The sequence below is a fragment of the Fistularia commersonii genome, chromosome 15 (genome assembly GCF_037954325.1).
Source record: "Fistularia commersonii isolate RoL2024-O1a breed Wild chromosome 15, RoL_Fcom_v1.0, whole genome shotgun sequence".
In the NCBI taxonomy this organism is placed as follows: domain Eukaryota; kingdom Metazoa; phylum Chordata; class Actinopteri; order Syngnathiformes; family Fistulariidae; genus Fistularia; species Fistularia commersonii.
The window spans coordinates 12,157,973-12,230,061 of NC_141298.1; the positions used below are offsets into that span (position 1 = coordinate 12,157,973).

Here is a 72,089-nt window from a genome sequence, read left to right on the forward strand (position 1 = left end):
ATATGAAACTTCTGTCCTGGAGGGGATGCGTGTGTGTGTGTGTGTGTGTGTGTGTGTGTGTTTTATTATGATTGCATTAGAGGGTTAATTGCCCCCCCCCTCCGGGCTCCAGCTTGTGGTTGTGCGTTGCAGCAGATGTTCCCGGTGTCACACTGCCCTCTACTGGCCGCCAGAGGTATCGCCGCTGGTGATAGCAGGAAGTGGCTATGTTCACTTCCGGGTTCACAAGCCCCGCCTCTTCCTGTTTGTCACAGCGCAATGTTTTCTTTTTCGACAAGGATGTAGGAATAGAATGAGTGACAGACGGGAAGTAAAAAGACGGAATCCAAGCGGATTTATGTATTTTTTTTTATTTGTAAAGACAAAAGTCCTTTTTTTGTTTACTTCCTTCTCACCACTGTTCCAATTCCAATAATCAATTCTTTGAAGGAATCTTCTCTGGTAACTCTTTTCCACTTTTTTTTTTTTTTTTTTAATATTATTTTTCTTTACATGTCGAATGTCAATGAAACAACCGGGGATGAGGAAGCGAAGCACATACGGACATTCGTTCTGTATGTAATCACTTAACTGTACAAGTTCACAGCACTAAAGGTTTGTGCGAAATGTTTAATGCTTGAAGAAAAAGAAAATAAAGGCAAACAAATAAATAAATTGGTAAATTAATAAAAACAAAACAAATAAATTACATGGGGAATATTATATGTATTTCACTTGGTGGTTCACAAGGAATCTCAGGCATCAAACTATATTTTTTGGTTTTTGGATTTTTCCATAAGTTTTAAGGATTTTTTTTAAATAATTCAAAAGTGTTAATACAGAAAATAAAGTTGGGAGAACAATTTTGCATTCTGTTATTGTGAATGAAGGACTTAGCCAGGCCAAGAAATGAATTATTCACTTATTTTATCAGCTCAATTATTTTTTTGTGGTATATTGATAATTTCTAAACCCCTTTGCTTATCGAACACATTTTTATTCGTAGTTTATTTACTAATGTCTGATCTAATTTTTTTTTTTTTTTACAATTGATCAAATTCTGTGATTTTTTTTTTCCCGATAGTTTTCCAATATCTCTTTCATATTTTGCAATTTGTAATATTGACATACTGGGTACATATATATCTTCTAATTTGGTCAAAATGTCTTTTCCAGAATGGGGAAAATTATACAAATACCATATACAAATATATATATATATATATATATATATATATATATGTGTGTGAAAAAAATGTTTTTTTACTAATATTGATATATATATATATATCAATATTAGTAAAAAAACATTTTTTTCACAATTTTATTGATTTCATATAAATCAATTTGAAATATATATATATTTTCCAAATTGATTTATTGCAGAAAATCCGCTGTTTTTCTTTTTTCTTTTAATCTTAATTTCAATGTTTACTTTCTACTATTGAAATGTTTTGTATATTTTCAAAAATGTAAAAGGTATTTCTCAAAAGTATTTTGATAGGAAAATTATATTGAAAATGTAAAAAAATTGCAATTAAAACGTTTTTAAAACAATCAAAACATTATAGTATCCATATGATTTTTGAGGGATAAATGTTTATGTTTTCCCGATTTGGGAAATTTGATGCAATATTTTCTTTATTTTCAGATATATTAATTTTTTTAAATACAATTTTTCAAAAACACATTTTTTTAATCACACTATAAAAGAAATCTGAAATAATGTTGAAATGTTTTGATTAAAAAATACATGAGTTTATATATTTATACACTTACTGAAATATATTATAAAAAATGTTATGGTACAATTTTTAAAATTTAAAAATTTAAAATGTTAATGCTTGCAAATATGAATCTTTTTTTTATTTTGAACAAAATATCAGATTTTTTTTATATTTCAATCAAAAATATTGGTATTCACTTGTTTAAAATGAATTTAAGAATGTTACAAATAAGTCAAATGTCAAAAGGTTTTTTTTTAAATATTTCATACAATTTTAAAATAAGTAAAAAAAAAATCAAAAAACATTTGTAATTAATGTAGATCAATTTGATATTTGATACGTTTTGAATTATTCAAATCACTGTATGACAATTATTCAGATGAACTATTTTTATGGTATGTTAAATGGTTAAGTCGTATTTTTCCAGATTAAAAAAAAGAATTGATAATGGTTAAGAATCATTACTTTTTCAGATACTGTATTTGTAACAATATGTAAGAAGTTCACAAAAAAGACATGACATTGAACCTGGTGATTTTATTAGGGATTTTTATTTCGGACTGCTTTTTCAAATCCAACACAAACAACATGCATCCAAGGATTTCCAGGACTGTTCAACGCCATCCTTGGAAAAATGTCTTGGTAAAACAAAAAAAAAAACAACAAAAAAAAAAAAAAAAACACACAAAAGTAAATAAATAAAGCTAGCATTTTATTTTTTGAAAAAGCTTTTTTTTTCTCATTTAGAAATTCCCAGTGGGGCGCAAACATGTCCTTCCTCCCGCTAAAGTTATATCTGGAAAAAGCGTGGCTGGAAGAAATCTGACCCATCAAAAACTACAAATGAAAGTAAAAGACAAGAAAATAAAAATAGGTGAATCTGCTGCTGGTCTGTGGCGGTGGAGGGGGCGGAGCCTCAACGGCACAGAGCGTGAGGAAGGAAGGGGGTGATTTGTCAGTGACAGCGAGGCACTAATATTGACAGGCAGTTTATTTACACTCAAACATGGACGCAGTGTGTGGGGGCAATTTTTTACAAACAAACCAAAAAAAAAAACAGAAGAAAAACAGTCTCGTCGTGAACAAACAAACAAGGAGCGGTGGAGCCAATCCCCGGCAGAAGTTTATTTTTATAAAAATATCACTGTGGCGATTCGCTGACTCCATCCACTATTTACAGGGTCCCAACAGAAAGAGGACTGAACCATGGCTTCGGGGGACGGGGTGGACCAAGGCAGACGGTGGACTCGACTGATCTGCAAAGACAGTATACAAAAAAAAATCACCCACTTCATCGGCTTTGTTTTTTTAAAACATTTTTCTTAAAATTATTTGCCTTCTTCCTGTGATATTTTTTATATTTTGATATTTTTTATGTTTTATATTTTCTTTTAAAAAAAAATCCTTAAATGCTTTTGAATTCTCCTACAGATTGTGATTACATTTATAAAGTTTCTTGAGCTTCATTTAAGGCTTATCAAATGCAATTTTTTGACAAATATTTATGAAAACCTTTGATACTTTAAACTTGCACATATGTATACAATTTATATACATGTTTGGGGGTGCATTCATCAAATATAACTATAATATTATATTTAACAAAAATTATTATATATTTCTATCCTTTTTGGGGTATCTTATTTGGATTTGTTTTAATAAAACATTTTTTTTTTAATTCAACTATTGTGTCTCATTTATTATTTCAACCTGTGCAGATTTTTAATAAAAACTTCTTTGAATATTTTTACAAATTTTTACTGTTTTTTTATTTAAACAATAATTTTCTTTGGGGATTTTTGAGAAATTAAAAAAATACTAATTGTTTAAGTTAGGGGGCGATTCTTCTAGCTTCTTTGAATTTTCTTGAAGATTTTATTAAATTCACATCAACTTCTCTAGCTTGATTTTCTTCTCCAATTTTCTTCCTAATTTAACCATTTTTGTATTTTTTGCAAATATGTATTTATTGTTATTAATTTTCAAATTAATTAAATTTTATTCCTGATTTTTTACAAAATAAAAAAAATGCAAAATAAAATTCTATAATTGTATATTGTAAATTGTAAAATTGTAAAATATTATAAAATATACAATCAACAAATATACAAGCCTTTCCTGTCTGTTTTTTTTTTTTGTTTGTTTGTTTTTTACATTTTCATTCGCCATAACAAAATGTTTGTTTACACTTGTTTTCAGGGAAAAAAATTGGGGAACATTTTATTCAGGATTTTTTCAATTTCATTTCTAGTTTAATCTGTTTTTTTTAAGTAATACCCAGGATTTTTTCATTATTAATATTTATTTTTTCATTATTGGACAATTTTTTTCAGGACATTCTTCAGAATTTTAAATTTTCTTACCAACATTTTTCATGTTCATTCTTCTCCCACATTAGTTTTTCAGTTCTCTTTCCTCTATTTTCAACATTTTTTTAATAATTGACTTTCATGTACTCTAATAAGTGAATCTGTCATTTTTATTTCCTTATTTAGAAAGATTACTAAAATGTATTGTTTTTCATCAAGAATTTCTGTCTTTTTTTTGAGGGCATTTTCTTTCAATGTTTTCTGATTTTCTTCTGAAATTTTCATGTTTCATTTATTTCGTAATCAAAGTATTTGGTTGATTTTGTTCCACATAAGGCTATAGTATTTTGGACATTTTTACTCAAGAAATTCTTAATAATGTTACATAAAAAATACATTTTCACATTCATTTAAAATGTACATAAATTTTTTTTTTTTTCCAGATTTAAAGATGATCAAAAACTTTCAGTATTTTTTTCTGAAATTTAAAAATCCTATTTTTTTTCTTTTCAAAAGCAGTTTGGTTTTGATGTTTGGTATTGATATTTTTATATTTACTACTCTTTTGTTCTGGAAAATTATTTTTTTCTAGTAAGCCTTTTTACATTTTTCGAAATCCTTTTTTTTTGTTTTTCGAAATACGTTTTTTTGTTGATCATATTTATTTTCTTGTTTTTTTTCATTTTTTATTCCACCTTTTCAAAACACAAGTAAAGTGTAGTAAAGTATTTTTTCTTTGAAAGCACTTGCTGATTTTTATTACATTCATCTCACTTCATATCTTTTTACTGTTTTAATTTCATTTCATTTTTCTATTTTATTTATTTTTTATTTAATAAAACTTTAAAAAAATTTAAAGCTTTTTGGGTGTTTTATTTTTACAATTTTTTCATCATATTTTCTTGATATGCAACTATTCAGCATTTGGTCTAAAAATTGTTTACAATTTTTTATATTTTCATTGATCAAATCCCTGCTAATTCCTGTTTCTTCATTTTGAGCCAGCACCGCTTCTTGGGGGAACATTTACTCCAATATATTATGAATAATCAAAATATTTTTAAAACATTTTGTAATTTAAAAAAAAGTGATATTTAAAATATTCTTGCTGTTTTCTAATTGTATGAATACCATTTTCCCCATGTGTTTTCTTTTTTTTTCACATTTCCACATGAACAAATGTTATTTCTTGACAAAAACACTTGAGTAAAGCTTAAAACTGATTTTTTTTTTCTATTTCTTTCTTTTTTCATCTTTTCTTTTATTGCCTTTAAACGTTATTTTTTCAGTCATATTCATAGAAGATTAATGTCTTCTTCAACTTTTGTTTATTATTTCCTTTTGGTCGTTTTTCATCTTCAAAAAAAATCAGTTATTGTTGGAGTTTTTTACATTTTTCTTTTCTGTTTTTAACAATTTTTCAAAGATTTTTTTTGTTGATATTCAATGGACATTAAATTTCTGATTTGTCTGAATTAAAAAAAATAAAATTTCAAGTCAGACGGGGACAGGAAGGAGGAGGATCCACCCTCACCTCAGACGTTCTCCGCCGTCAGGTGGAACCAAAGGTGTCTAATATCCAGACGGGTTCTGCCAGAGCTGAGGAGGCAAGGAGACGAGGGTTAAGGAAACGAAAGGAGAGGAGGGGTTAAGGACAGTTTAAGGAAAGGAGGTGAGGAATGGGGGTGAGGCGAGGATGTAAGGAGAGGAAGGGTCAAGGTAAAGAAAGGAGGTAAGGAGTGAAGGGTAAAAGGAAAGAAGTGAGGAGGGGTTAAGGAAAGGAAAGGAGGGAAGGAGAGGAGGTGTTAAGGAAAGGAGGGAAGGAAAGGACAGTTTAAGGAAAGAAGGTAAGGAATGGAGGTTAGGCAAGGATGTACGTAAGGAGAGGAGGGTGAAAGAAAAGAAGTGAGGAGGGGTTAAGGAAAGGAGAGGAGGGGTTAAGGAAAGGACGGGCAGCGTAAGGAAAGGAGTTAAGGAGAGGACAGTTAAGGACAGTTTCAGGAAAGGAAGTAAGGAAAGGACAGTTTAAGGAAAGAAGGTAAGGAATGGGGGTTAGGCGAGGATGTAAGGAGAGGAAGTGTCAAGGTAAGGAGAGGAGGGTGAAAGAAAAGAAGTGAGGAGGGGTTAAGGAAAGGAAAGGAGGGAAGGAGAGGACAGTAAAGAAAAGTGTTAGGAAAGGAGTTAAGGAGAAGAAGTGAGGAAAGGAGGGAAGGATAGGGAGTAAGGAAAGGGGAGGACAGTTAAGGACAGTGTAAGGAAAGGAGGGGAGGAAAGGAGGGAAGGGTTAAAGAAAAGAAGTGTGGAGGGGTTGAGGAAAGGACGCAAGGAGAGGAAGGGTCAAGGTAAGGAAAGAAGGTAAGGAGAGGAGGGTAAAAGAAAAGAAGTGAGGAGAGGTTAAGGAAAAGAAAGACGGTAAGGAGAGGAGGGAAGGATAGGAAGTAAGGAAAGGAGGGAAGGAGAGGACAGTAGAGAAAAGTGTTAGGAAAGGAGTTAAGGAGAAGAAGTTAGGAGAGGAGGGTTACAGAAAGGAGGGAAGGATAGGAAGTAAGGAAAGGCGAGAAGGAGAGGACAGTTAAGGACAGTTTAAGGAAAGGAGATGAGGGAAGGAAAGGGCAGCGTAAGGAAAGGAGGCAAGGAGAGGAGGGTTAATGAAAGGAGTTAATGATAGGAAGTAAGGAAAGGACGTGAGGCGACGCTGGAGTCATGATTAAAGTTGAGGAAAAAGAACGGAAACAGGAAGATGAATACATTTATTCTTCACGATGTACAACTTCCTCTACGGACAGGAAGTGACCTCACTTCCTGTCTATCTACCTCCATGTTTTGTTCTATTTTTTGTCCGAATCTCCTCAGGAAGGAGGAGGAGGAGACGACGATGGATCCCGACAGGAAACGGAACCCCGACGGACAGGAAGTGGGAGGGAACCTGGATGATTGACAGGTGACAGGAGGCCACGCGATCGGCCGGGAGATGAGGCGCTGGACGACGGCGCCCCTTGTGCGCACGTGCGACCGGTCCGCGGAAACGTGGCTGATGAAGATGAGGATGAAGATGAAGCTGTGGGGTCTCAGGAGAGCACGCTGGTGTCGTGGGAGTCGACGTCCTGAACGTTACTCACGCCTCCTCCTCCTCTTCCTCCTCCGTCCAGCACACACTCCTCCGTCATGTTCTCGTACGGCGGCGAGGAGGACGGCGCCCGCAGAGATTTCCCCTGGAGTCTGGAGGGGAGGAACCACATGCAACATCTTCAGCATCAGCTTGCATCAACACTGTGAAGATTAGGAGGTCATGGTTTGAATGGTTCTCATGTGAGCAGAAATAAATTGTTATTATTAATAACTCTGAATTATCATAATTATTATTATTCTTAAAATAAAATAAGATGGATTTTTTTTTTAATTCTTCATTGTATTTTTTTACTTTTTTTAGTTAAATCGAATCAGGATAAAATTAAAATTGAATTAAACTTTGAATCAAAAAATTCAAGATGAAACTGAATGAAGATTGAGCGCTGAATAAAGTTTCATGACATTAAAATAGATTAGAGTAAATATAACGTTAAACTCAAATGAATAAAGTTATAAATTGAAATTAGATTAAATTAAATTAAATTGAACGTAGATTGAAAGTTAAATTAATTTTCAAAATTCAAAAACTAAATTAAATAAGCATTTAAATTAAAAACAATAAATGAGAATAAATGAATTCATTGAAATTGAATGAAGAATGAAGTTATATTAAGTTTTACTGAAATAAAATAAATAGAATGAAATATGCATTTCCATTAGAAACCAAATGAAATTAAATTAAAATGAGAATAAATAAATCAACTGAAATTGAATTAAGATTGAAAGTTAAATGAAATGAAATTTAATTAAAATAAGTAAGATTTGAAATAATATTGAATTCAAATGAATAAAGTGAAAACACATTCAAATGAGAATAAATAAAATTAAACTAAATTGAGACTGAAAGTTAAATCAAATTCAAAGTATAACAAATAGGATTAAATACGTATTTAAATTAAAAACAATACAATCACATTAAAATTAGAATCAATTAATGAACTGAAATTGATTTCAGTTGAAAGTCTCATTTAGTTAAAATGAATAAGATTAGATGTAAAATGAATTTAGTGGAAACAAACTCAAATGACATTAAATAACATTAAATTAAATTGAGATTGTAACGTAAAGTAAAAAGTAACAAAAATAGAATGAAATGAAGTGAAGTAAAATAAAATTGAAATAAGACTCGAAAACATAAAATTAAAAAACAAAACAAAATAAAATTCAATAAAAATATGAAGGATTGAAAAAACAATTTAAATGAAAAATAAATAAAAATGTTAACTGATAAAAAAAAGATTGTTGGTGAAGTATAAATACACTACGACACATAAATTAATAAATCTAAGAATGATATCAAATCTCTGGATTGAACAAACTTTCTGGCCACGCAGACGCAGACGGCCAGCAGGCCAGCCAGCAGCACGCCGCCCGGAGCCCAGACAGCCAGCGCCATGCTCGTCCCCCCCGCCACCGCCCCCGACTGCACGTCCACCACTACGGACACACACACACACACACACACACACACACGTTAACTTGGCCCCCCTGCAGGCACCCCCCCCCCCCCCGCCCCCCAGGTTGTCTCCTCACCCTGGAGTCGACCTTCATCCACAGTCGCTGCAGAAGTGGCTGGAAATAAACACACAACAATCAAATGCGTGTGTGCGAAGTGTGTGCGTGTGTGTGTGTGTGTGTGTTGCGTCCCACCTGTGCAGGCGGGGGGCGTGGCGTTCCACTGAGACGGGTGCCCGGGGACGCAGCGGATGGTGGCGCCGCCCTGCAGGCGGTGTCCGGGGTGGCAGGAGAAGCTGAGGGTCTCCCCGGCCTGGTAGAAGGCCTTCTCGGCGCTCTGCACGCTGGTGGAGGCGGCGCCAGGGTTCCTGCACGGCTCGTAGCGCTCGGCTGGGGGAGGGTGATCAATTTAACACTTTGGTTTAAATGTGATAAAATTAGAAAATAAAATGGTAGGAGTCTAAAATCTTTCAACACTTCTTAGATTGAGGTTTCCTTTTTTTACTTATTATTCTAACTTATAATTCTAAGTGATATAATATAGTTATAATATATATTTATATATAATAATTCTATTAAAAATTGAACATGATTATTAATTAATTAATTTATCAACAGTCAATTATTTTCTGATTATTTTCCTTACACCTGATTTAGTTGAACATACTATTGTATGTGTGTGTTTTGGACTTGTATGGACTATTATCATTATTATTTATTTATTGATTTGTTTGTTATTTTGATCCATTAATTAATCCGCTTTTTATTATTAATAATTTATTATTATTTTTCTAATATTTATCTGAAAATATCAATATTGATGAAAGGAATTCTTTATAATAGTTTATGATTTATTTATTTTTGTTTATTTTTTTACCGATTAGGTAACTTTTGATTAATTCTACATAGAATTAATTAATAAATAAAAATAATTCATATTGTTCAATTGTTTTCTTATGTCTGATTTTGTTAATTATCATCATCGTCATCTGAATTATAATTGTTTTATTCTTACTTTATTTTCATGCTGTATCTTGATGCATTTGTTTATTATCATTGTAGATATAATTATAGTTAATTATAATAAATGCTCATAAAATAATAATATAATAAAGGTATCACCATTATCATTATTATGAGTATTTATTTTTGCAATATTAGCACATTATTATTGTTGTTACATACATATTATTTCATTATCTCTCTTTATATAAAATTATCAATTTTAATACGGTGAATTCTTTATTATAATGTTTTTATTTGTATTTTTTAGTGGATGATGGTGTAACTTAAGTATCAATTCATGAATATTAACATCTAATTATTTTCTTCACATCTGATTTTGTTTTTATCGCCATTATCATCATCATCATCATTATTTATTTACTCATATCTTATTTAATGTTGTATTTTTCATCCACTTATTTATTATCCACCATCATTACTGTATGGAATATGTACTATTGTAATATTAGCACATAATTATTAAAATGATTAATATCAGTACCATGAATTCTTTATGATCATTTATTTATTTAAATTATTACTTATTAATACAAGATAAAAATGATAAAAGTAAAATTCCTTCAATGATTCTTTGAGGCTTTTTTTTTTACCAATTTGTAATTGTAAATTTAAAAATAACTAAATAAAGACTTAATTCATTTAATATTCAATTTTTTTGCTCTACATCTGATTATTGTTGTTGTTGTTATTATTATCATAATTGCTATTATATTTTCATTACTGTTAATATTATTTATAAACTCCTACATTATTTAATATTGTATTTCTACCCATTTACACATTATCCATTTTTATACTTGTTTATAATCCACCATGATTATGATTATTTACTGTGGTAATATGAGTTCATCACAATTCAAATAACCAATATCAACACCATGAATTTTAATTTGGTCATTTAAAACTATTCCTATTCTTCCGTACTTTGTGCCCCCGGCCGACTCACCCACACACTTGGGCGGCGAGTCGCTCCACTTTGGCGTGGCCGCCTGCCGCCCGCAGCAGGCTATGGCGGCGGCGCCCTCCAGGACGTAGCCCTTGTTGCAGACAAAGTGCACCGAGGAACCCAGGGTGAAACGGGCGGCCGTCAGCGTCCGCCGGCCGTGTTCCACGTTCCCCGGGTCCGGACAGCTGACCACTGCAAACGCCGACCACACTCAAATACACCACGTGGAATAACTCGGTAATACACGCCATTGCTACTGTATCATCAAAATGCATTCACACATGAATTGCTATAAAAGTGATTTGCTGCTTCATTTAGTGATTTTAAATTGGTCTTTCTGTTCTTGAGATGTCCCCGTCCCTTTTCCCTTGTTTGTCACGCCAAGAAAAGCTAGAAAACATTTTTAATTCATTTTCTATTTCCTCAAATCCCCAGAAATAACAATAAATAAAAACTTTTATTGCATGTCATTACTGTGTTGTACAACGTTACTATGCTATTATTTTATTGTGATATATTTTATTGTATATATATATATATATATATATATATATATATATATATATATATATATATATATATATATATATATAAATTATATATATTATACATTATATTATAATATATATATATGTATATTTATTTATAATATATTTTGTTGTATTTCTTATTCTCCCTCCTTCCTATTATTATCTAGTATTGTTATGTTTTGCTTGAAACTCTGGCACAACAATTTCCTTCGGGATAAATAAAGTTGTTCTTATCTTATCTTATCTTATCTTATCTTATTATGTAATAATAACAGTAGTAACACTGCAATGACATGATATAGTCTAATTGTCATTTCCTGTCTGCTCAAAAACAAACCATCTGACTTAATGCTGATCTTTTAAAAATTATGTTTCAAAAAAGGTATTTTCAGAGAAATTTTAATTTGTGATTTTTTGATGCACAGATGAAATGTTTGATTTATTTCACTGCTTTGAAAAATTTTAATCAGGAATTTATTATGATTTATTTTTATTTTTTTTAGGGGGATTCACAGATTGAATATATCATTTATTTCACTACTTTGAAAAATGTAAATCAGGGATTTTATTATGATTCTATTTTATTATGATTTATTTTGTAAATTCCAGGTTTTACATTAATTTAGTGATACCATAGTTATAACCCTGCCATGACATAATATAGTCTAATTGATGACTAGATTGATGACCTCAGACTGGATGCAGTCTATGGTCCTGTCAGCTCAGAAACAACCATCAGGTTTCTTGCCGAGCTTTAAAACACCACTTATTTATTTTGATTATTTATATTTAAATGTATATAAAATATATTTCATAGCCTTTTTTTTTTCCCAAAATCAGCAACCCCGACCTTGGTCGCAGCGCGGCACGTCGCCGCTCCAGCTCAAGTCCCACTGACACATGAGGACGTCGGCGCCGGCGAGCTGGTATCCGGGGTAACACTGGTACGTCACCACGGTGCCGTGGACCAGCTCCGGGTGCGACGTGCTCTTCCAGCCGTCGGCGATCTCCGGAAGTTCGGGGCAAGTGTCGTTCCTCGCCACCTCTGGACGGGGAAGAGGTGAGTTCAGGGAAATTTGGATTTTCATTTTTTTTTTTTTAATTTCAGGATGAAAAGTTTATTTTATTTCTGTGATTTGAACACTTTCAAACATTTCAGTTTTTTTTAAATATTATTTAATTTATTTCAAAAATTCCAGGGCTTGGTTTCGGTTTACTGTCCTATTGAGACAAACAGATTTTCTTAACGGTTTAAGCTTCATTTAGATTCAACTTGAAAAGTTACTTTTCTTCCCAAAACCTCATCTTTGATATAATTTGTTGAAATATACAGAAATCAGAGAAACAGTAAAAATAAAAGGAAATCTGACAGCAACAAAAATTAAGAGATTTTAAAAACTATGTATCAAACAAGGTATTTTCTGGGATATTTGAATTTTCTGATATTTTGATTCACAGATGAAATTTAAAGAAAATCGGGAAATTTTCTGAATTCAAGATTTTTTTTTAATTTTATTCAACGATTTATTTTCTAAATTTCAGGTGTTTCACTTAATTTAATTTTCTTTTCTTTGACAATTTTTTTATCCTAAACTTAAACAGTATTTTCTTCCTAAAATTTTAGATTCGATATAATTTGTGAAAAATGTAAATTAAAAAACAATCCACATCAAAAAAAAAATTACCTTAAAGTATGCATTAAATCAGAGAAACAGTACAAATAAAATGAAAACTAAAATTAAAACATTTAAAAACACTACGTATAGAACTTGGTGAAATTTAAATTTTCTGATTTTTTTACATTTTCATAAATTTCACTGTTTTTAAAGAAATCAGAAATTTTCCAAATGTATGATTTTATGTAAATTTTATTTGATTTATTTTCAAACTTCCAGGTTTTTGATTCAAATAAAAAATCATTTTAGACAAACAGTTCTTTTATTAAATTTAATTTTGATTTTTTTTTTAGCCTTTTTTTTTAACTTTATCTACTGTGTGGAAAATATCAATTTGAAAAACTCAACATAATAAAAGTATAAGCTGATAAATAAGTATAAGCTCATTAAATCAGAGCAATAGTACAAATAAAATAAAATCAGAAAAAAATAAGTCGGAAATCAATTTATAAGGAATGATTTAAAATACATTTGAAAACATCAGCTGCATAAGTCTGTCATTTATCTTTTGGCCCAAAACAGCTAAAAAAAAAAAAACCCAATTAAACTAATTTAAAAAAAAAAAGGAAAATTAATGTGATAACATCTGCAAAAAATATTTGATTGTATTTGATAAAAATAAAAAAATAGTGTTTATACATTTATTATTAAATTATATACGTGACAATAATATTTATTATGGAATAGAAATGAAAGATAAATAAATAAAACCACAACTTTAGATCTATTATTATTACTATTTAAATTTATGATGTATTTAATGAAGTTCTATTTTCCATAAACAAACACCTCATATTTATTTTCCACAAAACTGAAGAGGATTATTCACCAAAGAAATGCACGACGAAGCCGTTGTTGTATCCGTACACGTTGGTCGCCGGATCCGACTGGAACTGGATGGTGACGTCGGCGCCGGAGGTGTAAAGCCGGAAGCGCGGCCGCTTGCCGCCGTACTGGCCCAGGATGTTGGCTGACAGGTCGTCGCCGTCGTAGAAGGTCAGGAGGTCGTTCTTCCCCACGTTGAGGCTGGGGGGGGAGACATGATGTCAAGAGTTTTTACACAATTGTTGCACCAAAAACAAAAGCAGCCTTTAATTTTTTACAGCGTGGAGTCTCTGCATCCCATCCATTTGAACCTCCAACACTAATAAATATCCAGAAGTTTCCAATATCAGAGTAATAATAATAATAAATGATAAATAAAAATAATAACCATGATAATAAAACATGTATCTATAGAGAGCTTTCCTTCAGAGTCCCACATAAAAAAGGAAAAACATTTTTTAATGAGAAATGACACAGTGAAATTAAAATATATAAATGCAAATATTGTCATTCATTCTTTGTCTAATACAAATTAGAATAAAATACATATATTTTAAAAAATATATAAAACACTCTAAATCTGTTCATAATTAATCATATAAAATGGAATTAATCTTCAAAGAGAGAGAATTTATCCTCAATATATTGAATAAATATTAAATTTGTTCATATTTTGTTGTGACATTTCTGAATAATGTGATTGTTAGTCGCATTTAAACAAAAAAACTGGGAGAGATGACCTATAAATGAATGAATGAACAGCCTCCTTTAAAAGTTAATAAGAAAACATGCGGGAGAAAAACTGGATTTTCGTCACTCCATAATTGGATTAATCTTTTACATATTTCAAATGTAAAGTTTCCATCATCACCATGACAACAGCCACATTATCTCTTGTATCCCAATATATATCCTTACAAAATGTTAACGGAGTCCAATCTTATCTCGAAGTGCAGAGTTAGAGCATAGTTAAGCATAGTTAAAATAATAAAAATGAATCATTTTTGATAGAAAATCTGTTGGTCTCAACCCGGCCAGAAATATGAAAATATATTTTTGAAAAACTTCATTTTTCACAACCAACGCCTGACTTTTCATACCGGAAACCACCGCTAGAGGGCGCACTTCACCAACGAAAACCAAGAGGGAAACCAGTTTGGATTGAAAAAAAGAAAAACTAAATTATTATAATTGCTGTTATTATAATGATAATTGGTGTTGCTATAATTATGAGTTTTATATGTTATATTATTAATAAATAATATTATGAATATTACCAGAACAAAATTTAATTATATTAAATTATATTTATTATTGTTACTATTAAGGGTTATTTCCACTTTCAACATAATCTTTTTATTTCCTACAGAATGTGGAGGAAAATCTTTCTATTTTTTTCTTCACTTTCTTGCAAATTGTCTTTTTGTATTAATATTATTGTTGTTGTTGTTGTTGTTGTTGTTGTTGTTGTTTTTCTTGGTGTTGTCGGAAACCCTGCTCCACCTCTTTGGACCTGAACGGCTTGATATGTGTTCACACCGATGCACACTCAGTGTGTACACACACACACACAGGCACGAGCACAAAACACATCCTATTTTTAATGTTCTCAAGTACAAATCAAATAATCTGTGCATTCCCTGATCAAATATAAGCTGAGCTCACCTCTGCACATATACATCTCACAAACTGGGCTCCTTTCTGTTTCTCAGTATATCGCCAATGGAACGCTTGTAGAAAGATTTATTGTATTATTCTATACACCACCACCTTCTGCAAGCTGTGAAAGGTCTTTCGTAAGTGTGTTATACAATTATTCCCGCTGATCGGAAAATAAACTGTAGAGAAAAATCATGAGGTGACGCAGACAATACTGTGCCTCGCCTAAAGGGGGCATACGTGAATTGGCGGCCGTCCCCCAAAAGGCAATGCAGGATAATATCGATAAGATAAATAAAAGAAAACAAGGAGGAGTTAACAGCAACGTTTTTTTTAGCTTTTTGTGGGGAAGTCTATGCGTGTGAATTTCATACAGAAATAAAGGAGAGACTACAAAATGTTTTCAGTTTTATCAAAAGACGAGATGAGACTATCGGGAAACTGGACTTGGATCCCTTCACTTGAAGATGTTTCAGCCCTCATCTCAGAGGCTTCTTCACTTCTACTGACCTGAGGGGAGTTTCCAAGGTTGTGGGCAGGTCCGGGTTATGGCGGCTCGCTACGGAAATGGGGAGGTTGATGGGAAGAAGCTAGCTCTAATGCTATGCTAGGTTTCGTTTGTTGGGACACATGAACAACTTTTGTGGATTACCTGATAAGGTCAAGCTAAACAAAGGAATGAAACCTGTTGGATCACATGGGTGAAGAAACGCAAGTCCAGCTGCCACAACAAGATTGCCACAAGAATGCACACACACACACACACACACACACACACACACATATGCCTTTTCACATACTTGCACCCAAAAAAAAGCACAAACAATAAGCACTCAGAAACAAGGAGAGGACGTCTCACACACACACACACACACACACACACACACACACACACACACACACACATACACGCACACACATACACACACACACACGAACACACACACAGGTGATACACAATTAAAAATATTCACATTCACACACACACACTTAAACGTGTGCCCACACACAGACACACACACATATATTTGAATGCACACAGACCTACAAGAAATTAGCATGTACCCAATGATGTCTGTGCACCTACGCACACACACACACACACACACACACACACACACACACACACATATGCATCTAGTACACACCCGAATACTATGCACAATAGTTCGCACACACACACACTCTCGCACAATGAGATACACTAATGTGCATACACGCACATCAATTGTACACACGTTGTACACAAAAAATTGCACACACATACGCATTTGCACGAGCCCGCACACAGACACACAAATGTGTACACAATCATACACACACCCACCCACACGTGCCCTAATAACACCTGTCAGAGGTGTGTGTGTGGTTTCTTCTCACATCCAGTTTGTTCTGTCATCGTCTAGAAAGAGAAACACACACACACACACACACACACACAGCTCCATGGCGCCGAGAACAAAGCCTACGTGTACGCCACCGTGCATGTGCCAACAAACAGAACACATCTGCAGAACACACACCTTGGTGCCGTTCCGTGCTGGAGTCCCCCTCCTTCCCCGCGGCAGGTGCAATCCAGCGTTAGCCTCTTCGCTAGATGCTAATTAGCCTGAGAGCCCCCCCACCCACCCTTCGGCTCAAATTAATTACCCGGCCCTCATTTACACGCACGGCGATGACTGATAATACACACAACATTCTCATTAAGGTGGGATTGTGTGTGTATGTGTGTGTGAGTGTGTGTGTGTGTGTGTGTGCATGTGCGTTTGCTTTTAATCAGACAACACTCACTCGCAGGAGGCTGTCACATCACGCTGCGTGACGGCCGCAAGCAGATGATCACACACACACAGACACACACACACACACACACACAAACACACACACACACACACAGAGACATTATGTTTGTTTACAGAGTGGTGGGGAGGTGGGGGCGGAGGGGGTCACGTGACCTGCTGCCTTTTGCCTGTGTGTGTGTGTATGTTTGCATACATGAGTTTGCTTGCATCTTTATTGGTGAGTGAATGAGTGTGTGTGTGTGCATGAAGGCAAGTATATGTGTGTGTGATGTTAGTATATATATAAGTTTGTATGTGTGTGAGTTTGTGCACATCTGTGTTTTAGTTTGCATTTCCGTGTGTGTATGTGTATAGGTGTACACGTGTGTGTGTGTGTTTGTGTGTGTGTGCGCCTGTGCTTTCTTTGTGTGTGTGTGTGAGAGGATTTGCATTATTGTGTGTGTGTATTTGTGTATGTGTGGGATGTGGGTATATGTCCACGTGCATGTGAGTGCATATGGGTGTGTGTGTGTGTGTGTGTTGCGTGGGCACGTCTGTGTGTTTTAGTTTGCATTCCAGAGTGTATGTGTGTGTTTGTGTGTATGTAGGTGTGTGTGCCTGTGAGTTTGTGTGTGTGATATACACATATACACAAACATACACATATGCATTTTTGCATATGTGTATGTTTAACTAAGTGTGTGTGTCCATTTGTGTATGTCAAAATTTTCACACACACACACACACACACACACACACACACACACAAACACACACACACACTTACACATTGGTTGTTAAATTTTGGCCTTATGAATTTTTAACATCAAGAGAGTGTGAGTATATAAAGCAGTGACCATGTGTGTGTGTGTGTGTGTGTGTGTGTGTATGTGTGTGTGTGTGTGTGTGTGTGTGTTTCACGGAGGGGACATTTGGCTGGAGTGTGCACGTCAGTAATGTGCACACATCTGACAACCAAGCGCAGAACTTTTAATATGGAGGGCAAAAAAAAATCAAATTAACCGCAGAAACACCTCCCTCACACTCACGTGTGTGTGTGTGAGAGTGTGTGTGTGTGTGTGTGTGTACGTGCACTGCGCCTCACACTTGGATATCCAGCATGATCCTCTTGTCCTCCTCCACGTGCACACCCCAGATGCAGTCCTGACCCCGGTCATAGGCCTCGGGCCAGTTGGGGGACAAAACCACGCCGGCTGAGTCTGTGATCTCACCGCTGCACACAGCTGTAACACACACACACACACACACACACACACACACACACACACACACACACACACACACACACACACACAGGGGTTTCAGCGTCAGCACAAAATCTCAGGTGAATGAAAGACTTCCTGGAGCAAAAGATCTTTCAAATTAACTTAAAATAAAATAAAATGAAATTTGAAATTGATACATCAATTCTAATATTTCAGATAAATAAATGAAAATCGCGGATACGAGCGGCTAAAACGAGTTTCCTCCGCAGGGTGGCTGGACTCTCCCTTAGAGATAGGGTGAGAAGTTGGACCATCCAGGAGGAGCTCGGAGAAGAGCTGCCGCTTCTCCGCGTTAATCAAATTATTTAATGATTGCAAATGAGCAAACACAATATATAAATAAATCTGTGTGAAAGTGAAAAAGATCACTGTGAAAATATATGGATATTTATACTAAAAAAAAAAAAAAAAAATGAAGTTAAATCAAACTGAATAAATAGAAAAATGAATAAATCAATTTCATTAATCTAAATTTGGATGGGGATATTTATAATATATAAATAAAATAAATAAACCATTCAAATTCACTTACAAATCCTTAGACGTTTAATATGAAAAGATTAATCAAATCAGTTTGTTCAAAATATTTTAATATTGACACTTGATTGATGGAGACATAAAAAAACAAAACGAACCTGTATTAACGACTTCATGTTTGACGCTTTAGATAGCAATAACAATTCATGATTTCCCGGTGAACCCAAATATTGATCACTTAATGATACCAATAGTGATACCCTGATCGGCGTATGCACTTTTTCCCGTGAAATCATTTTATTTATTAATAAGGCTGTGGTAAGGGCGGACTCACCGCGGCAGGCCGGTTCCGTCTCGTTCCACTGGGCGTTCTGCACGTCCACGCACTCGATAACGACGGAGCCCTGCTCCAGCGTGTAGCCGGGCTCGCAGGAGAACTCCACCACCGCCCCCACGCCGAACGTGGGCTCGCTGCTGCTGAAGTTGCCGTACTTCACGAAGGGCTCGTAGCACCTCCCCCTGGAGAAGGCTGCCGGCGAGGAACCCGGGTTAGTGTGCGGCCATATGGGGCGTCACCACGGAAACGGCAGAACGCGAGAACATACCAGAAAGAGTGTTAGCAGACATATTAGCATTGACATCTACTGAACTATTATATGCTTGGGTTCTTTCGCCCCCTAGTGGCCACAGGTGGAACTGCACCCTGAGAACCCCTGAGGTTGCAGAAGCTGATCTCCATTCCTGGGATGGAACGGCGGGAGGGGAACCTGCCTTCGTATCGGACGGCGGCGCCCGTGGAGGTGAGGGCGCCGTCGGTGGTGAACTCCACGAACAGGTGGCGCCCGGAGCTGGTCACGCCCTCATTGGGCAGGTACTCCACCTCGAAGGAGTCGTACAGCGGGGGGGCGTCGATGTTGTTCCCGTCCTTGATCAGCAGCCTGGAGGACCAGGAGATGGAGATGGAGATGGAGGACGGGCTTCCAGAGCACTCCAAAGTAATAATAGTGTAATAACACTTTTCTATTCCACTGTGTGTGTGGGGGGGGAGTGTGTGTATCAGTTTGTGTATGAGTGTGTCCATGTGTCTGCATCTATGCAAACATTTGTTTCTCTGTGTGTGTATATTTGTGTTAATACATTAATCTGTGTGTGTGTGTGTGTGTGTGTGTGTGTGCATGAATTTGTGCTTATAAGTGTATTTCCCTTGAGTGTGTATATGTATGCATATGTGGGTAAGTTTTGTATATATAAGCGTTGCGTTAATAAGTGTATCCATGTGTGTATCTGTGTGCATCTTTATGTGAGCATTTTAGCATAAATGTATTTTGCTGTTTGTGTGTGTATTAGTGTATATAATTTGTGTATATTTGTGTATTTCTGCGTGTGTATGTGTGGGGTGCCTATGAATGTGTGTCTAAGTGTGTGCTCAAGTGTGTGTGTGTCTGTATTAGCGTTTATAAGAACTTTTGTGTGTGTAAATGTGTATGTTTTACGACTGTATTTCTGTGTGTGTGAATGTGCGCCCAGTATCACTGTATTTCCACATGTCTATATGTGTTTCCTGTGTGTGTGTGTGTGTGCGTGCGTCCCACCTGTCGTCATCCTCTGCGAGCGCCACCTTCTCAAAGTGCACGTGCAGCCGGTGAGCGGTGGGCGCCTCCAGCACCCAGTGGCACGTCAGGTTGTTGCTGTAGTTTCCAGGGAACCCCGGCGAGATGATGCGGCCCCGCGTGGCGTTCTTCACCATCCCACCGCAGGACGCTGAGGGGGTGTGTTTGTGTGTAAATAAACTCACTAATCACACCGCTTAGTGAAAATAGCCAGTGTAATAACACAGTAATAAAACACTGAGTTATTCCAGTGTAATAGCATCTATTATTACACTGTATTTATTGTAATAACACAGTAATAAAACGCTGAGTTATTCCAGTGTAATAGCATCCATTATTACACTGTCTGTATTGTAATAACATAGTAATAAAGACAGTGGCTTACATATAAGTGCTGTGTTATTACATTGTAATGACAGTAATACGTACGTGTCATAAAATAATCATAAGCACTGTACAACGTGCAGCATTCAGTGCTCATGTATAACCATAGTACTGTATTACCATGTAATAACATGTAATTATCACTACAATACAGTGTAATAAGATGTAATAAGCACTATATTACACTGTAATAACATGTGATAAGCTTTGTACTTCAGTGTAATAACATAGTAATAAGCAGTGTCATAACCAGGGTGGTAACACAGTGATGAAATCACAGTACTCCGCGGCTGCCCTAACACCGTGGCGGTTGTTTTGGCGTTCTCACCCAGACACTCTGGCGCCCTGCCGCTCCAGTAGGGCGTGGTGGCATTCCTGCAGGCCAGGGTCTTGGGGCCCTTCAGCCGGTAGCCGCTCAGACAGCGGAAGAAGGCCTCCCCGCCCGGGTGCAGGTGGCTGACGGACACCTCACCCCCCGCCAGCTCGCTGGGGGCGGGGCAGCTCAGGACGAAGGCTGGGGGGGGACAGGGGGAGGAGGTTCATTCGTTCATTCTGGAAGAACCGCCGCAGGAAGTGATGCGATCTGAGCTGCCATTGGGCGAGACGTGGGGTTCACCCTTCAAACGTCATTTAAATATGAAACCATTCAGTCATTCAGACAAATACAACTATTCATTCATTTATTTACAAATTGTATAGGAATGAAACCATTCATTCATTCATTCACATATCAGAGACATACAGACGTTCATTCATTTGTCTTACACATGCAACCATTCACCCTCTCATTCTCCATCTGGGCAACGCAGGGTCTCCATGAAGCTCCTACATGGTTGGACATGTGAGGAACCTGGAGAACCAGAACCCCATGTAGACGTGTGGAGAACATGGAGGCTCCACACTGGTAGGAATCCAGCCAGGGAGCTTCTGGCTGTGGGGGGGAGGAGGTTCAAACCCTGTCCTGCAGAAACAAGCCCGTTGTTGATCTAAAATGTGCAAAAACCCCCCAGACCTCCTCCTCCTCCTCCTCCGTCTCCATCTCCTCCTCGCCATGACGCTGCCCATGGAGAGAATGGATCCGGGTTGTAATGGCCGCCATTAAACCCCCCCTCCTGTCTGATAACCTCCTCTCTGTTCGGCCTCATCGCCCTCCTCTGGGTCCTCGCTGGAAACCCTTGCAGGAGAGCGGCGGCGGCGGCGGCGGCGACATGCCGGGGTCAGCGGCGCCCTTGGGGCCGAGGTTTAAGCCTCGTCGGCTGAAATAAACCCGCAGAGCGGCGGCAAGCGGAAGAGTCCATTATCCCCCTTACAGCCCTGTCAGCAGTTATGATAATAAAACGGAGGCGTAAACACCTTCATGGAGTCGGGGTGAAAAGGGATTCTGTGGGGGGATAATTTATTTTTATTTCAAAAATAATAGATCATAGTTGATTAATCATTAACTAAGTGACGAGCTTACAGGACAGAACAACCGACCGACATGGAGTTTTTGTTTTTTCTTGTAAAAATCAATTCATTAACTTAATTGATTATAAGAATATCCTTAACTTGTTGGTGTCTATTTTTGCTCATTGAATCAGAAAAGCATAATTATGTAATTACATAATAATCACGACATGATTACGCCATAATTGCATTATAAATGTCACATTGATTTTAGCTTGGAGTTTTTTTTCTCCTCTCAACCAGCTCAGGGAATCGGGGCGGGCAGCCAATCGGAGCCAGCGCTGGGCCAGGAGGCGGGGCTTAACCCGCACGGGTCACCTGTCAATCACACCGGAAAGCGCCGACCCTTCCTTCCTCTCGCCCACACCTGCGGACCGAGCGAAGATAATGGAGAGCATGGATAACCCACTCAGAGAGTGTGTGTGTGTGGAACCTCCAGGAGGTTCTGCGACCATGACATTTATGAAACTCCCCTCTTCCCCCCGGGAGGGTGATAAAAAACAAAACAGATGCTAAAAGACACACACACAGACACACAGCAGACCCCCCGAGGGGGAGATCCTCTCCATTCCTGGTTTTATCATGAGCTCCAGTGGAGATGGTTATTGCCGTCATGGCGGCCTGGAGGGAGGGAACACTAAACCTGATTGTTTGTGTCCTTAAAGGTAATGGAGGAGGAAGAGGAAGAAAAAAAGGAGGAGGAGAACCAAGGAAACAGAACTTCTTCATCATGGACGCTCCTGGGAATGTGTGTCTGTTTATGTATGTGTGTGTCACATCCGTGTCACTGTGCAAGTGTGTATTTCTGTGTGTCTATGTGTTTGCGTTTCTGTTGGTGTGTGGATCTGTGTGTCTATACCCATGTGTGCGTCTATATGTAAGTGAGTGTGTCTATGGATGCATGTGTGTATATGTCTATACCTACAGAATGCGTCTGTGTGCGTGTCTAAACGTGTGTGTGTGTGTCTGTTGATGTAAGTATCTGTGTGTCTATACCTATATGTTTGTGTGTGTGGGTGCATTCACTGTGTGTTTGTGTACACAAACCACCAGCAGGTTCGATAAAGCCCCACCCCCATTATAAACATCCCATAATAATCTCCCGCGGTCATGTGACCGGCTCACCGTGGTAGTGCAGCTGCAGGAACCCGGGGTCGCCCCGCAGCCGGTCGCTACGGAAATGGATGGCGATCTGGTTGCTCCAGCTCCGCAGCAGCAGGCCCGCCGTCAGCGCCGAGCCGTTGGCCAGGACCCGCCGCTCCCGACCTCCCGTGTCCTCCACCGCCACCTGCTCGCCCGCAAACACACTCACATTCTGCACCTGCAGTGGAACACACACACACACGTGTGATATATGTGTAATAACCCCCATCACATGTTATAACGTTGTAATTAACAGGAATTAAGTTGTAATTACACTTTTAATCCTTTTCAGTGGTTGATTGCAGATGTTTTAGAGAAAGCGCGACTTACCGAAAGGAAAAAAAACAATATTTGAATAAATTAGCAAGAGGTTATACTGAGAGCGGCCAAAGGGTGTAAAATACACTTTCAAAAAAATCTAAAGATTATGAATAAATTGAGAAAAAAAAAGGAAATTCATTTAAACAAATGAATAAAAAAAGAAAATTCACGGTCCCAAAACCCCAGTCGGTGGATCATTTGGTACCAGTCTGCAAAGAAAATCTTTCTTGGTCCAAATGATAGTTTTTTCATTTGACTTTCTGGATCTTATTTTGAAAAACGCTTTACTGCCGCACTTTAACTCTGTGGCTCCATTTCACATGCTAGCCCTTGAAAAAAAACGATCCAGAAACAAAAAAGTTGCCGGAGAGCTTTTTCGGGAGGAAACGACAAGAGCACGGAAGCATTGCAGACGGCTGGCAAAAAGAAACCCGCATTTAAAAGAAAATATCAAGATTCCGACCTCAGTTATTAGCGGTGAACGGCTAGCTAATGAAGATATGAGGCCCTCGAAACGGCTTCGCCACATTCAGACAAAACAGCCTGCGTTAAATGACAAGCCCTGGCAATTTTTTGAAAGAAAAAAAAATTTACTTGAAGAATTATTATGGTGGAAAATCATTGTTATTGCCTCATATAAAAGGTAACGGTTGTATTCAGATATTCAGACATTTTATTATTTGAGCCCCCGCGCCTTTAACGGGTCCCCGGAATCATTTTCATGCATGAAACCGGTCCCTGGTCCAAGAAAGGATGGGGACCGCTGGTCTGGATTATAGCAGGGGATTAAATGCTAATGACGTTCCAACAATAAACAAACAAACAGATGGGTTAAATTTTCCCAGTAGTCGGACTCGCAGGCAGCCTGGATCTGAAAAGGGGTCTAGGTCTTGACGGCGGTCTGGTTCAGGATATAACTTTTTCCACCAGGGTACGCTGTTCCACACAAACAGCTGACCTGATGATGAATCATCAGCAGTCTGACACTCCATCACCTGCTCGCTCTCTTTCTTTCTCTCTATCTGTCTCTCCGGACTGTCTGACACCCCTGCATCCCCCCTTCACATCCATCTTTCCATCCCTCCGTCCGAAGCAAAGACGATGTGAAAAGAAGGCAAACAAATGAAAAAAAAAAAAAAAAAAAAAAAAAAAAAAAAAAAGGCAATTAATTATTTATTCATTTAATTAATTCAAAATTAGCAGAAAAAAAACACAAACCTGAAATAAATAGAAGGAAAAAATGGTCGATTAACTTTTTCTCATGGAAGTACTACAAAGTATTTGGAAGGCTGAGGCCTCCTCCTCCGCCACACACACACACACACACAAACACACACACATATACATACACACTGCTGTGACGAGGGTAAACATATGGTGGGTAATCAGAACCGTCCCTAAACATGGAAATGAAATGACCCTGAGTGTGTGTGTGTGTGTGTGTGTGTGTGTGTGTGTGTGTGTGTGTGTGTGTGTGGAGGGGGGGGTTATCCAGCTGCTGCAGCTTCATTATCAGAATATAAAATATATTTAAAAAGAAAAAAAAAAACCTGTGTCGTTCTCAGCAATGGGGTTGTGTATGTGAGCAAGTGTGTGTGTGTGTGTGTGTGTCCTGACGGGCTGATGTAAGAACACACTCGCAACGCCAAAAATCATTATCTTAATTGAACGTTCACCTCGGCGCAGGGGAGAAGCGAAGAACGTTCCGTCTCCGAGAAACGATGTCTCCTCATGCATGCGTGCGTGCATGCGTGCGTGCATGTGTATGTGTGTGTGTGTGTGTGTGTGCATGGGTGTATGTGTGTGTGTGCGCGGTGTGCTGGTAACAACCTGCTAACATCACATTCACATCAGCGCTATTCCCTAGCCGGCAGGTTCCTGAGGCTCCGCCGCCTCAGAGAACATCAGACGTTCTCCACCAGGTTTTCCAGGGAGGTTCAACCCGGGCCAATCGGCAACTGTCGCCATGACGATGACTTTATAAAGATGTAGTAACTGCATAATAACGGTGTAGTAACAGTACATGATACATGAGGATAAACATGTACGTTATTCCTGTGAGCAGATGTTCATGTTACTACACGGGACCTCATGACGAGACCTCTTCCTCAGACCAACAGGACTCGAGGAGGACATCTCACCAGGGGAAAGGAACGTGTGAAGAACTTCCAGCCAGGATGAAGGAACATGTGAAGAACAGGAGATCTATGCAGAGGAATATCTGAGGAATATCCAATCGGAATAAAGGAACATGAGAGGAACATCTAAGCATGGTAAAGAAGATCTCATTGAGGTAAAGGAACATGCGAGGAGCATCTAATGGAGTAAAGGGACTCCTGGGACTCTGGAGATGATGAGAGAGCTCTTCATCAGATGGTTCCGACTGTCGGGGCGATTAGAGAAGGGGCTCCAGATGAAGCGGTTCCTTCATCAGATCTTTCCTCAGATAAATCATTCATGGGAGCGAATGAAGGTGCTGTTCCACGCTCCTCATTTATTCATCGCGTCGGAGACGTTCCATCCCCTGGAGACTCCCTGGGACACGGAGAACTGAGAACCTGCGCTCCAGATTGAAGGTCCTGCAAGCCAAACGCCGTCTTTACAAACCCTGACCCGTGACACCTTCATGCAAATGTAGAGCTGAGACATCAGACGAGCTCCACGCCCCGAACATCTGCTCGGCTCTAAGGACCTCCTCAATTCGTAATCAGGAATAAACGCTCTTCTTAAGGATCCTCAATTATGGAGGAGATCAGGTGGCGGCCGGTGGAAACAGCAGGAGGAATCCGATCTTCTCATCTGAAAGGGTTCCCTGTGTGGTGCCTCCAGGTTCTCCCCGTGTTCTCCGGCATGTTCTCCTCAGAGTTGGTCGGTGTGACTGTCGCATTGATTGACAGCTGACCCTGTAAGCCCCGCCTTCCAGCTGTGATTGGCCCGGAGGGCGCAGGTGATGAGCCAATGACGGCGGCGGTTCATCATCCCATTCCTGCGGACAAATCTTCTTCATCCCTTCCGGTCCGGTTGCCGTGACGACCCCGGCTTCTCTTCCGTCCGGGGGTCGCCGTGGGCGAGCTCTCGTCCAATCGGACGGCGGGAGCCGGCGCAGGTCGATACGGCGAGCGATCGCCGCTCTCATTAACAACCGTCATCGATCGGAGGACCAAGAAGGTGGAGAGGAAGAGGAGGAGGTCAGGAGGAGGAAGGTGGAGGAGAGGAGGTCAGGAGAAGGTCACGAGGATGGAGAGGATGAGGAGGGACATTAGGGATGAAGATGTGAGACTTCCTGTCAATCACTATGAGCTTCTCAACAACCTATTCAACTGTGATCCAAGTTCTTCTGTGGATATTTGGAGTGACAAGGAGGACACACACACACACACACACACACACACACACACACACACACACACACACACACACACACACCAGGGGGAGTATGGACTCTTCCAATGTGTTTAAATCTATACATTCTTGTGTGTGTGCGTGTGCGTGTGAATGCAGTTGTGCAGGTGACTGTACTTGTAATATGACAGCACACACACTCTCACACACACACACACACACACACACTGTCAAGACTTATCTGGGCCCTCCAGAGGCAGCGACACAAAGCTCACACACTCTGGAGTCTCGGGTGGTAAATGAGGTGTGTGAGGATTCGCAAAATGCCAGGCGACACACACGCACACACACGCCATTAATTTTTATAACCTTTTGTTAAGCGGCACACCAGAAAAACATTCTGGCTGTTCATCCGTCATTCACGCATACCGGCCAGTAGGTGGCGCTAGTCCCAGCTCATCTCCAAGGATTCTCTTCAAATTAGCAAGAAAAAAAAACTTAAAATCTGCAAAAATGTCCTTTCAATCTGCAATAAATTCCCTTAAAATCTGGATGAAATCCTCTTGAATTTGCGAGAACTACCCTTAATATTTGCAAAATTTCTCTGAAACAACAAATTTTTTGCAGTCCTCAAATCCTCAAGAAAATCCTTGAAATTTTTGAGAAGGCCCATAAAAATATGACAAGAAATCATCCTAAAATTGCCAAAATGCCCTTGAAATCTGTGAGACATAATGTTTTTCAATTTCTGAAAATTTGAAAAAGATAAAAATCCGTAAGAAATTCCTTAAGAAATAGAAAAATCACATCTGCAAGGAATTCCTTTAAAATAAAAAGAAACATTACAATCTGCAAGATGTTCCCCTAAAATTGCCAAAATTCCCGTGACATCTGCGAAAATTTTCCCCCCAAATTTTTAAACATTTGAAACTCCCTTAAAATCCACATGAAATTCCTTTAAAATTAAAGAAATCCCCTTAAAATCTGCACGGAATTCCTTTAAACCCCTGCAAGACATTCCTTTAAATTTTGGAAAAAAAAAACTTGAAATCTGCAAAAAAATCCTAAAATTGATTTGAACAACTTCTCTTAAATCTGCAAGAAATTATTTCAATTTTTTTTTCCAGAAATTTTAAAATGATATCACTCCCTTAAAGAAAAAGAAATTCACAAATATTTGAAAAATCCCCCTAAAAATCTGCAAGAAATTCCTTCAAAATGTTGAAAAATGGACCTTCATATTAACCCTAAAATTCCATGAAAAAACAAACTAGGAGTAGCTTCCTGGGAGATGCTGGCTGAGCTGGAGGCTGGTGCTTGGAGGTGTTGGTGTGAGGGCCCTCACCTGCAGCTGGATGCCGTAGCCCAGGTAGACGGTCACCAGGTGCTCACAGTCCCAGCCGGGCTGCTGCTCCATCCTGACCACGCCTTCAGGGGCCGTGAGGTTCAGGCTGCAAGGCTCTGCGGGGGGAGAAGGTCACGTGATTCACCCTCCTGACCAGACATCTACTCTAATCATCTAGGATCGTCATCATCATCATCATTATTATCCATCCATCTTCTGCTTTGGCGGCAGCCTGATCAGAAAGGTCCAGACTGCCCCGTCCACCAGGAGGTCTCCTGGCCAGTTAGTGCCTCCTCATCTGGTTGGGAGCTCCTCCAAGGTGATGGAGGAAACTAATCTCGACGGCTTGATCCAAGTTCTCCTGGTCTCCATCCACAGGTGAGGGCGAGAACGGAGATCCAGAGCTTCTCCCCGCAACTCATCTCCATCTCCACCTTGACCTTCACTGTTGCTGAAGCGTCAGCGATCCGGCCGGATACCTCCGGCTCCCCCTCCGACCGGAAAAGGAGGAACTTCTTCTCCTCCAGGTGGGCCAGGACCTCCATGAGGACCTGGTGGTTCCACATTCTTTGAAGGATCCCCTCAAACCCCCCGGGAGATGCTCACCGGACGTCTGCGTGGTCGTGATGGTGGTGGTGACGACAGTGGACGGCAGCTGCCCGGGGACGCGCTTCGCTGTTTCCTCTCCCGTCGTCCTTGCGGGGGGCGGAGCCTCAGGTCTCTGACGGGCGCTGTGACTCCACCCCGTGGTCGCCCGCGCCGACGTGGCGGCCGTGGTGGCGGCCATGGTGGCCACGTCGGAAAATGCCGGCGCGTCCTGGTGTGGGACCAGCAGGGTTACCGGCCCCGCCCCCTCTGCGCCCGGCGCCGTGGGGTTCGCCGCTACCGAGCCGTCACTCCTGAAGAAGTGCTGGTCGCCCTGGAAGTCGTGGGTGAGCAGGTGCTGGCGGTGCAGGAGCTCACGCAGGGCCGCCACGCCCGACGGAGGGGAAGTGGCGGCGGCCTGGACGACGCCCCCCTCGGTTTCCGGCCCTGACGGACGCTCGAAGGACGGCCCCTCCCAGTGCGCCGACCGCCCGCCTTCTTCTTCCTGGAGACCTGAGGAGACAACATGGCGGCGTCAGACCCGACAGGGAACGCGTGGGAGAATGTTTCCGGCGCCACCGCAGGGGTTCGTGTTCACGATTGTCACCAGAAGATGGGAATTTGAACCAACAACCCGTCTGAGCTCCTGCAGAGACCTGTTTGAAAGTGACAACAGTCACCACGGCAACGGAAAAAAATGCCTCAGAACCTTCAGAAACATTTAAACCAGCAGAACCTTCACAACCAAAAGAGTCTTTGGAACCACCAGAACTATAAGAAACCATCTGAGCCACTGGAGCAACCAGAGCCGTCAGAACCTTCAGCGGCTCTATCTGAAAGGATCTACGTGATCCAGGTCAGATGCTCCAACAGCAGCTGTGCTCTCAGCTGGAGGCGGGGCTTAGCCTGCAAAGGTCGCAGCTGATTGGCTGTGGGTTAGATGGAGGCGGCTGATTGGCGGTGGCCCTTGGGGGGGAACAGCCCCAGGAGAAGCAGAAGATGTTCCAAGCACAGACTTGTGCCAGGTGTCTTCTCCGATGTGTGAGGTTCTCCAGAACCCTGGGCAGAGGTGGAGGGGGAACTCCAGAACCTCCTGGAGGAGCAGGCAGCCATCTTCTCAGAGAAGGTCTGAGCCTCCAAGCCTGGAGCTCCATCGGAACCAGACAGGCTCCAGAAGGTTCTCCAAGGTTACAGAGCCACGGAACTCTGCAGGCAAGACATATGTGTGTGTGTGTGCTTGAATTAGACTGTGTGTGAGTGCATGTTGGTTTGAGTGTGTGCATGCACGTGTGTACACTCGTGTGTGTGTGTGTGTTCGTTCATGTGTGTGTACGTGTGTGTGTGTCCTGGTCAGTCTTTTGGACATCCAGTTTTCTGAAGTCAAAATATCATGTGTATGTGTGTGTGTGTGTGTGTGTGTGTGAGAAAGAGAGTTTCTCAGACACCAATCAATTGCGGATCAATGAGTCCTGGTCAAAGCCATCGCCATGGCGATTAGAGAGAACCCTCCCCCCTTCTTGCTGTAATTGGACAGTTTGAGGAGCAGAGGCAGGATATGAGAAGTGAAGGTACATTCAGACTGGAGAACCAATGTGGAGAACCTGGAGAACCCATGCAGGAGAACCTGGAGTAGATGCTAATAAGGCACATGCTAAACTAGTAATAAGACGGTAATAACACCTGAAAGTGTTTCTGGCCAGTCGTCCATGAAGACAAAGCCTGTGGAACCACCTCCTTCTACGCTGACAGCAGCCAAATGAAAGGATCCATTCATGAAGTCTTTATCACCTTCAGAACGTTATTTATTACAGCCGGCCCATAAACATCCCCAGACAACCATGGGGAGGGGGGGCAGGGGGCGGGGCTTGTTCATTGATTGGCGGCTCTGTAACAGCGCGGGAGTAAAGCCTCGCTGCCGGCGGCCATTGGCATGCAGGCAGAGGCTCGCCGCCACAGAGGAACCATTCATGGAGACACCAGGACCACAGGACTCCTTCCAACAATGGACGCCCGCTCGCACCGTTACTCATTCACTCATTCACTCGTGAGCCATCACGCTTGCCCGGGCATGGGGCCGCGATTGGCCGAGAACCGGGATGAACCCCGGACCAATCAGAGGGCCGGATGGTGAGACGCGACCATTCACTCGCACATTCATTCACACAACTGTCCATTCATTCATTCACATGTCATACTGAGACATCCATTCAAACATTATATAGACGTAGCATTCACCCTCTCATTCTCATACCGTATTGACAAATAACCATTCATTCACTCACTCAACAGAAAGAAAAACAACCATTCACCCTCTCATTTCCTTGCCAGACAAAAAACAATCACTCATTCATTCACACATCCTATTGACACACCCATTCATCCTCTCATTCACACATCTTGTAGACAAACATTCATTCATTCACACATCATATCAAGACATGCTAACTCATTCATTCACACATTGTATAGGCAAACATCCATTCACTCATTCTCACGTCATGCAGACAACCAATCATTCACTTATTTGTACACACCGCTCTGCGTCCGCTGCTGTTTAATGCATAGCTTTTGTTTTGTCGTCACGGCAACAAAGGCCGCCGACAGACCCGCCGAGGAACGCCGAAGACGAGGACAACGGAAAGACACCCCAGACCCGGCCGAGACCAAAACGCTTCAGCGGGAAATGCGCACTGGACTAAACCAAATGAGCGAGGGGTGGGGGTGCGCGATATGAACGTCCCATAAAAGGTCACGTCTGAACCTGCGGGCGTCACCTCGCCATTCAGGGCTCTAAGTGGCGAGGAGACGGCGGCGGCAGGTCTGTGTGACCTTTAGCTCCGTGGAGCAGAACCTCCTCCACGCTCCATCAGGAGCAACGGCCTTCACAAAACACACTCAAATAAAAACAAACCATGTCTTAATGGAGGCGCCGACCACACGACCTTTAGCTGCAGGGCTTTGTGCGTGTGTGTGAGTGTGTGTGTGTGTGTGCGTGTGTGTGGCCAATGGACGGTAAGGGTCAATAAAAGCACTCATTACACCCCTATTACACACATTACAAGGAGCCCACACACTCACACCCTTACTGAAACTTATACCTAAACCCATTATTACACAGAAGATACACAAATGCTTATCACACTATTATTACACATACGGACAAATGCGTGCGTAAAAACTCACACACGCTAAAACTTGCATGTAAAATGAAACTAGCTCTCATAGGACACACACACACATACCACCAATTATTACACACACACAAAACGATTACAAAAAGGAAACAAACATAACAATTACAATTCACACACCTATTACACATAAAAATATAGCAATTGCACATAGGAGACACACACACACACACACATATATACATAAATGCTTACAAAGGATTGCACACATATACATATCTATTGCGCATACAACACTTTTTACACACAAAAACAGCTATTGCACATAAAACACATACACACACACACACACACACACACACACACACACTTACAACATTGTGATAAGACACACATACACACCTATTACACATCACAGATTTTACAGACAAGACCAGCTATTGCACATAAAAATGCGCAAACGCACAGACCCTATTACATTATGAAATGCCTTATGGACATAAAACAGCTATATTAGACACACACACACTTAAAACAATTATAAATACACACACACAAATTACACATAAAAAAACATAGCAACTGCATGTACGACACACACACCCATAAATGCTTACAAGTTATTGCACACACCTATTACACATCACATTTTTTACACACAACAGCTATTGCAGCTAAAATGCACAAACATACACAACACAAATATTACACATACACACACACACACACGCAACACAGATATTACGCATACACACACACACACAGCTATTCTATAAAACACTTAATGGTTGCATATGGGGCGTTCATGATGCTGTGCAGAGTCACTGCAGCATTCGGGGTAACTCTGGGACTCCGCTGCGTGGGGGCGGGGTTGGGTGGGGGGTGTCGGGGGTGGGGGGGGTGGGGGGTTTGGGGGTAACCACCGTAACGCCGTGAATCTGCTGTCGGCGCGGAGAGGAAGCCATATTAGGAGCGACAGTGATGGATGATGTTGTTTTCCTGCAGGAACATGGACTTCATTTAGAACCCAGAAGAACCCCCCAACCCCCCTCCTCCCCCCGCTCAATTTCATGCTTCTTCTCAGGAATTCAGCTCATTTCCCTCCGAAGGTTCAGTCCATTCTTATTCCCTCCACCTTCACCCAGCTCTTATTTTGAAAGGGGCAGGATGTGTGTGTGTGTGTGTGTGTTTGTGGGAGGGGGGGGGGGGGGGCGGCCTGTCAATCATTAGCCGCTAATTAGCAACTAACAAACACCGCCAGCCGCTGATGTCATCAGGTTCACTGGGCAGGGGAACCTGAATCCATCCCATGATTTGTCTCCACGTCAACAACCCGGTGTTTGGGATATTTGAAAACTAGGAAGGCGTAGAAACATTTGTTCGTTCCGGGGAGGCGGAGCCAAGGATGTGAGGGGCGGGGCTTAACCTGGAGGGGCCAGCTGTCAATCACAGGCTATTCAAGCAGAACATGGAGACTCCACAGTGAGGGAACGCCCCCTGCTGTTCCACCCTGGACTCTCACTGGTCCTCCAGCCCGAAGACGCTTCTCCACGCTAGAACCAGCCAACAAACACTCTTTGTTTCTTCTCACCACCATCTGGGACCGTCGGAGAAACTCCCATGCTGTGGAGGCGACCACTGACGGCCGCTATGCATTCACTCATTCATGGAACTGTCACCTGCACCTCCTCCTGGGGGCGGGGCCAGACACCGCTGGCATCAAGAGGCGGGGCTTAACAGAGAGGGGCCAGCTGTCAATCACAGGGTCGGCTGTCGATCATGGACATCCCAACATTCAACATATCATACACACAGGCGGAATGGAAGGTTACCGAAAATAGACCTGTTACCGTGGCGACCTGAGGTTCCAGGAGGCAAGAACCTCCTCCTCCTCCTTGAACCAAAGACGTGAGGAGGAGGAGGAGGATGAAGGTGAAGATTAGGGTGGGGGTGGGGGAGTGACTCAATCTAACTGACCAAGTGTGTCCTGCTGCAGGCCAGTGACACACACACACCGGGAGCGAGGTGTGTATGTTTTTTCCAGTCACTGCGTTCATTCTGACCTTCATCCTTCCGCGGGCTTGCGGAGGAAGACGAGGCAGCGAGAAAACCTGAACCTTCTCTTGGTGAACATCCCAGACAGGAAGTGACCTTCCAAAGTAAAAGCCTGAACTGTCCAAAACTACTCCTCCAATCCAGACGCTCCTCATCACTAAGAGCGTCCTTCACAGAAGAACAAAAAGGGACTAAATCCAAGGAACCGAATCAGAAGAACTGATTGAAAGGAACCGAATCAGAATAACCGAATCAGAAGAACTGAATAAGAAGAACCAAACAGGGCTCAGGACGAATAGGACGTTTGGTGCGAACCCTTCCTATCAAACCAATGAATCATCTGGAAAAGCTTGAGGTGAGACGGCGCCTCAACCTTCTCAGACCCGAGGACCATTCTGTCCATGACATTTGTTCTGAAATCCAGAGGAAGCCGCCACGGGTCGGCGACGGGTCGGCCAGCGGCGCCGCTCCGCCCGCGACCTTTACGCCCGGACGCCCCCCCAAGCCCGACCGGCATCTGACTTAACTCGCTCTGAAAGGGCTGCTTTCACGTTACGGCAGCCGTTCATCTACGATTCACCGAGTCTGTCAGGAGGACAAGGTCACACACACACACACACACACACACACACACACACAGTTTTCAATGAATCTGTTGCCTGTTTTTGTGGGAGGAATATGGAGAGAACCCAGGCTGAAGAACACAGAAAACCCAGGAGTCACAAAAAATACCTCTAAAATTATTAGTACTTGTGTGTGCTAATACAGAGAGGACTGTGTACTTGTACGTGTTTTCTTGATTTTGTGTTTCATCACGGTCTTTTTTCCATTCGGCTGAACCCATGACCTTTATAGCACACACACACATATACACACACACACACACACACATTGCTGTTAATTAGAGCAACTCTAATTGAATCTCCAATCATCCATAACTGCTTTATTAATGTTTAACAAGAGACTCATTTAATTAACTTTTTATTATCCTTATCATCACTATCGCTATCAGCAGGGGCAGTTCTCCGAGTGCTGCGTTGCACTAAGGATCTGTTTGCTTAACAATGGTGGGTTGGTATGAGTCGTAGTATACGGTGGTTATCAGGAGGACTTGCAATGGCTGATGATCATCTAGACTACAACAGGCAGGACTTGTTGGTCTTATCTGCACGAGAAGGAGCAGCAGAAGAAGGTGTACAAGTAGAATCAGTACAAGAACCTGATAGAGTAACTGTAGTAGTAGTAGTACAAGTCAAATGTAGTGGTGGAGGTAAAATTGGTCCAGGCCTAACGAGATTCATCTTTGTTTCGTATTTTCATGTTTGTTAAAGCTTGTCACAAAGATTGTTGTTGCTACGGTGACAGTCTGTTGCTGTTACATTGAGTCCGTTGTTGGTAATGGTGACCGTCTGTTACATTGTTTTTTTTGTTACATCGGCAGTCTCTCGTCGCAAAGGTAGCAGTCTATTGTGGCTATGGTGACAGGCTGTTGTTACATCGTTGTTTCTGTTGTTACATTAACAGCCTCCCGTTGCTATGGTAACAGGCTGTTGCCACAGTGACAATCTGTTGCTACAGTATTGTCTATGTTGTTACATTGAAAGTCTATCGTTACGGAGACTGTTACAATGACATTATGTTGCTATGTTGTTGTTACATTAACAGTCTGTTGTTCATGTTGTTAAATTATCTGTTATTGCTAAGGTGAGTCTGTTACATTGAGTCTATTGTTGTTTATGTTTTTGTTACATTGACCATCTGTTGGTACGTTGTTGTCTATACTGTTACTTTGACAGTCTGTTGCTACGGTGACAATCTGTTGTTACATTGTTGCCTATGCTGTTACATTCACAGTGTTGTTACATTGAGGTTCATGTTGTTGCATTGACAGTGTTGTTTTGTTGATCATCTGTTGTGACGTTATTGTATATACATTGATAAGGCGTTACATTCAGTAACCCCTCCATAATTATTTTCTGAGGTGTGAAGCTAATTCTACATGTTAATAGGTGCCGCTGATGCTAACAGGAAGTGCTTGTTGGAGGATTCGGGGATTTGAAGACGCGATCAACCGACTGATTCCCTCGGGTCCTTCCGAGTTTCGAGAAGTAAAACTAACAAACTCAAGCGGTTGCTAACAGCGAACTCCCGGTTCCTGTGGAGGTTCTCCACCACGGCCATCAGCAGGATGGGCAGCTCGGGCGCTAACGGAGGGAAGGACGTCGGCTCACAGACTGGGTCTTTTTTACAGATGTCAGCAAACGCAACGCCTAACTCATGCTCATGAAGCGGAGCCGGGTGGAGGTGGAGGTGGAAATGGAGGCAAATGAGTCTCCAGTCAGTCAGGAGGAGCTCCTGTCAAACTTTACAGGCCCATCCAAGACAGGAAGATGAGACTTTTCAAAATGAAATAGAAAGTGCAGATCCAGACGCAGATGCATTCAACGCCTGCACTGCTCTCTCAGGTGCTGGAGCTGCTTCTCCAGCGGGGAGGAGATAGGAGGCCACTGATTCTGCTGGGGGTTTCTCAGGCCTGCTGTCACGACCCCCCCCTCCACGCCTCTTGACATTTCTATTATTGAGGAGCAGCTCCAAAATCTCCTTCCTCTGCAGCCTCTTAATGTCTGCTGGTCCTTCATCACGCTGCTCTCAGCACCACCCCCTTCCTGCATCCCCCATAATCGTCCTCCTCCCCCACATCCTGTCCTTCTTCCACCCCCCCGTGGAGGTTCGGTCCTCCTGGTCTGGACAATGTACCTCCAGAGGGTGGAGTCAGGAGTTCAGGAGTTCCTCCTGGCCCGGGTGGTGGAGCCTTCCTCCCCTCCGCTTGTTTTCACGATTATCGTGATCTCCTGCTCGGACAATTTCAGCCGATCTCATTGGCTGAGCTGCGGGCCAATCAGAGGCCTCCACCAGCAGAGGTCTGCGGAGGAACCTCGGGAACCTCACCACGGGATCACGGACGGCGTGTTTTCTTCATTGTGGGTTGAGCGGTCGCGTGTGATGTGACTTCCCCCACCGACTTCCCCCTCAGCTCCCTCTGCCGCCTCCACAAGTACAATCATTCTGTCACTCAGAAAAAATAACCGGCTTTGCTGCGGCAGGAGGACGGCGGCACCACGCCGGGCTTTCTGTTCAGAGGGAAAATGGGACGGAGAACCGGGAACGGCTCGCACGGTTCTCAGACCGGTTCTCCGACCGGTTCTCCGGACCCGCTTTGGGTGAATGATGCAACAATGATTGACAGTTCAGTCAGGCAGTGAGGCTGCAGTCCCATCTCCGTCCACATGGAAAGGTGTTTGTTCGCGATGACGTTCATCCATTCATTCCTCATCCTGCTCGAAGGGTTGGAGGAAGGTGGAGTGTAGCCCGGCCGATACCGGGGAAAGGGGCGGGGTTTAATCAGTCAGTTGTCACACACTGACCGTCCAACCGTTCACCCTCTCATGGCCCAGTTCATTTATTCATCGCTGGCGGGGTACCATAGGTACAGGGGCAGAAGGGAGTGACGGAGCCTGGGGTTTGACCCTGGGGAAACTGGAGGTGCGTGCTGATTGGGCGACACCTTCGTCATCATCATCTTCATCATCATCATCTTCATCTTCCTTGTCTGTCTATTTTTAACACCTGTGCCGGAGAACCTCTAAAAAACGTGCCTTGAGGCTATTTATAGACGACCCGGCGCTGGTTCTGAGACGGAAATAACCGACAGAACGTAGGACGGATCCTTCAGAATTTTGGGGGGGTTAAGGGGTACCTTGCAGGCCAATCACAGGACGGATACAGAGGGGGCGGTTACTTAGCATCCACCCATTCAGCACACGTGTCTGAGCACAAATGACAAGGCTCAGAAGAGGCCAGGGGTGGACGGAGGGGCAGTGTGTGTCTGTGTGTGTGTGTGTGGGGGGGGTCTCCTGGTAATCAAAGTGTTTTTATTCACGACGCGTCGTTCATTAGACGGAACTGCCGGCGCCAAGAATTTCAATTGGCTGAAGAGGATTTGCCCTTTCCTCTGTGAGAGTCCTCAGTAAGGCTGGAGGGTGGAGGGGGGGGAGGGGGGGGGCAGGTGAGTCACCACGGCAAGGAAACGGTGAGGGCAGCAGGTCGGGACGTGGCAAGCATGTTGCTGGGTGTTGAGAAGCGAGAAGACAACTGAACAGGGGTCCACTTGTAACCTCCACCTGCAGGCAGGAGCCTCTAGTTGCCCTACCTGCAAGGTGGCCCTTCTGTGGCCTTCCTCTAGTGGCCTCCACTTGCAGGTAGAACCCTGTAGTGGCCTCCACTTGTAGCCTCCACCTGCAGGAAGTAACCACTAGTAGCCCTATCTGCAAGATGGCCCTTTAGTGGCCTTCCTCGAGTGGTTCCTCGAGTGGTCTCCACTTGCAGCTGGTACCCTCTAGTGGCCCTCACTTGTAGCCTCCACCTGCAGGCACTACCCTCGAGTCTAGATTCTCAGTAAGGCATCCAACTACACGTCGGTCCTCTACTGGCCTTCCTCTAATGGCCTTCATCTGCAGGAGGTATGCACTAGTAGCTTCCATCAGTAGGCGCTACCCTCTGCCTGCAGGGTGGCCATGTCATCGACCTCCTCTTTTGGCCTCCGATTGCAAGCAGTATCCTTTAGTGACCTTCCTAAAGTGACCTCCACCTGAAGGCGTACCCTCCGGAGGCACTCGGACCCACATTTTGGATCAACAACAAAAGTTCCAAGCAGCAACAGGTTCTACAAACTACCAATGTTGACAGGCTCTGTCGTCTTGCTACCCCTGGATGCTAAAGCAAACCAGGGGCTGGGACCGTAGTCTAATAGCAACAAGGTTCCAAGTTCTAATCTAGAGGTGAAGCCTCCAGGCTCTCCAGCAGGCTCGCCATCTTCAGTCCAAAACAGTCATTGGTTGGATGAAGACTCCGGATTGTCCATAGGGGAATGAGGGGGTGAATGGTCAGATGATTGACAGCTGACATGTCCAGGTTAAGCTTCGCCCACTCCTCCCATCAGATCAGTTCCAGTGGTTTGCTTGGACTCGCGGGGCATGAAGGCTGAATCCCGATGGGGACTATAATCCCTAATCCCCCTGGGATTATTTCCAGTGCGGGGCTCCCACCGGTAATTAAATGTCGCCCGACAGGGAGTTTAATCTGTTTCCCCGGCAATGGGTCCTCCGTTTCTCGACCTTTGTCTCCTTGACGTCTGCGACAAAATGGCAGTTTGTGACAAAAAACAAGAGTGGCGGCAGGAACGGATCGTGACCACATTCCCCTTCGTGGCGGCTCGACCGACAGCGCGTTTTCACCATCTCCCAGAACCACCCGTCCCACCAATGTCAGTGGGGTTCCTCAGGGTGTCTGAAAACATGCAGGAAGTTCATGGAGACCCTACACTGACCAGATGTTAGAATGAAAGGGTGAAAGTTGCATGACTGTAGATGGCCCTCTGATTGGTCCAGGGGGAACACTGCCTTTTGACCAGTCACAGGGAGGGATGGGTAGTGGATGGATGGATGAATGAATGGCAGAATGAAAGAATGGATGATGGAGGGAGGCTGAATGGATGGATGGAGAGAGGGAGGGATGAATGGATGATAAATGAATGGATTGATGGAGGGAGAGAGGGGTGGATGGATGAATGGATGGACAGATTGACGAAAGGAATGAATGAATGAAAGGACAGATGGATGAATGAATGAACCAATTGATGGATGAATGAAAGACTGGATGAATGAATGACTGGGTGGATGAATGAATAAATGAACTGATGGATGATGGATCGATGAATGAATTGATGAATGAATGATCGGATGGATGGGCAGGCGGATGAGTGGATGAATGGACAGATTGATGAAAGGAATGAATGATTAAAAGGACAGATGGATGAATGAATAAACAAATTGATGGATAAATGAAAGACTGGATGAATGAATGAATGAATGAATGGGTGGATGAATGAATAAACGAACTGATGGATCGATGAATGAATTGATGAGTGAATTGATGAATGAATGAACGGATGGATGGGCAGGCGGATGAATGGATGAATTGATGGATATATCTGCAGAACAGGAAGTAGGTCTCCTGCTATGAGCACAGAAACTTAGCCTGATGGCTGCAGATGTTCTGCTGGCTTTAGCAGATGGAAAAGGTCATGGGAGGCACATGGGAGGAACCCCCTCCTGCCGTGAGGAGCCACAGTGAAGGTGAAGATGAGGATGAGGAGGGAACGTCCTCCTGCGAAGACAAAGGGATTAAACTGCCGGATGGAGAAAAAAAAAAAACAGAAAGTGTTCTTTGGGAAGAGAAAAGCAGGAGATTCACAGGAAGGAGAAGGTTTGAACTTTCTCTGCTCATCATTTAGCAGCCCCTCAGTGGGGATGAGGAGGCCAGGGTGTGTGTGAGTGTGTCTGTGTGTGTGGAGGTGGTGGGGGGTGACAGATGTACTTTCTCATGCGTCTCCTCTAAGCCGCCCCATCTCCAAGCCTACACATTTAGCAGAAAACCTCCCTAATTACACACACACACACATACACACACACACACACATGCACACGCGCACGCGCACACGCACACACCCTCCCTTCGATCTCCACACTTTGAAGTGTCTCCTGTTTCAGATCAAGGTTTGTCTTCGTCTCATCCGCAGAGGAGCGAGGACGCCAGGCCGTGTGTGTGTGTGTTTGTGTGTGTGTTACTGTGTTGTGTATGTGTGTCACTGTGTTGTGTGTATGTGCTTGTGTGTTTCTGTACGTTGGTATTTGTGGATTTCAATAACTACATCTCCATGTTGGTGTGTGTGTGTGTATGTGTGTGTGTGTATGTGTGTGTGTGTGTGTGTGTGTGTGTGTTTCTCTGTGCACATCGATGTGTTTCGGATTTATTTGTATCTGTGTGTTTCATCATGTGTTTGTGTGTGTGTGAGCGAGCGTGTCTGTCCGAGGTCAGTGTGTTTCAGCGTGTACAATGTGTGTGTGTAGATCTTAATGACTATCTATGTATGTCAATGTGTGTGTGTGTGTGTGTGTGTGTGTGTGTCATCACTATGTGGCTGTGTTTGGCTGTGTCAATGAGTGTTTGTACAACGTGTGTGTGTGTGTGTGTGTGCCTCAGTTTGTCAGCGTGTAAATGATGTCCAATCCTTGTGTGTCTCTTTGCATTACTGTGACACTGTGTGTGTGTGTATGTGTCAGTGTGTGTCACTGGATGATGGTGTGTTTTGTGGGTCTCTGTATGTGTGTGTGTTCCTTCTGCTGTTTTTACAACATGTAACTGATACTTTTGTGTCCTACAATTATCACAGTTAGCAGTAGCAGTAGCAGTAATAGCAGTATCAGTTGCAGTCATGGTAGCAGCAGTAGCAGTATTAGCAATAGTAGCAATATTAGCAGTATCAATTGCAGAAATAGTAGTTGCAGTATCAGCAGCAGCCACGTTAGTAGCTGTAGCAGTATTAGCAGTATCAGTAGCAGTCATTGTAGCAGTAGTATCTGGGTCCTTTCTAGTTAATTAAATAGTATTTCCTGTTAGCACTGTGAGGTCACACCTTTGTATTTTGTTTTCATTTCCTTTGTTTTCCGGATCAAGCTAATTTGTTTATTTCCAGCTAGTAATGTGTAACTACGTGGTTATTAAACGGTAATGACTCTAATTTCTAAACGTGTTTGTCTAATGACTGCAGGTGATACTTCAGCCTCCATGAGATTAGAGGACGTCCAATCCAGATGACGCCTGAAATCAGAGTTGGAGAACGCGTCTTAATCACAAGGCGGTTCTGGATTATCGTCGTCCGCGGCGTCGGAGGGAAATCATTTAATCCTTGTGAGCCGGCCAGCTCCGCTCCCCTCCGTAATCTCTGCGACGCCCAGTGAAATGTGAGACACTAAATCCGGACGCCGCCCAGAGACGAGGCAAGCCGCCGCCACCACCATCATCATCATCATCCAGACACGGACAGAGAAACGTCTGCTCCTAATCCCGTTTACTGTTTGACAACCTTCATCTGCTGGAGCGTAGCAGGAGGTGACCCGGGCAGGGGAACCAACACCACTTCAACATCAGGACAGCGACTTCAACGTCGCAACTTCAATATCATGAACTCAAGATCACAACTTCACCATCACCACTTCACAATTTCAAGACCACGGCCTCAAAACACAACTTTAAGATCACGACTTCGCAACTTCAAGAAAATGACTTCAAGATTACAACTTTACCATCACAACTTCGTGACTTTAAGACCATGACTTCAAGATAATGACTTCGCAACTTCAAGATCATGACCTCAAGACCATGATTTGATGATCACAACATCTGGACTTCAAGACAATGACTTCAAGATCATGACTGCAATAACATGGCCTGTAGATCACGGCTTCGTCATCATAACATGACTTCAACATGACTTGTAGACCCCGATCAAGACCTTAGGAACACGACTTCAAGACCACAACTTCACCATCACAATTTCAAGGTTGCGACCTAAAGAACACAACTTCAAGACCACTCCAGGTTCACCCATTCTGTTCTTTGGATCCTTTCTGGGTGGTTTTCAGGATCCTTCCTTGTTCCATTACCACATTGCCACATCGCCCATCCCATCCGGAGATGTTTCTCTTCTTTGCATTCCATCTGTTGTCAATTCCTGGCATAGTTAGCACAGTTTGATGTCTGTTCGGTCTGTGGCATCTCTTTATCCTTTAAACTGTAGTCCATTAAATCACTAGTCCACCCAGTTTATAGTCCACCGCATCAGTAGTCCACCCTGTCTGTTGTCCATCTCATCTACTTGTTTGCTGTCTGTTGTTCTTCCTGTGATTTCCATCTGTCCCTCATCTTGTCTGCAGTTCCTTGTCTGTTGTCTATTCTGGCTCTGGTTCCTTGTCTGTAGCTCATCCCATCTGTGGTCCATTTTGGCTTTAGTTGTTCTTTTGTTGTTCGTCTCTTTTATCCAGTGTTTTTTGTCTGTAGTCCATGCCATTTTTAGTCCATTTCTGGTGTTAGTTCATTGTCTGTAGTTCATCTCCTCTTTCTGTGTTATCCGTCAGCAGTCCATCTTGTCTGCCGCCCATCTCCTCTTCCTTTGCGTTCCTTCTGCAGTCCACCGCATCTGTAATTCATCCGATCCTTAGTGCCTGTCTTCTTCCAGTGTTTCCTGTCTATAGTCCATTGTGTCTGTAGTTCATCCCTCATCCGTTGCCTTTGGTCCATCTCTACTTCCTGTGTTTTCCATCTGTAGTCCATCCCTTTTGTAGTCCATTGCACGTAGTCCTTCTCTTCTTCAGGTATTTTTGGTCTGTAGTCCATCCTGTCTGTCGTCCATCACACCTGTAGTCCATTCCTTTTGTAGTCCAGTGTTTGTGACCCACCTCTTCTTCCTGTTTTTCCCATCTGTAGTTCTTCTTTGTGCAGTCCACCCTGTTTGTAGTTCCTTGTCCTGTTGCTCAGCGGAGTGGGGGGGTGAGGGACTGCAGCCGCGGCGTTGAATTCCTTCTTGTCAGACTGATTGACCCCCCCCCCCTTCTGGAGCATCACTACGAGGGGACTCGAACCCCCCCGCTGTGCTCTAGCCTTTGCCTGACGCCTGACTCTTCCTTTATTTATTTATTCATTTCAAAATCCTCCGCTCACCCCTTCCACGGCAACAGTTCTGTCAAACTCACTCCTCTCCTCCGGGGGGGTGCAGTGGTGGAGGTGAAGCTCCACACCCCGCCCCCCTCCCACCCGTCGCCTCGCCAATCTGCGGTGCGGCGACAGTAAACAACCTCCCGACGGCACTTTGTTTACACACTGTGTGAAAAACACCTGCTGGGGGGAGCGCGGGGGGGGGGGGGTTCGGTTGGGCGCGGGGCGGTTCAGCGGGGGGGCGGAGGTTCATTTACAGAAGGTAATTGCTCTGGAGCCGAGTGGTGCGTTTGAGTGATGAGGTTTTTTTTTTTTGGTTTTTGCTGCTTCACTTAAAAAAAAAAAACTGCTGTGGGTTTACTTGGGGGGGGGGTGTCAGAACAATACAGGTGTCTTTATCAAATAGGGGTGTTTTTCATGGGGGGGTTCCCCTGGTGGTTTCGGCCCGCACTTCACTTTAGGCTAATTTCACGCTAAGCTTATTCACAGTTGTAGTTTTTCTAGCCCGTGGATTTGTAGTCCAAAGCTTTACGTTGGAGCGTCTTCCCGGAGGTTTCCTGACAGACAGCTGAACATCTGGAGAACCGAGGACGGCGTGGAACCACACAGTGGCCATCGATGGGGGTGGGGTCATGTGACACAGCTTGCTGTCAATCAACACTCAGGATCATTGATTGGTTGATTGATTCTTCATGCCAGTTTTTGCTCATTTCTCAAATTTGAGGTTCATTTTAACAAAAGTCTGTTGAGTCACTTTTATATTATACATTTTTATGTCATATATTTTTTTATAAAATAATATACGATTTTATTATTTTCATATCATTATCATTGGCCTTATAACCATAGTATTAAAAATATTAAAAATGTATAATATTAGTCAAGAATAAAAGTATTATTATTATCATATTAGTGTTGTTTTTATCGCAATCATCATCACATTATCATGACCAATCTCATTTATATATCGTTCATTCATTAATTTATTAGCATCATTAGTATCATTATTATATAAATATTATTGCCGTTAATATTATTATTAAAGAAGGTTCAATTGGTCGCAGTCGTTTTTAACGATTTATTGTAAACACGTGGATTTGAGTAGGTGTTTCGTTGCTGATTTTTGAACAGACGACGCCGCTGGACGCCGGTCACATGGCCCCCGAGGGTCACGACCTCCGCAGAATATCCCCAAGGAAACAAAAAGTTAAGAGGGCAGACAAAGAATCGGGCCGCTGACGACGCGACGGCCAGAATTCCCTCAATGGAGGCAATACATTTTTTTGCTAGCAAAAAAATAGGCTAAGTGCTATTACTATGTTATTAATGACAACTACATGTTATTATCCTGACTTCATGTTATTAACACAAATGTGTTAATATCCAGTCATCGGAGTGTGGATACAAAACTCTGCAGATCTTGTAGGAGAAGCACTACGATAATATTATTGTTAATGTCAGCAGTAGTGTTAATAATAGTAGCAGTAGCACAAATACCAAACACTTTACTCACACAATCATTCCTGGATTGTTATTAGTATAGTTATAGGATTAACATGGCAGCAGCTGGAGTAGTATTCAAAGTAGTAGTAGCAGAAGGTCTTGAGGTACACCCGTCTTACTCATAGCAGCAGAAGAGAAAACCGATTTTCCAGCGGAGGAAGTACTACCATCAGCTGAAGCAGTAACAGCAGTAGAAGTAATCAGAAGTCACAGTATACATTGATATGAGAATGTGTAGTGATAGAAGTAGTGCTTTGGGGAGGAGTTGCTAGTAGTACTAGTAATAGGAGTAGTCGCAGAGCTCACGGTAAAAACAGAAACAGTAGCACTGTTGCAGTAACAGCAGCAGTGTTATAGGGGTAGAGTACAGGAGTATTTACTGGAGCCATTACCATCAAGGAACAATAAGTACTCCAAGTACACATTGGATGCAGTACTTGTACCTGCATGGTGACACACAGTAATACTACCTGCAACTGGGGTCAGACTGAAGAAGAAGGGATGGTGAAAGAAGGATGAAGAGGTGGAGGAGGGTGAGGAAGGGCAGCAGTCAGATGAGAAGGACCATCAGGAGAAGGAGAAGAAGGTCTCCTCCTCCTCCTCCGCTCATCATCTGCGTGTCTCAACTATGTCAAACAGCTCGGCCAGTAATCTGCAGCAAGTCCCGGATTACAGCCTGATTACCAAGCACCGTCTGTCACACACACACGCCCCGCCCCGCCCAGACGCTTCAAAATACACAAACACCACTCACTATGAGTTTGACTGCCTGCCTGTGTGTGTGTGTGTGTGTGTGTGTGTGTGTGTGCGCCGACAATAATCTATCGGAATCGATCGCACAGCAGCAGGTCGAGAGTTCGAGTGACGCCATCAGAAATTGACGCCCTCCGGTAATCCGGGATTATAGTAATCCCGGGTCCGGGGGACCGGAGAACCCCTTCCCCTTGACCCGCGGGGCGCGTGTTCGCGGAGGAGGTCCAAACCCCGCCCCCTAATCCGGGAGCGCCGCGGCCGATAATCCGGCGGGATTAAACCCGGAACAGCAAAATGAAGAAGAAGAAAAGAAGGCGAAGAAGGAGCGGGGTTCGCCCGTCGGTGACGTCACAGCCGCTCCTTCCCAAACGTGCGCGTTCGAAGACGCGCACGCCCCAAACTTGTGACGGATCGATCAACCCGAACCGATCGCGTCAACTTGCGGTCGCGTCTCACGCTCGGCTAGCCGTTACAAGCGTGCATGTGTAGGTGTGTGTGTGTGTGTGTGTGTGTGTGTGTGTGTGTGTGTGTGTGTCCGCTTTGTTCCGCCGGACGGCGGGAACTACGGCGCCAAGTTCTTACCGGCTCCCGGTGATCCGGCGGCGCAGAGCGGGAGGAAGAGGAGGAGGAGGAGGCGCGGCGGGGCGGAGGGGCTCATCACGGCGGGGAGCGGAGGTCGGAGCGGAGCGGAGCGGAGGCGCGCACACACGCACGTCCTTGTGTCGGAGGCGAGGAGGAGGAGGAGGAGGAGGAGGAGGAGGAGGAGCAGTGACTTCCAGGCTGGAGACACACAGAAGATCAGTGGGGGAGGAGGAGGAGGAGGAGGAGGAGGGGCGGGAGCGGGTCCGTGAGCGTCGCCGGTTCTCCGGTTGAAGGCGGGAGGAGGAGGAGGAGGAGGAAGAGGAGGAGGAGGAGGTGGTGGAGGTCCCACCAGCCGCGGACGGTGTGCGTGTGTCGGGCGGCAGCACCGCGGACAGCGCCGCTCCTAGCGTCCGCCCGGGGGAACGACCGGAACCACCGGAGGGGGGGGGGGGGCGGAACCACGAGGTGTGTGTGTGTGTGTGTGTGTGTGTGTGTGTGTGTGTGTGAAAAAGACATTCTCCAATATTGATTATCGATCGGGTGGAATTCAAACACGCGCACACCTGAGAGGACCAGCGCTAACTTATCATCAGAGGAGCAGATGTTTGTCAGCTTCACACCGTGGAAGGAGATGAACAACACAACAGCGTGCACGTCAACACTAAAGTGCACATTACCTGTCAATTAAACTAACGCACACACACACTATTGGACTGCTCAGGTGCAGACACTACTTCTGTGCACCAGGAGTATTACTACTTCATACAAGTATTACTAATGAGAAACAAGATGACACTTGCAGTTAGCAGGAATTGCAGTACCAGGAGTACTACTAAGGAGTAGTACAATAGTACTGACAGGAGGAGTAGCAAGAATAGCTAATGCTATTAGCAGTGACAACACGTCAAGGAGTATTATTAAGGAGAAGTACAATTGTACTGCGATTAGTAACAACTGCGGAAACCAGGAGTACTACTAAGGAGTAGTACAATCGTACTGACAGAAGGAGTACTATTGCTTCTTAGCAGGAATAGCTACTATGATTCGTAGAAACAGCGGCACTAGGAGTATAACAATGCTCCTAAGAGTAAAGTTACTCTGTTTGCTGTCAGGATTACTCATTACTGGTAGTAACAGCAGCACATGAAGTTATAAAATCTTTTTGACAGCATAAGTATTATTGTTTATTAGCCATGTGCTAATACTTTGAGTCATGACAGGAGGACTAGGCTTACTACAAAAATGTCATCAACAGAAGTACTGTAATTTCGTCGCAACATTGCAAATACATATAGTAGTAACAGCAGAATAAGGTGTATTACCCATGAATGTTAGTAAGCGAAATACTAGTATTTATTAGCAGGGGTGTAACTACTATAATAGTAACAGCAGCACAATGAGTATTACAATATTACTGACAACAGAAGTAATATTCCTCATAAGGAGGATTAGTAAAGCTATCAGCAGTAACAGCAGCACGAGCAGTATTGCAATATTGCTGAAAGCCCAAACACTACGTTTACTCAGGATGACGAGCACTATTAGTGGTAAAAGGATCACTGAGAGTACTACAATCATAGGTGAAATACCATCACTAACTAGAAAAACAGTAAAAGTGGCAGAATTGATTCATAGTATTAAGAGTATTTTGCATCTTCTATATTAAGTGGTTTACACCCATCTCAAGTCGTATGTGCAGTACTTGTAGTATTAGTTATATTATTACTTTAGTGGTAGTTTGTAACCATGGTAGCAGTAATATTACAAGTAGAGGAAGCGATGGTAGTGTCAACATCTCACCTGGGGGTGCCGAGCCAATCACTGCCCACAGAGCGGCAAGGGGCGGGGCTTAACATGGACAAGTCAGCTGTCAATCATTTAAGCGCACGCCCTCTCCTTCACTGTGTCCTACAGACACCTTGGAGTCCTCCTTTTCTGGACGGGAGACGGAGAACCTGTAGAGAACCCAGCCTGGAGAACCATGGGAGCACCCAGAGAAACCGGTGCAGCAGCAGATAGGAGAACAGACCCTTCCATGGTGGTGTTTCTCCAGGAAAGGCCTGACACACATCCAGAGCTCCCCGTGAAGGTGTCCTCTGGAGGAGGAGCTCAGGAGGCCTGCGGTGGGTCAGAGGAGTCCACCGCTATTCCAGGAGCAGAAGAAGTGTGTTCTAAAAATAACCCAAGAACGGCAGGAAGACTCTACTTCCTGTTTGGAGTTCAGACGGAAATGAAAGGGTTAAACCTCCTCCAGCTGGAGACCACCTGCAGACAGAGCCGTCTGGACAACACACAAAAACAGAGACCATACACACACACAAATATCCCATATATGTACATACACACACACGCAGACCCCATACATACACAGACCATACACACACACACAAATCCCATACATATAAACTTACATTAAAAGCGATGCACATACACACATCCCATACATACACAAACACACACACACAGACCCCTCCCCTCCCCAAACACCCTCAGTCACCCTGTATGTAGATATCTAAATGTGTGAGGGAGGGGTCTCTTGTCATTCTGAGCTGTCCTTCTCAGAAATTGTGGACTGAGTGTGTGTGTGGACCCTGACCTTTGACCTCCATGTGCTGGATGGAGGAGCTGCAGGGAGAAGCTGTCCTCCTCTTCCTCAGTGTACGTGTGAATCCTGTGATACTTCACCCTGACCACACACCAGATATGTGTACATGTCCACGGTGCTGATACCTTCACAGCGTGAAGTACTTCTCATCTTCATGAAGTACCCGAGCAGCACTTGGAGGTACTTTTCCTGCTCGAAGTTCTTGCAGTACTCGCCAAAGACGGGGCTGGCCTGGGTCTGGAGGAGGCCATGAGAACGTTGTGTTAGAACCCGAGGCGGTCGGGACGCTTTCCTGAGCATTACTGTGGTCACATGGTCCAGGGGGGCGGAGCCTTATCTGAGATAAGTCTTCTTAGATTTGGGGGGGCAGGGTTATTTACGGTCACAAATATACAGGTGGTTAGCAGCACCAGGCAAACAATCATTCACAAGATACATGCATTCACCCTCTCATATACAAGTTATAGACATACAATTCATGCTCTCATTCACAGGTCAAAGACATAAACCATTCACCCTCTCATTCATTCTATAAACATAAAACATTCACCCGCTTATTTACATCATATATTGAGTCACCCTGCCATTCACTCAATATACATACATTCACCCTCTCATTAACTTCATATACGACCATTCACCCTCTCACACACATCATTTAGACATACAAGCATTCACTCTCATTCACATGTCATTTATTGGCAGGCACCCTCACATTCATAAGTTATATAGACATACAACCATTCATCCTGTCATTTACACATCATATAGTGACATACATTCACACGCTAAACATAAAACCATTCACCCTATCATTCACGTCATATATATATAGACATCCAATCACCCTGTCATTCATATTTCATATCAACATGCAACCTGTCACCCTGTCATTCACTGGTCATGGATCATCTACCTGGTGTTGTGAGCAGGAGACGGACCTCCTGCTGCACAGCTGACGGAGGCCATTCTAATGAACACACACACACACACTGATTGCCTCCGAAGGACATTAGTGTTGATTTAATTGGATGACGGGGCTGTTTCCTCTCCTCCTCCTCCTCCTCTTCTTCTTCTTCTCCACGCATTGGTGGGAATTAGAAAGTCTGGAAAGGAAAAGAAAAAAAACAAGCTTATTGTTTTTACCCAATCGCTGCGGTTCAATTCCCTTCTTGGCCTCCGGCTAAACCTGTGTCGCGCACACACACACACACACACACAAACAAGGGAGTTCAGTCCGCCCACCATCCTACCAGCATGTCACTGTGTGTGTCTTCTTTCAGATTTTTCAGCTTTAACAACCTTCGTCTTCCCGCTCGTGTTTTTTTCCTCCCGCTTCTGTCCTCGTTTTGTTTTCTCCTTTATAAAAAAAATCAATAGAACACACACACATTTCTTTGAAGCCGGTGATGTGCTGAACTTGTGGCGAGGAGCACACATGGCGTCTCCAGACTGGTTGGAGGTGAACCACCAAACCTCTGTCCACTTGAGAGGGTTCTCCTCCTCCTCCTCCTTAGTTGCTGAGGAACATCCTGATGTTCTGGAAGTCAACAGAGGAGTTTTCCTCCTCAGGCTGAGGAGCTCCGTCATCCAGGAAGAGCTACTGTTTGTCCTCATTGAGAGGAGCCAGAGGAGGAGGCTTCATTTGACCAGGGGGCCTCCTGGAGGCTGGAGGGACCGTGTCTCTGGACTGGACTGGACTGGGAAGACCTCAGGATTCAGATGTGGACCAATTGGTCCAGATATGATGCAGAAAATGCGGGCTTGGGGGTCATTTCAGCACATTCAGGCTCATTTTAAGCTACTTAAAGCTAATTTCTGGCTAACATTGTCTTATTTCAAGTCAATCCAGGCTAATCTTCAGATAATTCAGGCTAATTTCAATGTAATTCAGGCTAATTTCTAGCTAACACTCTTATTTCAAGTTGATCCAGGCTAATCATCAGCTAATTCAGGCTAATTTCAAATTAACCCAGGCTAAACATCATCTCATTCAGGCTAATTTCAAGCTACTTCAGACTAATATCTGCCTAACACTGTCATAGATTCAAGCTACTCCAGGTTAGTTTCTGATCAATTCTGGCCCACTTTAAGCCAATTCAGGCTAATGTCCAACAAATTTTGAGCCAATTCCGGCTAATGTCCAGCCAATTCCAATGTAATGAAGGCTAATTTGGGCTAATTCCAAGATAATTTCCAGCACATACATGCTAATTTCAAGCAAGTTTTTGCTAATCCCTGGCGTTTGCTCACTGGATTATTTCTAAACAAGTTGTTGGCCTTCATGCTAACTTCAGACGATTTCAGCCCCCCTGCTGTGTTCTCCTATGATCTTCTTGTGCTGATTCTTCTCTCACTGGGTTCCTCAGGTTCCACCCCCACCCTCTCCAACGGCGTCCCCATCACCTTGTAGTTTTGCCTGTCAATAAAAGCCAATCTAAAGTGAGCGGGCGGCAGCTTTCCTGCCGTGGCGTGGAGAACGCCGGCTTCTTGGAGGTTAAAAAAAAAAAATCAATAGGAGACGCAGAAGAAGCAGAGATCTTTAATGCACCTGTCAGGCCTCCCATTCACCTCCGGCCATCTCCACGCCGGCTGCATCCTACACCTTCTATCCTCCAGGACGGTGCGGTTCTAAGGAGGCTTCGGGTTCCTGATGTTCCTGACCACACGGGGCTCCTTCCATGTCTGAAATCCTGGAGGTGTTCCTCATGGTGGTTCTCCGCAGCTTGAATGGCGTGAAGGCTCAAAGTAGAGCGAGAGACATAGAGCTAGAGGTTTGCTTGAGGAGATCTTCTCCGACTATGGATGTCATGAGCAGATGTTTGATAGCTTCTTCTCCTTTGGGCCAATTCCTTCAGGGGTCACCACAGATACACATCTCCCTCCATCTAACCAACAGCCATGGTCATCTCTCTACCTCCTCATCCTTTCCAGCTCTCTTTATTTACCCTTCTCTTCGCTCAATCCATCCCTCGTTCTTCATCTGTTTCTCCCTCCCTGTCTCTTCCACTCTTTTTCTCTCACTCCCTCCCTTCCCTCTATCACTCTTCCATTCTCTTTCCCTCCTTGTCCTCCATCTGTCCTCCTTTCTCTTTCCCCCCTCTCCATCCATCACTCTACATCAATCTCCTTCTTTCCGTAGTTATCATCCATACTTTTCCTCTCCCACCATTTTCCTCCATCTCTCATTCTCCCCCTCATCCCTCCCTCCTTCTGTCCCTCTGATCCATCCATCCTTCCTTCTCTCACTCCCTCTGATTCATTTATTTCTGTCATCGCTGTTTTCCACTGTTGATACGAACCAATGCATGTGCACACACGCACACACACACACACACACACACACACACACCCTCCAACACCGATAGAGCGTGTCCGAGTGTGTGTCTGCTGTCTACACTGATCAAGGCTGTTACTTGAATGCCACATCATGGCTAATGCACACACAGGCACGCACACACGCACACACGCACACACGCACACACACACACACACACACACACACACACACACACTGGAGGGGCAACGGGACACAGCTGTCTGTCAAAAATGTGAGGGATTTCAAAAAATGAAGACCAAAAGACAAAAGTCAAAAGCGAAGCAAGGGCGTTGGGTCTATTCTCGGTTGCACGGTGAGGTCGCGACCTTGAGTTTTGACCTCGCGGCTGAGGAGCAGCGTAGGTTGGGTGCGTTACCGCCCGCCATTGCCGCCTCCCCGACCGCATCATGACCTCCGTGGGAGGATTTTCCACAAGGGCTCTTTTTTTCCCAAATCAATAAAAAGACACCGCTCAGTATCTCGAGCAGTGGCCTGCAGGTGAGCTGAGAGGCGTTCGAATACCGTGGGAAAAAGGAACTGGCCAAAGCCATTTATGTGAGGTTTACAATCTCTGGTTTGAAAACCAACAGAACGGCTTCATGTGTGTGTGTGTTGCGGTTCCCAGCTAGCAAAGTTAGCATGGTTCAGTTGCTAAAATAACAGATCGCCTGAAAGATGCCGTCCAATCATTGAGAGCACACTCCTCACCATGACGACATGTCGCCCTCAACCTACTGTAATCCCGTTTAGCAGTGAGGCTAACCTGCAAGATCATGCTAAACAGAGCCCAGTCCCACCTCAGAGCTCAGACTTTGGATAATTGACAGCTGAGCTGTCCGGGTTAAGCCCCGTACCTTGTTCTGGAAGCCCCTGTGAGCACGACAAGATCTGCAGATGATGGATGAATGGATATCTGAGTCCTCTGCAGCGGATGGTGTTCCTGGGTCCGACCTGCTTCTGGATCTGGTTCTGTTAGACTGCTTGTTGTCACCTGAATGTTCTAAAAATGAATAAGAACCTTCATATAAACAACAACAGGAAGTGTCATCACGACGACAGCTGAGCGCAGGTTCTCCGACACGTTGCATTTATTTATGGTGCCGCGAAGCCACCTAGACCGGCTGTAAATCTGAGAGCAGCAGCAGAGTATGCAAGTTACAGCCTGATGGTGACTAGAAGAACGTCAGGAGGGAAGAACGGCAAAATCAACAAACCTCAGACGTCTCATGTGAAGCTAGTTGAGGAGGATCTGGACCTGCAGCTCAACTCAGACCTGCAGGGGAGCCTGGATCTGGACTCCTACAGGAACACGGAGGAGACACCATGAGACACAGGAGAAGAGCCCAGACACTGATGGAGGTACCGACAGGACACGGACATGGAGAAAGGCCAGACACTGCAGGGGGAAAAGATGGGAGGTAGAGAAGGTACACTGATGGAGGTACAGACGGTATGCTGACGGAGGTACAGACAAGATATTGGCAGAAGGTACAGATGGTGCACTAAGAGAAGGTACACACATGATACTGATGAAGGTATCAACAGGATAATGACTAAAGTACAGATGGTACACTGATATAGGTACAGATGAGATTGACAGGAAAAGGTCAGACACTGATTGAGGTACAGACGAGACTATGACAGAAGGTACAGGCATTGGTAAAGATGGTACAGACGGAGGTACAAATGGGACATTGACAGAGGAACAGACGGTATACTGATGGAGGTGCAGCAAAACAATGATGGCGATACAGACAGTACACTAACGGAGGTACAGCCGGGACACTGATGAAGTTAAAGACAGGACAGTGATGGAGGCGCACATGGTATACTAATGGAAGTATAGACAGGACACTGACGGAGGCACAAATGAAACACTGACAGAGGAACGGACAGTACACTGATGAAGGCATAGACGAAACACTGACAGAAGGTACAGATGAGATAATGACAGATGGCAAGATGGGACACATTGAGGGAGGAACAGATGGTATACTAAAGGAGGTACAGACAAGACACTGATGGAGGTACAGAAGGTACACTAATGGAGGTACAGAAGGTACACTTATGGAAGTACAGAAGATACACTAATGGAGGTACAGAAGATACACTAACGGAGGTCCAGACAATGATGGAGGTACAGAGAGGACACTGATAAATTCCTCTCTGGCATTGAACTATTGCTACTGAAGTTGTGATAGCAAAAAGGAAGGAGGTACTGACACCTTTGTGGAACAAAGTGTTCCGGTTATGGGAATAAATATTATGAGATCCACATATAGCAATGACAGGAATAAAAACAAATAACATGTTATTACCAAGCTGTTACATAACAGGAAGCCATCCAGGCTTTCTTTTTAATATTTGAATGAATTACTTTTCACACCTTACTATTGTCTTGACAACGGTCTATTCCCATCTCATGGTATTCACATCACAGTCTTCCTGCAACGCCAGGAACCGAAGACTCCAACGGACAAGTATTTCTGCTCCACCTGCATTCCAGACCTGGGCCTTTTGAGCATGTGGCGTCAAAGAGGCAGGTGGAATAAAGTGACCCTGGGGGTGAGAAGGGGGGGTAATAAGAAATCTGTGTGTGTGTGTGTGTGTGCCGCCTGGCCGAGCTTACCTGCCTATGAATATTTCAGCCGGCAGTGAGGTGTGTTATTACAGCTTGGTGGGGGAGCGTTCGCAACATGGGGCGAGACATGTGCCGCCGCAAGATAGGGGCCCGCCGCTCAAACACACACACACACACAAACACACACACACCAAGATGGACCTAACCATCGGATGTCCCTCAGAGGACACATTAAAAAAAGCCTGACAGGTTTCATCATGAAAGGATGAACCCACTCCTGTAAATCCACCATGTGACCACCGGGTGGATGGGGGTGTAGTGGGTGGTGGGGTTGGGATGGAGTGGGGTGGGAGGGGGTTCACACCATTACCACCACTCTGGCTGAAATAACCCTCCCTGTCATTTTTTTTCTTTTTACAGTTCAGAGTGGGTGATTAAATACATTCTGTTTACGTAGACTGCAGGCGCCAGTGAAACATCCTGACATCTTCATCCAGAGGGTCAGAACAAGAGAGAGGAGGAGGTTCGTCTGGTGGTTGTTAGGTCCTGTCCGGGGTTGTTAGGTAGTTTGGGCTACTCTGATAGTTTAGGGTAGTCTGGAAGTCCGGGATAGTCTGGTAGTTTGGGGTAGTCAGGCAGTTCTAGGTGATGTAGTCAGGTAGGTCGGTAGTTCACAGTAGTCTGCTAGTTTGAGGTAGCCTGTGGTAGCCTTGTAGTTTGGGATAGTCCGGTAGTTGAGGGGAGTCTAGTAGTCAGTGACAGTCTGATAGTTTGGGATAGTTCTAGGGGATTTAGTCAGGTAGGTAGAGTTAGCACGCAGTAGTCTGGCAGTGTGGGCTAGTCTCTGGTAGTCTTGTAGTTTGGGCTATCTCATAGTTTGAGCTAGAGTGGGGGAGCCAGATAGTTTGGGGTATCCTGGTACTTCTAGTCCAGCGTTCAGCAACGTGCGGCTCTTTGATCCCTCTGCTGCGGCTCCTTGTTGCTTTGGAAAATAATGAACTTGTATTTATTTAAAGTGTATTTTACTTCCCTTTATTCATTTTTTAAAAGTAATTTTAAATTTGAAGATTAAGGCAATCTCATAACTTAGGGCAATCGTCTTTGAAACCCATCATTCCTGGTTCGATTCCCAGCTCCTCCGAGTGTGTCGAAGTGTTGTTGAGCAAGACACTGAACCTCCAACTGCTCCCCTGGCGCTGGTGGACGGCAGCCTACTGCTCATGGTTCATCCATGATGGGTTAATTCAAGAGAATGAATTTCCCCACAGGGATTAATAAAGGACAAATTAATTATCTAAATAAAATGTGTTAATATATTTCTGTTCCTTTTAAGAAGCGACTACACACGCCAGGAAAAGGATGACAGCCCACAGAGGGATGATGGCATTTTTGGTTTGCTGCCTGTGGATCATTTAAATTAGTCTCTTTTTTTCATAAATACAAAAAGGACTCAACAGTTTTGAACATTTTGCTTTAAAGTAACCTTAAACCCAACGTATTTTTTCAGAGTTCAAAATGTTTTGTTGCATGTAGAAATATAATTTCCTTTGTCAGCAGTAGTTCATTGATTTAAAAAAATGTAAAACATTTTGTTTATACATTGCAAAAAATATAACGTCATATGCCATGTTAGTTCATTTTAAATTTATAAAGGGTTGTGTGGCTACCAGTGTTTTCTTTACTGTGGGGTAACGAGTCCAAATGGCTCTTTGAGTGGGATGGGTTGCCAACCCCTGGCCTAGGTGGTGTAGTCTGATAATTTTGGCTAGTCTCTGATAGTTTGAGGACGTCTTTCAGTCTGAGGTAGTACTGGGTAGTCTGTTGATTCGGGAGAGTCCAGTAGTTTGGGGTAGTCTGGTAGTTTGAGGTGTTTTGGGGTAGTCCGGTAGTTTGGGGTCGTCTGGTAAGTTGGGATAGTCTTGTAGTTTGGGGTGGTGTTGTAGTTTGGAGTAGTCTAGTAGCTTGAGGTAGTCTGGTAGCTTGAGGTAGTTTGGGGTAGTGTTGTTGAGTGTGGTAGCCTGTTGCCAATTGACTTCCTGTTTGCTTCAGGTGACTCAAATTCCATTCCAACCAAAGCCTCCAGCTGATGTTGAGATGGTTTTTGGGCTACTCTGGTATCCAGACCGGCCGGCAGAGATGGAATGATTTATTTTGTTTACCTCTGATGAAAGCTGCCCCTCCACTTCCACCACACCACTACCACCTCCACCCCCCGAAGCCGCCTCAGGGTCATACACTCAAAGCTGCAGGCTTCTCATCAAACATCAACAACACAAACACCGAGGTGCTTGGACGGCGAAGGCTACACAGTGTTTACGGCACCGACCTTGAAGCATGTGTGTGTGTGTGTGTGTGTGTGTGTGTGTGTGTGTGTGTGTGTGTGTGTGTGTGTAGGGCGGGGGCTTCCTGATGCATAAAATATCAAAATGCCGAAGCAGCTGTTTAAAAACGCCAACAATCACATTGGAAACCCCATGGAGCGACGCCCCCCTAACGGCGGGCCTGATGAATCAGGGATGAACCCTGAGCCCGCCGAGCGCCCGCCGAGCACCCTTGACAGTCGGCGCCCAGCGCCACACAAATTCCAAAAAAGGCGATTAGGTGATCGCAGTGGAACAACTGAGCTAATAGATTGTTAGCCACCAAAGCCATCTATTTCTAACACGCTGGTGACCAATGCTTTCTGTTTCTATCACATGAGCAACCAAACACTTCAGTTTCCAACAGGCTAATACAATGTTGGTAGCCAAACCCTCTGATTCTAGCAAACCAACAGAACAGTAGACCATAGCTTTCTGATTATAACATGCAAGTGACTTAAGCCTTCTGTTTCTGACGTGCTAATGGCATGTTAGTAGCCTAAACCTTTTGATTTTATCACACTTACATGAAAGCACTGTTTCTAAGTTACTAATAGAGCACAAGAGACAGTAACCTTGTGATTTTAACATGCTAATAACCAAAGCTTTGAATCAAACATGATGATAGCATGTTAGCAGCCTAAACCTTCTGATTCTACAAGCTAATAGAGCATTAGACACTGTAGCCTTGTGATTCTAACATGCTAGTGACTGAAGTCGAGTTTCCTTGCTCTTTTCTTCCAGATCACTGTCTTCTCTCCTTGTCAAACATGTCTAAGGGAGGTGGAAAGAGTCATAGAACATCAGGATTTCATCGAGGAGGGGTTGGGGTCATTTTACCCATTTTACCAAGACAAACTAGTAAAGACCTGGGGATGGACGTTTCTCAACGTTTGTCAAACAGTAATATCGGGCTCATCAAACTCGAGTGGCGAGCGCCTCCAGGGGCCAAATAACAAGATCCAGAACCCGGAGGCGTTTGGAACTTACTAAATCTAATTAAGCGAGTGAACGCAGTTGGGGGGGGAAGGGGGGTAATGAGCGCTACGTCTGGAGCCCGAAGCTGATTATTTAACCCTCTCGTGGTCACCATGAAATGCAGGGGGAGCGGGGGGGGGGGTTACCATTGTGTGTGTGTGTTTTCCCTGACAGAATGACTGAGAACCTCCACAAACATCTTTTTCCTGTCAGGTGACATGAATGAATATAAGCTACCAGGTACTTCCAGCCTGTTACATGCTTATTACCATTAACACATGTTATTTCATGTTAATAAAGCCTATAGTTGTACGGGTGATTACAAGCGACTCATTAATGAGGAGGAAGAAGAGGAAGTGGAGGAAGAAGAGGAGGAGGAGGAGGGGGAGGAGGGGAATTGACTGTGAAGAGACCTTTGATGAAGAGGAGCTCTGGCCCGAGAAAAGCTGCTTCCTCGGGATCCAATTAGAATGAAGTCAAATTGAATTAGAATAGAAAAAAAACACACAGCTTCATTTCGAACATCTAGATTCCTGGAGTGCACACACACACACAAACATTCCAGTGTATGTGTGTTACCTGGTGTCCTCAGAGAACCTCCTGCAGAGCGTCTGCTGTGTGGTTGAAGGAGATGCAGTGACCGGGTGCGTCCACTAGGAGGCGTGTCAGACAGTGCACAGACAGACAGGAAGTACCTACAGCTTCCTGTCTTACAGGAAGTTGACAATGATCTCTGTGTATCATCATCATCATCATCAGTCGGTGACAGCCATATCTACTTCCTCCAGGCAGTGCTTCAGGAATTAGCATCATTAGCTTTACCTGGACAGACAAGCAGGAGAACATGGTAGACACCAGAGATGAACATGGAGGTCCCAGGTAGGAGAACGTGGACGTTCCAGGTAGGAGGATGTGGAGGTTCCAGTCAGGAGAGCGTGAAGGTTCCAAGTAGGAGAATACGGAGGTTCCAGGTAGGAGAACAAGGAAGTTCCAAATAGGAGACTGTGAAGGCTTCAAGTAGAACATGGAGGCTCCAGGTAGGAGAACATGAAGGCTCCTCCCTTCCACCATGAAAGCCTCTGGTATGGGTGATTGACAGGCGCAGACTGAGACACCAGGGCACAGCTGAGGTCATCAGCCAATCAGCAGCGAGAGTCACCAGAGCTCACCTGGGATGTTCGGTCCACTTCGGCTTGCAGTGGGGAAGGGCATGGCCATTTTGCCCAGTGGCATGGAGGAAGCCCCATGTGTGTTTACACTTCAGTACATCAGTAATTTAGCAGCAGACAACCAGTTTTCAGGCTATACTTAAAGCTCCATCTGATATCCTTCAGGTGTGAGAGGACCCATCTGACAGGAACATGAAGATGACGAGAACTTTGAGACATTACGTCATTCATTCCTCTGGGTCAGGGGACGGAGTCTAACCTGGACGGCCAGCTGTCAGTTATCACATCATTCACCCCTCACTCCCACCAGCGGCAGGAGAACATGAAAAGAACACAGAGAGAACCCAGGTAGGAGACTGTGATGATGACCCAGCCAGGAGAACCTGCAGAGAACCCAGTGTCCACCTGGACCAGAAGCTTCTGACAGCGAGGTGAACCCCTGTGACCTGTGGTCCATCATCTTAACCTCGCAATATGAACCTGTCTTCCCGTCTCCAGGACCAATCAGGGCGCTCCACCTCTTTTCATGATGCTGGCAGGTGGACCTCCAGCTCCTCCCTTAGGTACTCCTTACTTCACGCCTTCACACCAGAGAGGAATGAGGCTGAACTCTTGTCACTCCAGCACCGCCTGATCTCCTCCGGTAAACAAACACTCTCAGAAATTGGATTTGGCAGGTCACTCCTCCTCCTCATCTCCATCCTCCACCATCTCCATCGTCCTCCTCCTCCACCCGCCCCTCCCCCTGGAGGGATGTGCAGAATTGTGAGGAGAGTCTGAATAAACAGCTGGAGAAGGGGAATAAAGAGGAAAAGAAAGAAGTCTTTGGAATCGAGGGCAAGGAGTGCTCACAACATGATTGGCTTGTTTTACATTCATTCATCAACACCGCTCATCCTGGACTCAGGGGCACAGATTGGTGTGTACACACACACACACACATTTTTCCATACATATGTTCTGGTGATTTATATTTCTGCACATATATATATATATATATATATATATATATATATATATGTATGTATATATACATACAAATATATATATATTCTAGTGGTGGTACCGATATGTATACATATTTTAGAATTAGTTTTTCATATAGATTTACATAAATTAATTTTTGATACTATTTTCTATATGTATTCTGGTGAGTTTGATCTACATATATATGCATGTCATATACAGTGGGGAGAACAAGTATTTGATTTTTCAGCTTTTCCCACTTGCAAAGCAAGTAGAGGTTTATCATAGGTCCTCTTCAACTGTGGGTGACGGAATCTAAAACAAATATCAAGAAAAACACATTGTATGATTTTAAGTCATTAATTTGCATGTTATTGTGAGATATATTCATTTGAAACATCAGAAAAACAGAACTCAATATTTGCTACAGAAACCTTTGACGTTTCCTGTCATTCCTGACCAGGTTTGCACAAACCACAGCAGGGATTTTGTCCCACTCCTCCATACAGGTCTTCTCCAGATCCTTCAGGTTTCAGGACAGTCGCTGGACAATATGGACCTTTAGCTCCTCTAAAGATTTTCCATTGGGTTCAGGTCTGGACACTGGCTCGGCCACTCCAGGACCTTGAGATGCTTCTCACGGGGCCACTCTTTACTTGCCCTGGCTGTGCTTCGGATCGTTGTCATGCTGGAAGACGCGGCCACGACCCACCTTGGAGGCTCCGACTGAGGGCGGGAGGTTGCTGGGCATGATCTTACGATACAGGGCCCCATCCATCCTCCCCTCGATACGGTGCGGTCGTTCCGTCCCCTTTGCAGAAAAGCATCCCCAAAGTATGATGTTTCCACCTCCATGCTTCACGGTCAGGATGGTGTTCTTGGGGTCGTCCTCATCCTTCTCCTTCTTCTTCCAATCGCGGCCAAAAAGCTCTATTTTTGTCTCATCAGACACATGACCTTCTTCCATTCCTCCTCTGGATCATCCAGATGGTCGTTGGCAAACCTCCGACGGGCTTGGACGTGCGCTGGCTTGAGCGGGGGGACCTTGCGCGCTCTGCAGGATTTTAATCCGTGACGGCGTCGTGTTTTACTAATGGTTTTCTTTGAGACCGCGGTCCCGGCTCTCTCCGGGTCGTCGACCGGATCCGGCCGCGTCGTTCTGGGCCGATCCCTCGCCCGCCTCATGATCCCGGAGGCCCCGCGAGGTGAGATCCGGCACCGAGCCCCGGATCGGAGGAGACGGAGCGTCATCTTGAACTTCATCCATTTTCTAATAATGTTGTCATCTTCTCACCAAGCCGCTCGCCTATTGTCCTGTAGCCCAACCCAGCCTGGTGCAGGTCTACAACTTTATCCCTGATGTTCTAACACGGCTCTCTGCTCTCGGCCATTGTGGGATTTGGAGTTGGTTTGAGTGTCTTGACAGGTGTCTTTTATTCAGGTAAGGAGTTCAAGCTGGTGCAGTTAATCCAGGTATTGAGTGTCTTCTTAAAGAAGAACATAGGTCTGTGAGAGACGCCATTCTTACAGGTTGGTAGGTGATCAAATACTTATGTCATGCAATAATTAAAAATAAATAGATCATTAAAAAAAATAGAAGAAAAAAATCTACTGCAATGTATATATCTATGGAATTATATATGCAAAATACATGGAAAATTTTAATTATATATGAATTCCATATATAATTCAAATTTTTTAATGGTTTTTTTTATATGTATTCTGGTTATTTTGACAGCTTGCTGTACACACACAGATATCCACAGCAGATACACACAGTGATATGTCAAAGCTATCACTGTGTGTGTGTGTGTGAATCATATATATATATATATATATATATACCCAGAATGTGAATACATACATACACACACACTTTCTGGGTGTGTGTATGTATATATATATATACATACATATATATGTGTATATATATATATGTGTGTGTGTATATATATATATATATATATATATATACACACACACACATACATACAAACACACACCCAGAAAGTGTGTATGTATGTATGTGTGTATATATATTTTTAAATAAACACTCTGATTTTTGATATATTTGGGATGTTTTTCACATTCATTTATATGGCTGTATTCTGGTGATTTTGGATGTTCACATATTCTGGTTGTTTTCTAAATGTGGAAGAGAGGAATATGATTTGATATGTTCCTCTGACGTGATGTTCTGCAGGTTTTTGAAGGTCACGGTTAACACCCCCCCCACCACCGACCCCCGACCACAGGGCCCGTCACTGCATTTCATGCAACACATTCACACCCGACGGGCCAGACGGGGAGAGCGAGGTCACCTGACCGGACCCAACCTCGGGGGGTGAACCGCTCATCCCGTCAGACGCCATCCATCACCGGATCCTGTCCTCCACTCGCTTCGGCGCCGCTTCTGCGCTCCCTTGCAAGCCGGGCGCGGGTCAGGGTGTCGGGGGGCCATATTGCCGCGGCGCTCACGGAGCCGATTGGTTCCCGCCGGTTCGCCGCAGGAAGTGGCAGCTGATATCGCAGTCGTGGAGACACGGTGCCTGAAAGACTGTCAGGAGGTGTGAGTGTTGTTTACATCCACGTCTGGAGGACAGGGAAGTCAGCAGGTTCAGGTGGTAAACACACACACACACACACACACACACAAAATATGCCGGGCATCTCAAATATCCCCGATTTTCTCTGTAACTTCCCTTGGATTGACGGCTGTTTTTTGCGGATTGCTAATTTCCATTGGGCTGTTGCTAATTTTTCCTTGATCTCTTTTAGCTTTGTCAGTAACTTCTCGTAGTCGCTTGGTGAATAGTTTGTTGGTAACTTTTTGCAGTTTAAAGTAACCTCTATTAGGTTGTCGGGACTTTATTTAAGCTTGTTAACTTCTTGTTGTTGTCAGTAGCCTCTCGTTGCTTGTCGGTAACTTCTTGTTGCTTGTTGGTGACCTCCTATAGCTTGCTGGTAATTTCTTGGAGCTCCATCTGGCTTGTTACTATCAGCTGCTCCAAACACCAAGGTCATTTGTCGGTCCCAAGGTTCCCAGTATTTCATCTGCCACTTTTGGACTGTTGCTTTATCATTTCTTTCACCTTTCAGGGGTTTGGGGTAGTTTCTCCTGGAATTTTCAGACGATTTGTTTTTCTTGGTGGTCTGAAGGTTGCCTCTTGGCGGATCTGCCCCTCTCCTTCATCCAGACCTTTGGATGACAGTTCGCTGGCTTTTCGCCTTGTTCCCTCCATCAGTTCGCGGAAGGTTTGGAAACATCAGAGGTGACGTCAAAGGTGACTGATTCCTATTTTCATATCCATTGAAACAGTAAAACTCTGTTAACTCACGGAGGAAATGGATTCCTAGAACAAGAGGAGCCAGCACCGGTTTCCAGGAGACATTACAATTCACATGGCGGAACGTGTGGAACCAGAGACGTGATTAGATATCTTGTGTTTGCACTTTCCGCCGTCTAGCAGCGGAGGTCGTTCCTCGGCGGCGGCGGATTCAGGCTGTGGGCGCCATTTAACAGAGCAATTAAGGGAGTCCTGGCTGAGTTTACAGCCGTTCCGACAACGGGGCTGGTATTTCTGGCAGAAGAGAAAGGATTTCTGATGTTCTTGAAGAAAAACTCCGAGGTGCCCCCCGACGAGCGCGGCGCGACGCCACTTAATTTTCCATTTTGTGTTCCATGCCGCTGTTGAGGTGCCGTTTGTTCCGCCGCCACATTGTTCCCGCAAAAGCCTTTGTGCGGTGTGTTCCCACACCCAGGCATACGTTTCCTCTTCACATCTGCTGCTCTTCTCTGGAGGCTTCAGAGCCTCCTGTCAGGAGCTCCAAAGGCCCACAGCCCCTGGAGTCCAATCTTCTTGGCCACAGCGCCGGGAAATGAACTCAGGTCACACCAGGAAAAAAAAAAAAGGGAGACGTTTGGGGCCCAAACACAGATCAGAAACACAGGGAGGACTAAAGTGGATCTTCTGTTGATCAGTGGGGATCCAGAACTGGAAGCAGGGCATTGTTTCACAATTCCAGACAAGCAGATGAACACCAGCTTACAGCCTCCTTTTTTTTCCCCAGCCTACAGATGAACACCTGCCTACGGCCACTTGGTCCTTCTCGAAACCCTTTTCCATGCTTGAGCCAAGAGAACCCAGGCAGGAGAACATGGAGAGAACCTCAGCAGAGAAACATGGAGAGAACATCAAGAGAACCCCGGCAGGAGAACATGAAAAAAATCCTAGGCAGAAGAACATAAGAGACCACACAGAAAGAACCAAGGTAGAACTTGGAGACTTCACAGAAAGAGCCTCCTTCGGCCTACATGGAACATGGAGACCCCAGTATACTCCCTGCTTCGACCCTTGTTCACCATCTTCAGATGTGATTGAAGGCTTCCAGGGGACATCATCTGACCTTCAAAGTCGGATCACAGATTCAAACCGTGGACTCTCCCACTCTCAGACCTTCTCTTTCTTTCACGTCTGTCAACAGTTCTGCAATGGTGGAAGAAGCTGGAGGTGGTCCTACACTGAGGAGGCGGTGGACCTCTCGTCGCCATGATGGGAGTAGCGCCCGATTCAATGTGAAAACTCTGAGATCCTCTCATTTTTGGTGGAAAATTAAAAAAAAAAACATGTCACGTTTACAATTTTCTCACTTGTGAGAAGCAGGAAGTGGAATAAAGAAGGTTGCCATGGTTACAGCCAGTGGGGCCGCCCGCTGAGCACTAAGCTTTGTATCTCCGAAGTACGTCGGAGGAAGAGGAAGGCGGCAGAGTTCCAGCGTCATTGAGCAGACCTCCTGCCGCCGCCAGTGGAAAGGCTGGGACCCTGGAGAAGCGGGACGTTCTCCGCCGCCGAACACGTCGGAACACCAAACATCTGAATGTTTAATTGTGCATTAGAGAACCGACCTGCACGGCCCCCGTGTTTACACTCCACTGGGTCTCCATTAACCCTCCATCTCCTCCTGGAGCCGCCCCGCAGCTGTGAATTATTCACAGCCAAAGTGGTGGTGTTCTTTAAAACCAGAGAGGAACCCAGAGAACATGCTGAGAACCTTTAAAACTGTGAGTCTACATGCCTGCAGGTCCATCTTCCAGCCAGGTCAGCCACAATCCAGTCCAGACTTGGAGGTAGGCCTCGCGATGGAGCTGGAATGTCCTCCTCTGGCAGAAGGCCAAAGGTGAAGCTGAAGGTCCAACTTCCAGAACTACTAAATCAGAGTGAGGACAGGCACCAACAGTGTGAAGGACATCTGAGCCTTCTTCATACCCCTCCTGGACAGGAGGTGGACCTAGGAGATGATTTGTAGACACCGCAGGCCCCTCCACTAAACCCCTCCAACCCCAAGAAGGAGGACCACTTCTTGCAGGAACCTTCACAGGAATGTTCTGATTGCAAGGAGAACGTGAAGTTCTCGTATCTTCTCGTATCCCAGGCTCCTCCTGGTGGGATTCATTCCCCTTGGTAGATCAGACAGGGATAAACCTCCACATGTCATTAGATCTTGGTGGCTTGGTCTCCAAAGCAGTGGGTGATTTGGGGATATCAGTAGTGGTTCTGCAGCAGAGTGGGAGCAACCTCCACAGGAGGGTGGAGAACATCCATCACCGACCGCTTCTTCAGGATTCCTCTGTTCTCCACAGGAATAATGTGGCGTAACAGCTAGTAAACATGCTGTGTCGTCCAGGGTTCGGTGGTTCCACACATGGAGAACACAAGTACACGGAGCAGGTGAGGAGATACGGCGGATCAGAACTTTCACCCCCTTGCAAGAAGGTTCCTGGTCCTGAGAGTGGGTTCTTGCCATGTTCTTCCCCCTGCCAGCCTGGAAACTCCCTCGAAAAAAAAAGGGCTGCATGTTCTCTCCATGTTCTCCTGCCTAGGTTCTTTCCATGTGCAGTCTCCGTGTTCTCTAAAGCTGGAGGTCATTTCTCCAAGGCACACATCCATCTCCAGTGACTCTCTGGTTGAGGTCCTTTCTAGCAGGTTCTCCACTTCTTAGACGAGTCCATGTTTCCTTGATGGTTCCCAGGTTGCTGTTCCTCCAAGTTTCTTCAGAAGGTTGCTGCTAACCTACCTGTGATTTCCCCACAAACAAGAAAGCTGTTCCTGGAAAGGTTCTCCTGGATCGGTTCACGGAGCGTCGAGGAACCCAGCAGATGGTGGAGAGCCTAGCAAGAAACAGCATGGCTGCCTACCAGGGAGGTGAAACCCAAGGACCCAAGGATCACTCACACACACACACACAGGTCAGCTCTTTAGACACCAGGTGTTTCTTCCACAGTTCACTTCTTGCCCATGAGAAGGTGATGGCTAGTTGGTATTCGGGTAATTTCTTGATGATGGTCCCCCCCCCGGCAGCCTCCGCCGTTGCCCACGACGACCCTTCCGTCTGTTACACCCACTCATTAAACACACTCAATTAGGTTTTCCACTGCGCTAACGAGGACACTTGGTCACGGACCGCCTCAGCTTTCAGGAGGAGGAGGAGGAGGAGGAGGAGGAGGAGGGGGCTGAAGATGTCAGTCCCACCCCAGGGGTCCAAACTAACACCTCGGCAGAGACGACTAATCAATCACTGCGGAGTAGCAACTGGAACAAGCGCACACACTCACACAAGCCAGCTCTCAGCTGTTGAGAAGCCAGCATTTCACGACAAGGTCTCTGCAGAAACAGAACCCAGGAACCTCCACAGCTGATGGACACTACACTGTATCTGAGTCAGGGGTGTGTGTGTGTGTGTGTGTGTGTGCTCTCAAAACCCGTGGCTGAAAGCAAAAGAATGTCATCTCACACACGCACGTGCGCCTCATTTTTTGGTCATTTCTCCCAGACTTCCTGGTTACCAAGTGACAATCCGAACCTTTCTGGAGAAACTTCATCACTTTCGAGGGACTCTCTTCATGATTTTAATATTGTGAGATCATTTCAGATTTTTCTCTTTTCCAGAAGCCATTTCTTGACGGCACAGTTTTGATATATGGAGCAACACATTCTCCTGCAGCCGGTTCTCAGGGTTCCCCTTTGCTCATGTTCTTCAGCCTCAGCTGCTAACGCCCACTTCCCGTGGAGGGTCCCAGCACAGGAGGAGGAAAAAGCCCGGGTTGTTCCGGCCGTGCTTCGGAGCAAACAAAGCGAGCAGCCCGAGGAGCTGCTCGCTCTCCGGCTGCATCCTTTCATCTCTGAATTGCAAATGAGTGCAGCCTCCTCACCTGGTCCCAGTGGGGGAGGAAGGGGGGGGTCCGAACGCCTCCAATCAGAACTCTGCTGACAGCAGGCGTCCAGAGGGAATGTGAAAAACACACACACACGAACCTAGCTAATATCTGAGGATGGCAGCTGATAAACACTCACCACCTCCTCCTCCTCCTCCTTCTCCCTACACCCACTCATTTTAATGTCTCCAGCCAAGGTCACCGAGTTTGCAGGTGTTTGGCAAATAGTGGCAAAAAGAAAACAGTCCACTTGAAGACCTCTAGATCTTCCTGCACATTTCAGATGGCCATCGCCAGCGTTCAAATGTTTACAGGTTCTAAGGAGCCACAGGTTCATGGGGACTTACAGTAAAGGATCTAACCCAGTGGTCTCCCAGGGGTTCTCCAGCGTTCTGCATTCAGCCCTTGTCTGGTCCTGTTACAGAACAACTGGGTCTAAAATAAGACGGACGGTGTGTGTGGTTAAATGTCAGCAGAGTCAGCTGGTGTGTGTGTGTTTGTGTGTCAGCACACACACCCACCAACTGAAGGACAGTCACAACCACACACAGATGTACAGAGTTACACATACTTCAAACACAAACATTAACCTAGATATTGATTAAATGCAATCTGACACACAATTTTTTCTTGTCTACACACACACTGTCACACACATTTCACCTATAGAAATGTGTGCGATAAATTACACATGTACACCCCCCCACCCACACACAGATGTTACATATGTGCTTACATGCTCACAAACAATCCTCTTTGGACGGACACACTCAACACACAAGGAGTTATTAATATTTGAACACACATTTTTAATCTACACAAATCACACCTACATGTGTGTTCATATGCACCCCCTCGCTCTCACACACACACACACACACCTAGTCACTTACCACACTTAACTTTTTTAATTGCTAACGTTAATTAGTACTGACGCTTTTAAGTAGTGCTGCTTGTTAGGTAGTCGCTTATTAGCATTGGCGCTCCTAATCAGTGGTACTTACTGGGTTGCGGCTACTTAGCAGTGACGCTAATTAGCACAGCCACTTGCTAGGTAGCTGTTGATAGACATTGGCTCACCTTAGCAGTTCCGAGGTTGCGTGCCGGCCAAATGCACTGAGAACAGCAAAGTAAGACTTAATTGTACGGGGAAAAATTTCCACACTGTACAAATGACAATAAATGCTTGGAATCTCACCAGAGGTAGGTGTTAAGTAGGGCTTATAGCATTGACGCTAATTAGCAGCGCCACTTGCTCGGTAGCGGCTACCTAGCATTACGCTAATAAGCAGCGCCGCTTCCTATATAGTCACTAATTAGCGTCGACGCTGATTGCGTGCGCGGCTGGCCAAGGACCGACGCTAGTTAGCTGGTTAGCAGCAACGTCGAGTAGTTAAAAATTAGATAGTTAGCAGCGGGGACACGTCAGTAGACTTACAGAGGGCGGATGAAGCTCACGGTGTCGGGACGTTCCGCACCGGGAACGGTAAAGCCACAAACGCCGACGGTGACCGGTGTCCCCGCTGCGTTTCGTGGAAATCCGGACGTATGCGAATGGCCTTTCTCCCCCCCCATTGGCGCCATTGACTGCGCATGCGCGTAACCGTCACGGGGGGCGGGGAATGGCCTTGAGCTTGGCATTGATTGACGGACGGCTTGACCACTCAGGACGGGCTAACCCGGTCACGTGTTATAGTACTTATGAGTTCAATTTGAAGTATTTGTGTTTTTATTACCTTCGTGTTTGTATCGGCTCGCTTGCTTTGTTTTTCGTTTTTTGAGAAAAAAATCTTTTGGTTTATTTTGATATTCTGTTCTCACGGTGGATGGCCTTATAATTTAATGATTACTTTTCCCCCTATTATAGGCTGAGAAAGGTCATGTTAACATAAACAGGAATTAATTAAATCTCGTGTTTTTAACCTTTTTTTGCAGGGATACAGATCAATTCAACAGTAATTCTCGAGAAACTGATTTGTATGATTTTATTTCTTTGAGTAGCATATCTGTAATGAGTGATAGGTGTCCGCCAGCAGGTCTTTGGGGCTCTACATGGAGCACCACGGCTGCCAGAACCCTCCTGATGATATCCATGAAGTCAAAGTTTGTTAGCCTCCCCTTTCAGTACCATGCATGCAATCTTAATAAAAAAAAAAAAAAGTGAAAATTGAATTTCTCTCCCCCCTGTCTGCTTTGCCTGCTGGGAGGAGCAGCTGCCAAGTTGAGGTCAGGAGACCAGAGAAGAAGAAGACCGAGGGAGAAGAAGAGGTTCTGGTCAAGCCAGCGGGTCCAGGAACCAAAACGCTTCACTCGCAAAAGAAAAACAAGCATTTGTGTTTTCTTAAGTTTGTACTCCGTGGCTGTGTCGTCATGGTTACCACGCCGTCGACAAAGACAGACGTCGGATGTCCCCGCTGCACAAACCGTGACAACTTAATTATTTGATTTAATGTCATTTGATTCAGTTATTGAAAAGCTTGTGTGACTGATTGATTTTCTTAACTTCGTGAATAATGATTAAAGTGAATTGAATTAGATTCCATAGTTATAATATCAAAGAATAATAATGTTCTTTAATATTGATGAAACTTAAATTTAATGTTATTTAACTATTTCATTTCATTTTCTTACTTTTAGTCTATGTGGTTATTCCCTTTAACTCAATTTCTGTTAATAACTTAATTATTTTAGTTGTTTCATTGAATTTGAGTTCATTTGCTCAAACTCAATTTGTTTTCATAATTTTGTTAAATTAGATTTGCCCTATTCCTGTTTAATTATTTTATTTGAATCACTCAATTTTATGTAGATTTAATCATTTTTAATTCACTTGATTTACTTGTTGAGCTCAATTTTTAAACGTGTGTGTGTGTGTGTGTGTATCACATCCTTCACTTTATTTAGTTTTAATTAATCTTATAGTATTTTACTATACTGCATTATACTGTATTTTATTTTATTAATTTGATTTTATATGCATCGCTCATCATCCTTACCTCCAGAGCTGAGACAGGAAGTTCAAATAAGTCTAATTTCTTTTTCTTCTTCTTTTCTTTTTTGTTTCCTCAAACACCAGCGAAGAAGAGCTTCCGGTCCTCCGAGATCAGACGCAAATAAACTCGGATCAGAACCGTGAAATAGAGTCGGCGTCAGCGGGGCGCGACAAAAATAGAAACAAAAACAAACTGACAAACAGAAAGAAGGGAAAGAAAGAAAACTCCACCCTGGAGCCTGAAAGTACACACACTCTATCTGCAATACACTCAATACATACAATACACACCTTGCAAACACGCTGTAATTACTGCCACACATGAAGTAGTAAGTTGGTGGCGTAGTAGTTTAAAGTACAGTAACTTCCGGACTATAAGCCGCTACTCTTTTCACACGCTTTGAATACTGCAGCTTAAACAACAATGCAGGTAATTTAACAAGCTTCACGCCGCCAAAACATTTAGCCTCGTCACATGGGACCGGTGAAATGACCGGGAAATTCTGAGGCCAATTTATTCCGACACCGAAGAAGACGATTTTAATGGTTTTAGTGCGCAGGAGTAGGACAAAGCGGGGATAGAAAATGGACGGATGGTTGGACTTTTCCCTGTCGTATTTTTTATTCATCTTTTTCGTCAGCCGTGCTACAGGCACTGTTTGGAAAAATTTCCAGTATGGATTTGTGGATGTTACCGCGTATATTTGATTAAAATTTAAAAAAGAATCAGAGTAAATATCGACTTATAGACAAGTGCGGCGTATATATGTACACATAGATCTATTAAATTATTTTCAGCCGGTGCAGCTTATATTCAGGTGAGCTCAATAATCCGGAAAATATGATACACCTCCAGGTGTCACCACCCTGTAAGAAGTAGAGGCACCAAAAAGAAAAATTAAAAAAAAGAAAAGCAATGGGATTAAAAACACGATCGATGAATCGATGAATCAAAGAGGCAACGAACCAATCAGAGGGCAGTGTGAACAATTCATGTAAACACATGGACTTTTAATGGTCATTTCATTTTCCAAAGCTATAACAAGAAACTACAAGGAAAAACACCTCAAACCAATCAAAACCATTCAAAACAAATTAAAACCGTCCTTGAACCCACTTTCAAACCCTTTCATGCTGGTAAACAAATCCTTCATGTGATCATTAGAAGTATTTTGACAGGCAAGCTACCTCGAAAACTATCTCATTTCCCCTTTCACATGCAGTCTACCAATCTCAAATGTCATTGATGTGTTTATTTATTGGCACCTAAAACAAGAAAAGCAAAGTTG

The 72,089-nt window shown here is 43.9% G+C and overlaps 2 protein-coding genes and 1 long non-coding RNA gene across 8 annotated transcripts in view; all 3 read right to left on the reverse strand.

Annotated features, from left to right (window-relative positions):
- Positions 1 to 2,241: 2,241 nt before the first annotated feature.
- Positions 2,242 to 46,832, reverse strand: LOC147226536 (seizure protein 6-like). Of its 3 annotated transcripts, XM_086160679.1 has the most exons (18): positions 46,618 to 46,832; positions 29,003 to 29,494; positions 28,397 to 28,512; positions 23,371 to 23,566; positions 21,128 to 21,313; positions 20,398 to 20,566; positions 19,577 to 19,743; positions 19,140 to 19,334; positions 18,148 to 18,286; positions 13,607 to 13,803; positions 11,952 to 12,146; positions 10,572 to 10,763; positions 8,795 to 8,989; positions 8,678 to 8,716; positions 8,464 to 8,581; positions 7,135 to 7,234; positions 5,550 to 5,614; positions 2,242 to 2,962 (listed from the first exon to the last, which is right to left on the reverse strand). In XM_086160679.1, exons 1-17 carry the CDS (start codon positions 46,691 to 46,693, stop codon positions 5,588 to 5,590), a joined length of 2,799 nt encoding a protein of 932 aa, XP_086016805.1. In that variant the 5' UTR covers positions 46,694 to 46,832; the 3' UTR covers positions 2,242 to 2,962; positions 5,550 to 5,587. The 3 variants fall into 3 exon arrangements, with proteins under 3 accessions (XP_086016805.1, XP_086016804.1, XP_086016806.1); XM_086160678.1 differs by lacking the exons at positions 2,242 to 2,962; positions 5,550 to 5,614 and having other exon boundaries at positions 6,753 to 7,234; XM_086160680.1 differs by lacking the exons at positions 2,242 to 2,962; positions 5,550 to 5,614; positions 46,618 to 46,832 and adding an exon at positions 42,673 to 42,773 and having other exon boundaries at positions 6,753 to 7,234.
- A 15,943-nt stretch (positions 46,833 to 62,775) lies between these two features.
- On the reverse strand, positions 62,776 to 69,351 carry LOC147226537 (uncharacterized). 2 transcript variants are annotated; one of them, XR_015107234.1, is made up of 4 exons: positions 69,247 to 69,340; positions 68,813 to 68,924; positions 68,171 to 68,243; positions 62,776 to 63,152 (listed from the first exon to the last, which is right to left on the reverse strand). It is a non-coding gene; the product is annotated as an uncharacterized LOC147226537 (long non-coding RNA). The 2 variants fall into 2 exon arrangements; XR_015107233.1 differs by lacking the exon at positions 68,813 to 68,924 and having other exon boundaries at positions 69,247 to 69,351.
- A 2,439-nt stretch (positions 69,352 to 71,790) lies between these two features.
- The window catches only part of LOC147226538 (unconventional myosin-XVIIIa-like), a 36,635-nt gene continuing 36,336 nt past the window's right edge, over positions 71,791 to 72,089 (reverse strand). For all 3 annotated transcript variants that reach the window (XM_086160349.1, XM_086160350.1, XM_086160348.1), the window contains one exon: positions 71,791 to 72,089. This exon is cut by the window's right edge and continues 1,942 nt beyond it. The gene's annotated coding sequence lies outside the window, so the exon portion shown is untranslated.

Coding starts and splice junctions, on each gene's coding strand:
- LOC147226536 (XM_086160678.1), bottom strand. CDS start 46,693: ATGAGCCCCTCCGCCCCGCCGCGCCTCCTCCTCCTCCTCTTCCTCCCG. Junction 23,567..28,396: donor GCTACGGCATCCAGCTGCAG/GTGAGGGCCCTC, acceptor GTTCCACTGCAG/GTGCAGAATGTGAGTGTGTT. Junction 19,335..19,576: donor CGCCGCCGTCCGATACGAAG/GCAGGTTCCCCT, acceptor CCTCGCCGGCAG/CCTTCTCCAGGGGGAGGTGC.